General features: G+C 41.7%; 4 protein-coding genes across 4 annotated transcripts; 1 reads left to right on the top strand and 3 right to left on the bottom strand.

Moving 5' to 3' along the window:
* The first annotated feature begins 12,197 nt into the window (after positions 1-12,197).
* LOC141591630 (ubiquitin-conjugating enzyme E2 variant 1D-like) lies at positions 12,198-17,302 on the top strand. The gene is made up of 4 exons (XM_074412024.1): positions 12,198-12,571; positions 14,478-14,617; positions 15,190-15,315; positions 16,924-17,302. Exons 1-4 carry the CDS (start codon positions 12,538-12,540, stop codon positions 17,062-17,064), a joined length of 441 nt encoding a protein of 146 aa, XP_074268125.1. The 5' UTR covers positions 12,198-12,537; the 3' UTR covers positions 17,065-17,302.
* Positions 17,303-20,205: 2,903 nt separating this feature from the next.
* LOC141591627 (borneol dehydrogenase, mitochondrial-like) lies at positions 20,206-23,231 on the bottom strand. Its single transcript, XM_074412020.1, has 3 exons — positions 23,024-23,231; positions 21,545-21,860; positions 20,206-20,791 (listed from the first exon to the last, which is right to left on the bottom strand). Exons 1-3 carry the CDS (start codon positions 23,056-23,058, stop codon positions 20,333-20,335), a joined length of 810 nt encoding a protein of 269 aa, XP_074268121.1. The 5' UTR covers positions 23,059-23,231; the 3' UTR covers positions 20,206-20,332.
* A 2,275-nt stretch (positions 23,232-25,506) lies between these two features.
* LOC141591626 (borneol dehydrogenase, mitochondrial-like) lies at positions 25,507-28,176 on the bottom strand. The gene is made up of 3 exons (XM_074412019.1): positions 28,094-28,176; positions 26,926-27,241; positions 25,507-26,050 (listed from the first exon to the last, which is right to left on the bottom strand). The coding sequence occupies exons 1-3, from the start codon at positions 28,126-28,128 to the stop codon at positions 25,592-25,594; spliced, it is 810 nt and encodes a 269-aa protein (XP_074268120.1). The 5' UTR covers positions 28,129-28,176; the 3' UTR covers positions 25,507-25,591.
* A 4,518-nt stretch (positions 28,177-32,694) lies between these two features.
* LOC141591625 (borneol dehydrogenase, mitochondrial-like) lies at positions 32,695-34,131 on the bottom strand. The gene is made up of 2 exons (XM_074412018.1): positions 33,734-34,131; positions 32,695-33,184 (listed from the first exon to the last, which is right to left on the bottom strand). The coding sequence occupies exons 1-2, from the start codon at positions 34,055-34,057 to the stop codon at positions 32,726-32,728; spliced, it is 783 nt and encodes a 260-aa protein (XP_074268119.1). The 5' UTR covers positions 34,058-34,131; the 3' UTR covers positions 32,695-32,725.
* Positions 34,132-71,652: the final 37,521 nt, after the last annotated feature.

Below are 71,652 nucleotides of genomic sequence, written 5' to 3'. Positions count from 1 at the left end.
GTTGCATTTCATTGGGTTGAGCTTCATCTTGTATTTCCTTAGTGAACAAAATGTCTCGTGTAAATCGGCCAGATGCTCGCTTTCGGACTTGCTTTTTACAATAGCATCGTCGACGTAAGCCTCAATGTTTCGTCCTTTTTGGTTTTGGAACACTTTGTCCACCAGCCTTGTGTACGTTGCTCCGGCGTTCTTCAAACCAAACGGCATCATTTTGTACATGTATGTGCCGTTGGCAGTGATAAATGCGCATTTAGGCATGTCTTCCTCGGCCATAAATACTTGGTGATACCCCGAGAAGGCGTCCAGCAGGCTCAGCATGGTGTAGCCTGCCGTGGCGTCAATTAAGCTATCTATTCGAGGCAGGGGATAACAATCTTTGGGGCATGCTTTATTAAGGTTGGTGAAGTCTACACACATCCTCCATGCCCCCGATGACTTCTTCACCATTACAACATTGGCTAACCACTCAGGATAAGTACAAGGCATGATGAAACCCGCCGCTAGTAATTTATCTACTTCGGCTTTGATGGCTTCATCCTTCTCGGCCGAGGAGTTCCTTATTCCGCTTGATGGGGCGAGCGGTGGAGAGTACGTTCGGCTTGTGAACAATCACCTCCCGACTCACGCCGGCATCTCGGCCGCCGAGTATGCGAAAACATCTTTATTCTTCCTCGGCAGTCCAGGAGGTCGGCTCGAATTTTGGTTCCAGGTTGACACCGACGGTTACGGTGCGGCCCGGATCAATCTCTACCTCCTCGGTCTCTGCTCCTTCGACCATGCCGATGGTCCGGTCGTTTCCGGATCTGGGGGTGTACTGTATCTGGAAGGATTTGAGTTCCGAAGCGCCATCTCTCACCCTCTCTAGATACTTTATCGTCCCGTAGTCCTGGGCTTCGTACTCTCCTCTGATCTGGTTGGTCACTAAGAGTGAATCTGTCTTCACCATAATACGCTCTGCCCCGGCGGTTTTAGCTAGCTCAACTCCGGTTATCACCGCCTCGTACCTGGATTCATTGTTTGAGGCCACTGAGGTAAGCTTCAAGGCGTGCTCAAACACGTCCCCGTTTGGGCTGATAATAACGATGTCGGCCTTCGAGCTATTCGTCGTGGTGAGGCCGTTAGCGTAAACCTCCCATAAACCGGGATCCTCCTCGTTCTTCGAGACGAGCTTATGCGCCTCCCCCCGGTCCGAGACATACACTAATGTTAGGGCCCGGATGGACATCACAGCGTCGGCCTCGCTCAAAGTGACCCGGCCTATAAGGGCGTTGTGGGCAGACGAGCCGTCAATAACCACGAACTCGGACATAACATTCCTGGCCGCACTTCCCTCGCCGAACATTGCTGGCAGCTTGATTGATCCCAGGGGTACCAGGCCGGCCCCAGAAAAACTGTACAACGGTTTGTAGGGGCTCAAGTCTTCAACCTTCAGACCGAGGTCGAGGAAACATTCTCTGTACATAATGTTCGTGTAGGCGCCCGTGTCAATCAGGCATCTCTTCACCAAGTGGTTGGCTATGTCTAGGTGGACCACAAGTGGGTCACTGTGAGGGGCGATGACTCCCTCGTAGTCTTTCTTCCCAATGGTCATGTCGGGGATGTTGGAAGCGGGGGTTGCTGTGTTGGGCACAAAGTTGATGGCCTGATATGGTTCATTCAGGTGCCGTTTGTGCCCATGAGCGGACCCACCGTTCTCGTTGTCCCTGATGACGACATTGACTACTCCTACTCGCTCAGAAACGGATTTCTTATTTGTCCTGTCGGTATCTGTTTTTCGGCCCCCGGCTACGTATTTGCCGAGACTTCCCGTTCGGATTTGATCTTCAATGGCGTTTTTTAAATGCCGGCAGTCGTTTGTTAAGTGGCTGGTGTGGCCGTGGTACTCACAGTACTGGCTCGTGTCACCGTCACTTCTCGCCCTAGGGGGCCTTTCCCATTTCTGACCTTCGTTTTTGCTCAGGGTGAAGACCTCGGCGGCAGATACGACCAGAGGGGTGTGATTATTGAACTGTTTCCGGTAGTACGGTGCCGAACTCCCCCCGGCGCCCGCCGAGTCCTGTTTCCTGGCAAACTGGCCAGACCGTGACCTATTATTGTCACGGCGCTCTTCATTCGGGTTGTTCTCCCGGTGGCTCTTCTTCTCTGAGTGGTCGGCCCCGCTGGGGCCTACCCAGATTTTGTGGTAGTCCTCCACTTTAATGGCTTGATCAGCCAATCTTCTGGCGGCGTCAAAGGTCAGGCCGCCGCGTTTGATGAGCTCGTCTTTTAGGGCTCCTCTTGGGAGGCCTTTCATTAGCGCGAAGGCTGCCAATTCGCTGTTCAGCTCACGAATTTGCTGAACCTTGGCGTCGAACCTCTTTATGTAATTCCGGAGAGACTCGCCTCCCTCTTGTCTGATAGTCAGGAGGTCCGATGTCTCCACGGCCCTCCTCTTGTTGCAGGAATACTGGGCTAGGAATGCGTCCTTTAGGTCGGCGTAACAGTATACCGACCCGTCGGGCAGCCCCTTGTACCAGTCCGTGCCATCCCATGCAGTGTCGTTGGGAAGATTCGGCACCAAACCTCATCAGGTTGCTCCCATACTGACATGTGAGACTCGTAAGCCTCGACGTGGTCAGTCGGGTCACCTTCCCCTTTGTATGCTATAGGTGGTAGCTTCAGCTTAGTCGGCACCGGAGTATCAAGGACGTTGGCGCTGAGGGGTTGCCTGACCACATGTCGGACGACACGCGGCGATCGGCTTCTCGCATTCCTAGTCCGGCTCCTCTCCTCATAGCGAGAAGGACTTCTCCTCCGACTCTGGCGAGTCGGGCTTCTTCTCCAACTCTGACGAGTTGGGCTTCTCTCGCTCCTCCGGGGGGTGCCTCGTTCGTGCTGCAGCGACGCAGTCTTCTCACGAGTGCGAGAAGGACTTAGGTTCACCACGACCACTTTGGGCTCCCCCGGTGTCTTGACAGGGTCAGCTTCTCCCAATGCTCCGTTCAAGTTTCTTGGGGTCACATTTTGGGCCCTGGTCTCTTGGACGGTTTCCGCCGCTCTTGTCGGCGTGACAGTGTGAGCCGGCGTACTCCCAATTAGGTCCAGGAGCATCTTCAGTTTTGCTACGTCAACCACATGTCCCATGATGGTGACCTGGTCGGCAGGCAGCGGAGTGTCTGGTATTATTGGCATCCCGTACTCCGGTTGAATCACTTGACCGGCGGAGGGTTGCACAACTCCAGATTTGTGGACGGTATCATCTTGGTAGAATTCGGTTTCGTCGGTCACGAATGCCTCTTGTTCTTTCGACATCTTCTTGGCTTTTGGGGTGTGTTTTTGTGTGTATTTTGTTTGGGAATGAATGTGACTAGCTTCTAGTGTCTTTCCCCACAGACGGCGCCAATTGTTCCGGGTGTAATTCCAGAGCAAGTATTGTTACCACCCGCGGCTTGTAGAATGATGTCTCGAGTTGGATTCCTCACGTCTCTATCGTTCCTCTCGGCCTCACCTGCAACAATGAACGAACTGAGGGCTTGGCTTTGTGCCAAGCGTACTCACTCCGACGCTCAAGTCAGTGAACTTAGTGGGATAAGTTGTTATTACTCGGCTAAGGATGTATTGTAGAGAGATAAGGAAGATATTACCAGATGAATAGTGATTCTTAGGTTAATTTATGGATCCTTTCCTCAATGAGGGTTGAGGAGTATTTATAGACTTTCACCTTTTGTCACGTAGTGGCCAAGTGGCCAAGTGGCTAGCAGGTGGAAAGACCGTTCATCCCTCAGCCGCTGGACCCATGGCAAGCCGGCCGAGGGTCTTGGATATGAGTACGCGGATATGTGTCCCGGCTGATCAGTTGCAGCCGAGACCCAGTGTGACGAGCCGATGGGTCGCATCGGCTAAGTTTATCGAGTCGTTGACTTCTTTGTGGATATCCTTGACCTTGCTCAATATGTTGACTTGGTCAGCGGTGCAGAATATGCTCCATCATTTATATATGTTAGTTTTTATCATAAAATGTCGGGCTGTTAAAATATAAGTAAAATATAAACTGTAATTTAAATATGTTAATTTAAGTGAGCTTATATTTATTATTTTCTAGTTATATAGTAATTTTTTAAACTTAATATTTAAGTAAATTAGCTCAAAAGCTTTACATTAAAACTCCAGTAAGTGGATTATTATAAACAACAATAAAAAAACTTTAATATAAAGTTTATAAACAACTGTATTATACTATAGTACTCTGTATCTATCAAGTGGTGTTACAATTTTGGTCAATTCACAATTCTAAAAGTTCAACAAATTTACCTATAATCATGCTAGAATTTAAAGGTGAATGAATGAGTGCTAGATTGTACATTTGTCCTACCTATTGAAGATCACAAATTCTTGTTTGTGACGACACATATCCGTCACTTTTAAGTGATGGATACCATTTTACCTCACAAAGTACCCACTTTTTCTCTCTCTGCAACATTATTTATGTGGTCTCCTTTCTCCACTAACCCATTTTGTTACCATTTTCTCTCACAAAATATCCGCCACAAATGATAACCCGTCACAAGGAAGACCAATTGATTGAACATATATTCGTATTCAACCATATGAATTAGACAAGAAACTTCATTGTAAATAACTTCACATGTACCCCCTTTTTTTCCCAAGATGATCATGGATCCATTATTTCATAATAGTCCTAATGTTATAATGTTTTCCATATAAAAATGTAAAAAACTAATGGAGTCAACTTTTTTTTTAATATTGAACTATTGTTATCAATTTAATCTCCTAAAAATCAAAATTCCAAAATCTTGGCTAGGGCCTCGCAATCTCGCATGCAACAAAATTAAGAGCATCCTGAGTGGTTAAGTTAGTTTTCTTTCGAGGTGAAAAGAAGCGGAATTAACCCTAGATAAAAGAGAACCTAAACTAAAATGCATAAAATGGACAATCCGTGGCCAAGATGAGCTATTGACATCCTGTTGTACACGATGTAACAAGTGATCGTCCAGGAGCATCCATTTTCTCAAAAACAACCATATGATCAGACCGAATCACCCCTAGATTTGTCAACCAGTTCGCCCACGCATTTGTCTAATCTGTAAATATGTTGTAACTTGTAATTCAACTTTCCACGGTAAATCTGTTAGGAAACATTGGCAAATCTTTTTCATACGAGAGTGATTTGTACCAAATGAGAATGACTCGTAAGATGGGTCCTCTCATTTCTCATAAGAGTTATGACTACTTGAAAATCCGTTTGGATGATGAGATGATGACACCGATGATCTTTAGCCACCAATAACCTCCGTCTTAACGCCACGAGTACGCCACGAGTCACTATAGTCAGCCCCAATTTCTCTGTGAGAGCCCCAAGCATGCAACCAATTGAACCACGGAAGACAAATCACATCTCTAACTAGACCGGTTCCACATATCATATATATTCCCCTATTTATTTATTTAACATATAAAGAGACAACTATATACCATTGGCTATTTTTTTCTCTTCTTGTGTGTCTATTTGAGCAAAAGCAATTTACACGGACCTTATATTATTTCTTTATCAAATAATGGAAAAATAAAAAGTGAAACAACTCATTTTTCTAGGGTTTCGTCTCCTAGGATTTCGGTCTAGGGTGGGTCTTAGGTTTTCCTCCATTTTTTAGAGGCTTTCTCCTGTATTCTCACGGGAGATTGGCTTCGGTTTGCTTTCGTTTTTGCTTTTGTTGTTTGCTTTTCTTTGTGCAGGGTCAGAGACAGTTTGATTTCATGGCTTCGACGTCGAGTAAGGGCAAGGGGATAATGATTGAGGATGCAAGGGAGAACACGAATGCAGTTATGTGGGATGAGGCTACAGACGAGGAGGCCGAGAAAGGGAGACTGATGTTAGTAGGGCGTATTTGGGCACAAAAATCCATCAATGTTAAGGCAGCGATTGAAACTATGACTAAGTTGTGGAATCCAATAAAACCGATCATAGGCAATGTTGTGGACGCAAAGGACAAAACTTTCGTGTTTCGATTTGGGACTTTACGTGATAAGGAGAAGGTGCTCGATAATCAACCGTGGCATTTTGACAAATTTGTATGGTGCTTCAATGAACCAAATACGACGGGTAAGATCACTGATATCCCTCTTCATCACATTCCTTTGTGGGCGAGAGTCTATGATTTGCCCATATCGGGTCGATCTAACGAGTCGAATGCTAAGAAAATTGGGGCGGCTCTTGGGACATATATTGGGATGGAATTGGGACCTAATCCGGAGATGGATAGAGCGATAAGAATTCGTATATTGCATGATGTCATGCACTCGTTGAAAGCCACTATCCCGATTGCTATGTCAAAGGGCAGGGTTGTTTCGTTTGATGTCAAGTATGAGCGGTTACCAACCTTTTGTTACGGCTGTGGGCAATTAGGGCACGGGGAAAAAGATTGTGAGTACGGACCGTATGAGGAGGAAGAGCTTCAATTCGGTGAGTGGCTCCGTGCATCACCATGGAAAATCATAAAAACTGTTAAAGAAGGTGTGGGAAAGGCTGCAAAATCGCTTCAATCGGATTTTGACAAACAGGCAATGCGGGATGAGGAAGATGTTGTGACTAGTATTATTGCAAAGCTCCAGAATATTGCGGTTGGTTTGCGGATGAAAAAGTGTGCTGAACATGTTAAGGGAGCAGGGGGACTGGAGCGGGATATGGAGACTCGTGGTGGAGAGGTGAATTGTAATAAGCAGGGAGAGATGGTGGTGGTTAGAGAGAATGATGTGGTTACTAATGAAGGGAGAGTCGAAGGAGTGTGGGAGGAGACAGTAGGGGAGGAGGGTAGGGCAGGGGCAGGAGGAAAGGAGAAGGGCGGGGATGATGCTTTGTGGGGGGAAAGAGAGATTGTCATGGAGGTAGAGGAAGGGATATTGGGGGATGCGGAGAAGGGGGAGAAGGGTGGGAGAGACAAACAGGACGGAAAGAGCAGGAAGTGGGTGCGGGTTCCAAGGGAGAAGAGTGGAGGGGAGCAAAGAGAGCCGATGGGGGAGCTGATTGGCAAAAGAGGGAGGGATGAGATAGGGGTTGCGGTGAAGGGGGGGGAAAGAAGATTAAGGCTACAATAGACGGGGGCGTCATTATACCTGAGGCGGAGGTTGAGGGATCTCAACCCCGCCGGGCCCAATGAATATCTTGAGCTTTAACTGCCGGGGTTTGGGCCACCCCGATGCAGTTGGTGGCCTTCGTCACCTAATACGAAGGGAGGCACCGGCCATGGTGTTTCTTAGCGAGACGAAACTAAGTGGTCGTGAATTACGTTCCGTCCGTGCTAAGTTCGAAGGTTTTGAGGGTTTGGAGGTTGATAGTGTGGGGCGGTCTGGAGGTCTTGCTTTTTGGTGGAAGAAAGGGGTTAATTGTGAGTTTGTGTCGGCTTCAGTTCACCATATGGATTTTATTATCCATGAGGAAACTGGAGATTGGAGAGTGACGGGTTTTACTACCTGGCATTTGTGGCGGATAGACATTTATCTTGGAAGCTTTTGCGAATTCTTGGCAGCCAATCCTCTTTGCCATGGATTTGCATTGGAGATTACAATGAGATTCTCTTTGCGGATGAGATGAAGGGCGGGCAGAGGGCGCAGTGGCAGATGAATAACTTCCGCGAAGCTGTTGATGATTGTTGCTTGGCTGATATTCCGTTTGAAGGGTATAAATTTACATGGGATAATGGGCAGGCCGGGGAGGATAATAGGCAAAGCAGAATTGATCGAGCTATGGGTACCGTGGAGTGGCGAGAAAGGTTTCCTTATGCGAGGTTGATACATTTGGGTCGGGAGTGGTCCGATCATTCCCCTCTCAAGCTCGTGTTGGATAGGAGAGATCTTACGGGTGGGGGTAAGAGGCGGTTCCGCTTTGAACAGGTGTGGGTTGGGGAGGATGGGAGTGAGGATGCGGTGAGAAGGGGATTCGAACGGGGAGGGTGTGACATTGTTACAGCTTTAGAGGAGAGTGCATCACAGCTTCAGGCGTGGAAAAGAGTGAATATTGGGAAAATTGTCAAAGTTATTGCTACAAAGAGGCGACAGATTGAGCGGTTAAACGAAGGGGACCGGACTGTTGAGGAGGTTATGAGGAGGAGGAAACTGGTGAGGGAGGTAGCTGATCTTAGTCGACAAGAGGAACAGTTTTGGCGGCAACGCTCGAGGGCCTTGTGGCTCAAAGAAGGGGATCGGAACACGAGCTATTTTCATAGACAAGCTGGGCAAAGGAGGGCAAAAAACTATAATAGCAAGCTTGTGGACGATGAGGGTATAACTCGGACTGGAAACGAGGCAGTTTCGCGGGTAGCTACGTCTTACTTCATGGAGCTGTTTCGAGCTACACCTGAGAGAGATTTTGGTGATGTTTTTCATGGGTTGGAAGGGCGTGTGAGTGACAGCATGAATGAGGTGATTCGGCAGGAATATAGGGAGGAGGAGGTGGTGGAAGTTTTGAACCAAATGCACCCGCTTAAGGCACCTGGTCCAGATGGTATGAATGGGTTATTCTTTCAGACTTATTGGCATATTGTTGGACCACTTGTGTTGAGTACTGTCCTGGGAATATTGAATGGCGCTCCTATGCCGAGTGAGATCAATCATACCCATATCGTTCTAATTCCGAAGAAGAAAGCACCAGACAAAATTAGAGATTTTCGGCCTATTAGTTTGTGCAATGTCGTGTATAAACTGGTATCAAAAGTGCTAGCAAATCGCCTCAAGCAATTTTTATCGGAGATTGTTTCGGTCAATCAGAGTGCATTCACACCGGGAAGACTGATCATGGATAATGTTCTTATAGCCTTTGAATTGTTTCACTATATGAAGAACTCGAGGTATGGGGATGGGCATATGGCACTTAAACTTGATATGGCAAAGGCATATGACCGGGTTGAATGGGACTTTCTTGAGGGTGTGCTTCGAATTATGGGCTTTGAGGAGCGATGGGTCAACAGAGTTATGACATGCGTCTCCACTGTGTCCTCGGCAGTCCTTATTAATGGCGATGTGCAGGAGGTTTTTAGGCCGGAGCGAGGTTTACGACAAAGCGACCCGTTGTCTCCATACTTATTCATCCTTTGTGCGGAGGTGTTGTCTAATCTGTTGAGAAGAGCAGTCGAGCATAATTCGCTTCTTGGGTTGAGGATTGCGAGTCAGGCGCCGTCTATTTCTCACTTACTGTTTGCAGACGATAGCATATTTTTCTTGAAATCAAGTGAAGAGGAGGCGGATATGGTGAGCTCTATACTCCGGAAATATGAACATTCTTCGGGACAGTTAGTTAATCTGGAGAAGACTACGGTTTCATTTAGCCGTGGGGTTCCTCGGGCTCGAAGGGAAGCGGTTGCAGAACGGTTGGGTGTGAGTATTGTGGAGGAACAGGAGAGGTATTTAGGGCTACCTACGGTGGTGGGGCGTTCGAAGAAGCCGATAACTGACATTGTGCGAAAGAAGCTCAGTAATAGACTACAAGGGTGGCGTGGGAAAATATTGTCGAGGGCTGGTAGGGAGGTTCTTATAAAGGCCGTGGCCAACTCACTCCCTACCTATGTGATGAGTGTTTTCAAACTTCCCGCAAATTTTTGTGATGAGCTGAGGTCGATGGTGTCTCGGTTTTGGTGGGCAAATGATGGGGATAAGAGAAAGATTTCGTGGGTTTCGTGGAAGCGTATGTGTCGGCCTAAGAGTATGGGGGGGATGGGGTTTCGGGATTTTACGTGTTCCAACCAAGCTCTTCTTGGGAAGCAGGCATGGCGGCTTCTTACTATGCCGGAGTGTCTTTGGGCTCAACTTATGCGAGCTAAATACTATAATGGCATGTCGTTTCTTGATGCGGAGTTGGGCAATAACCCAAGTTATGCTTGGCGGGGCATTGTGGGAGCCCGTGAGGTGGTAGTGCAAGGGCTCAGAAGGCACATAGGTGACGGTATGGACACATACATTTGGCGAGACGCATGGATACCTAAGACCCATATAGAGAGGGTAGTATCGCCGTGCTTTGGGGATGGGACGGTGGAGAAGGTGTCGGACTTGATGACAGCGGATGGAAGCGAGTGGGATGAGCAGAAATTGGACGTTTACTTGCTGCCTTTCGAGAGGGATAGAGTGCGCAATATTAGGCTTAGTAGGGAGAGGAGAGGGGATTCGTGGTATTGGAATTGGGAAAGGGATGAGGAGTACACTGTTAAATCGGCCTATCGCCTTATCACGGGAAATGAACAGCTTGAGTCCGAGCCATCGAGTTGGGAACGGGATAAGTGGCAATGGAACAATTTGTGGAAGGTGGACGTGTGGCCTCGAATCAAACTGTTTTTCTGGCAGCTGTGCAACGAGGCGCTCGCAACAAAGGTAAATTTATCTCACCGTATTAATAGTGTCGATGTGTTGTGTCCTTTGTGTCAGAGTCAGGTCGAGTCAAGTGTCCATTTGTTTCGAGATTGCTGGGTTTCTTTGGGGCTGTGGGAGGAGCTGAGTTTAGTGAAGGAGGAGTTGAACAACATTATGGGAATTAGGGAATGGGTTGAGGGTTGCTGGAGAGTGATGGATAAGAGGGAATATGGGTTGATGATGATAGCTTGCGGGGCGATCTGGGAGGCACGAAATAAGGTGGTGTTTGAGCGGGAGAGGGTGGAGGTTGGTGATATTTTGCGTCGGGTTTGGAGAGTTATGGAGGAGGTGGAAGGAGTAAATGTGGGGCGTGATACTGATGGCGGTGGAAGGAGTGCGAAGGGGAGTGGAGCAGCTAGAGATGACGCTGGGAGAAGGGACTGGCAAGCACCGGAAGAGGGATGGGTCAAAGTAAACGTCGATGCCGGAGTTAAGGAAGGGGTCGGGGTTGGGGTTGGTGCGGTGTGTAGGGATGATACGGGAAAGGTGTTGTGGAGTTTGGCGAATAGTAGGAGTGAAGTGTGGGATCCTCATGTGGCGGAAGCTGTGGCGATTCTCGACGGTCTTGAAGAGGCGGCTAAAGCACGTCACACGTCGGTAGTGGTGGAAAGTGATTGCTCGCAGGTTATAGAAGCCCTTAAAAAGAAGAAGACGGGAAGAGGCATCTTTTCTTTTGTTTTAGTCGATATTTTAAACATTTGTAATTCTTTTAGTTCTGTTTTGTGGTCGTTTACAAGTAGGGCTAACAATGCAATAGCTCATGAGTTGGCACATGTGCTACCGGCTGGGACGGGTAAAATAGTTTGGTACGAGAAGTTACCCGCGTCTGTCGAACGTTTTCTTGCTTTGAATCAATGATAATATATACCCAGTTGGGTTTCAAAAAAAAATAAAAAATAATGGAAAAATAAAATAATATGATTATCAAATATAGATTATAATTTGACACAGAGTAACTTGTATTATTATGATACGATTTGCATTTTTCTCATCATTCTTATTTTAAGACTTGTTATTACTTATTAGATTAAGGCCATGTTTGGTAAACAACGGAATAATATTAGCAGAAGCAGGTTTATAAAGCAGATGTGACTAGCATAATGATTTAGCGGGTTTGACTAACAGATTTATTTAGCAGAATTGTTTTAGAGGTGTTTGGTAATTGACAGTTTTAGATTAGCAGATTGTTTAGATTCTTTGTAAAATGACAAATAAGGATATAATTCAATTATTTATTAAATATATAAAAGGAAGGTTAGTATTTTTTAAGGGGGTAAATAAGACACTATTTTTTCTTTCTAATCCGCTAACCTAATATGCTAGTAGGAGCAGCATATTGCAAAATACTCCCTCCATTCAACTCCACTTTACAAGTTTCTCTTTTGCGCACTATTTACAAGCGGACATTCAACTTCAATTTTCTCTCGATACATAAGTGAAAATATATTAATGTGGGATCTTATTTGATTCGTCTTCAAGAATACATTAAAAATATCTAACTTTTATAATTTTTGCAAACACGCAGCTAACGATATTTATCGTCTAAAAACTGCGTTGGCAAACGTGATAAATGAAAGTTGTAAAGTGGAATTGAATGGAGGGAGTAGCATATTAGACCCCAATATGCTATTTCAATATTTCATTAACCAAACACTCTAAATAGCATATTCGTGAGTCAAACATGCTAAACCTCTTCAATATGCTGAAATTTGGCCAATATGCCATTTACCAAACAGAGCCTAAGAGATGACAAGTATCAATCTTCTAGACAATATATATTTCTCTTATTTGATGTCACTTAAGATGTCACAAATTCGAAGATTATTTAGCAAATTTTTTGCAATACTTTGTAGCAAAAACTATATAATATTTTTTTTTAAAAGATAAGTTAAACTAAAAAATATTTTAAAAATAAGTGAAACTTGTTTTTATTAATATCAAAAAAAGAAATATTTAAAAAGATAAGTAATTATTCTAAAATTATCAAGAAGAATAATTCCTTTTTTAAATCATATAGTGGACCAAAAAAATGTATAGAAAGTACACAACTTATCATCTTGCTATTTGCTAACCTCACTTTGTGTTAAGGCCAAAATATCTCTATTCTTTAACTGGGAATAACTCTTTGATTTTTGCTCTCAAAATATGACCATGGGTTCTGCAGGATCCAGTGTTGTTGGTATGAATTTATACTTAATTATCTATTAATTAATTTCTTTCTTTTTGTTTGTTTAATTTATTTCATAAATTGTTATAGTTTTTATGCATTTAATTGTTTCTGTTGATTACTTTTCTGGGTTTTATCAAGAATTGTTCTTTATCTAATTGATTGTAAGATGTTGTGTAATTTGTGTAGATATGATGTGGGTTTTAGTTAATTATACGAGTTGTTGATTGTGGATTGAGATATGTTGATTTAGTTCAGAGTTTAGGGTTTCTAATTAGCATTTGGGGGAAATTTAGATTTGTATTGTTCATCATAGTTTAGTTATTTGGGTGACAGACTTAGTAAGTTAATATTAATGCTGATATTGGATTGTTTGAAAAGTTCGAGTAGTACTCGCTCCGTCCCAGTCAATTGTTCACCTTTTTAATTCGTTGTGAATTGTGAGGGTTATTTTAATCCAAGTTAAAAATATGATTGAGACGGAGGGTGTATCAAAGAGTAAAGAGCAGATGTTCATAAGTTTCTGTTAAGTCTGCCTTCACTGCATTTTTAGCATAAAAATGAATCTGAAAGCTCAATGGAGGTTCTATAAAGTAGTTTAATTGTCTCAGGCATACGAGTATATCTTTGGGAGAACAATTCGTTGAAGGAACCTATGAGGGGTGTTACGTAAGCATACGGATATAGTAACTTAGTAAGAGATCAGGATGGATAATTTGTGCTGCAATGACATTGTTCATAGCAATTACTATTCATATGTAATTTGATATTCAGCGAATGACCTGAAACTGGGAGTGTTTACCACCTATCAGTTTCGCAACACTAGGAGCTCGTTGCATTACCTCCTACTATCTTACCGAAGTTCATGTTTCGTATAATAGATGTGTCTAACCCTACTTGTTGAGTGAGTGGGGGTGTAGCTAGAATCGAAATTTTGGGGTAGCAAAATTTCTTCATGTAGATTAGTATCTTTGCTAAGACCGTATTTTTAAAGATTTTCGGGTAGCGGAAATCGATAATTTTAACTATTATTTCTGGGATTTGGGGTAACGAATGCTACCCCTTGCTTCTATGTAGCTCCCCCTGGCTTGTTGTATGTAGACACTTATGAGTTCTGACCAATGTCAGACCATGAAAATTTGTTTCCGGTGTCCCCATAAATATTTTAAAGATGTAGTTATATGCAGAAATTTATATGGGGAAGATTTTCAACTTTTTAACTCAATAATTGGGTAAATGCACATTTTTTTCCTTGCAGTGTCTAGGGACCACTGGTATTAAAGGGTAGATCCACCAGTGGTTATGATGGTTAAAACATCATTCCCTATCATTAGCTTAACCAGGGTTTATGGCTTAATGTTTCCTAGACACCCTCACCACATCATTAATATGCTCCGTGTCAATGATGGGATTCACTATTCACTCCATTATTGCCCTTATAATCTCCGAAGTACAAATGCTTGACCTCAATGAGCTAAACATCTATATCTCTAAGTTGCTTAGTCTTTTTGAAACACATTATGTCAGTCTTCCTCCTTGTAACCTCTACTGCTTTCATTGATCTTCCCATTTATGCACCATGCTCCAACTTACCATTCCACTAACGTTGAACTAGCTTCTTTTCTGGTACATGTTGGGCGTTGGCAGTGTGGTAACCCTTGCATACTTAACACAATTCAAAGGCTCTCACTGCTTTTGGTCAATGACTTAACAACCGTGCATATTCTCCATTACACCTCTAAGGCTGAATTTGATTTTATTTGTTTACTAATCTTTATGTTACGACTTACGATTGGCGTATTCTTTCTGAATTTGATAGTCTGAAAGGTGGTGATTATAACCTTATATTAGTCCCAGCCTCCCAGTATATCTTAATTGTGTGATTGATCATGCTTGTAATTTACATTATTCCATATAGTTCCCAGGAACTTCAGGTTGCTAGAGGAACTTGAACGTGGTGAGAAAGGAATTGGAGATGGCAGTGTCAGCTATGGAATGGATGACAGTGACGATATTTACATGCGTTCTTGGACAGGGACAATAATTGGTCCACACAATGTGAGCAACTCTGTCAGACATCTCAGCGTAGCTTTTGCTGAAGATGCTTTTTGTTGGTAGCGTAATTTTAGTAGTATCTATTTTAAGGACCATGGACCTCTTATAATAAATGGTACGGAGTACTAATATAGATATATACTTAATTGGGGTTATGCACATAAATAGAAAATGTGACGCTGCCCTGGAGGCCTGGACCTCGTGTTGGGTGCATACAATCTGATAATGAAGAGTAGTTGTTTTCATGATATTCTCTAGAGACTGCTATTTACTGTCAAAGGGCCGAGTGGCCGACTAAGATGTATGTTTTGCGCTGATGTAAATTCCCTCTCCCCCTGGCCAAAGTGCTTGCAAATGTTTTCCCTTTTGACATTCTTATGCTCCAATTTGCATCCTTGCTAGCCCACTTGCTTCTCTTTCCCTTTTCTCCTTAACTACCTGCACAGTCCTTCTTGATTGAGAAGCCATGTGGTCCGTTACTTTCTTGTTTTTCACGGAATGTTAATATATTTACCTCTTTTTTTTTTCGATTCGTGTTGTATCTCTACTAAATATTTCAAATGTTTCTATTTCAGTCAGTTCATGAAGGCCGCATTTACCAGTTGAAGCTCTTCTGTGATAAAGATTATCCAGAGAAACCGCCCAGTGTTCGCTTTCATACACGTGTCAACATGACTTGTGTAAATCATGAGACTGGAGCGGTAATTTTCATGCATTTCTGCCAGTTATTCTGGAAATAAGTTGTGTTGTTCTGCTTGAGGAAAATATTGTGTGGTTTGATAAAATGTTTTCTCCTCCTAATTCATTCCCCATCTCTGTTGAGGTGTCGGATGGAACAGATACGCCTTCAGTGATCTGACTGCATCGTATTGACCTAATATGTATTCTAAGATTTTGGAATGTGACTGGTGGAGCATATAGGTTTTGGTTTGATACCTGGTTTGAAGGAAAAATTTTAAAGTGGGAAAAAAGAGTTCCTCATTTAGATAACTACGAGGGACTGGGACTCTCGAAGGGAATGAGAGGATATATAATTTATGATGATGCGGGACTTGGAAAGAGGTAAAAAGGTTTTCCTTCAAATATCTTGAACTTTGGGGAGGATTATGCTTATGAAGTTACGAAAGAAAAAATAGTTCCCCCCCCCCGTATCCCCTCCCTTCCTTCCTGTACCTTCACCCATTTACTCCGTTGGATTGGGTACTTTATGTATTCAGTTTGTATCCACCATTCCTTTCCGGTTAAGTTTTAAAGAGAACACGTTTCCACTCTTAGTATTAACCCTTCCCCTCTCTTCTTCTACCAGCCAACAATTCCTAGACTATCCGAGCCTAGCTCCAAAGGGCAAATACCCTCACTCTCACCTCTAAAACCCTCCTCTCGGCCAAAAAGTATTGACCCACGCCCCTCGTTATGCCCTTCCCACCCCTCGAAAACCAGCCCACACCCCCTCTAAAGTCAAAACCTACTTCCCCACCATCTAAATCCCCACTCAAACCCTCAAAATTCCTAGGTTTGGACTTTGGAGATTTTTTTTTTTTTTTTTTTTCCTTTGGGGAGGGGGGAGGATATCATGTGCGAGGGAGGGCGTTTCAAGGGGCGGTTGAGAGATGTGGTTTTTGGTGGCTTGGGATGGGGTGGGTTTCTGATGACGCACGCTCGGGTTGTGATGGAGATTGGTTGAGTTGGAGATTGGATAGGTGGGTGATGAGTTGATGACTGATGCGGGTAGTTGAGGGAGGGGTATATTCGAAATAACCAACTCAAACCCTACTTGTATTTGCGCTCCTAAATACCAATCTGAAAGTAAACGTAAAGATTAAAGAACATGTTTTTGGAGTATTGTTTGATCACCAAATAAGATATTGTTGGTTCCCTCTCTCTCGAATCTCTTTCTCACAGTCACACTTCGTTATGCCGTTGATGAAATATTGCTCATCTTGTTTAGCTTAATGGTCGTCAGATTTTACAATGATCTTATTGTCTCCCAGTGAACTTTAAAATTAACCTGGAAAATTTCAGAGCCGCAGTTCTCTGTCTACGTACGTAATGGTTTTACTTGATTATCTCGAGTATTGGCTAAAAAGCGTATGAACTTTACGCACTTAGTAATCCACCAGAATGATTACTTGAGATGTCGTACTCTTATTTGAATTCGTAAGTTCGAAAAGGTTTTGCTGTGGATTAGTTATTATTTACGAGTATTATATTTAACGACTTACTAGATTTCACTGTATATCTTGTATGCATCTTTCCTCTTTAGAAGGTTTTTGAAATCCTTTGTGAATAACAATACGGTGTGTTGTCAGGTTGAACCAAAGAAGTTCGGAATGCTAGCAAACTGGCAGAGGGACTTCACCATGGAAGACATTTTGACCCACCTCAGGAAAGAAATGGCGTCTTCCCACAACCGAAAACTGGTGCAACCTCCAGAAGGAACCTATTACTAGTCGGCTTCATTTTGTCGATTCAGACTTATCTTTCTATGTCAAAATGCTTAAACATTGAGCAGGTTGATGATTTCGTACATACTTAACCATTCTCCAGTTTTAATGGAAGCACAGGAAAGTGAAAAACTGAAACCGGCTTCTATTGACCCTGTAGAATGGAGTTAATTCGCGTGTTTGCTTGTAAGACCGACTTGCCTTGAATTTATGAACACACATAGACTTGCCATTTTTCTCTGCATATCTGTTGAGACGTTCAATTTGATGATCAAAATCGCATGCTTGTCGTGATTTAAATTTGCACGAGTGGATGATAATAGGAACATTCGGTGTCTAGATAGTATGTACCAGTATTTTTTTTGAGTATTTCACGGGAATTGGCAAAACTTGTCTAATTAATCATAGAAATCCATAGTAATTTATTTTTTTATTTTTTTATTTTTTTTTGGTCTCACGGAGCGCGCACAGGCACATAGTCACATTACAATAAAGGGGAGGGGGGATTCGAACCTGGATTGTCCGCAATAACTCCGTCTTAGCCACTAGACTAAGAAATCTTCGGTAGAAATCCATAGTAATTAGCGTAGCAAATTCGTCCATTTCGAAGATATCTTGTAAACTATGGGTACTTGACTCAGAGCAAAGTTAGTTGAACTAACCAATTTATGTTGGCGGATTGGAACAGGAGTCGGCCATGGGCTTGACAAGAACGGTTCAAAAAGCGGCAAATGGGAGGCACGGGCCTTGGCGACAGCGACACGATATGTATAACCATGTTGCAGGGATGCATTTTCCACATCAAAGAGCACTACAGTCGAAGAATTCTTTAGCATGTAAATCTTGTCGCCAACAACAACGCCGCTGATCAGACTTCTGTGATCATTGTTGGCCCTAAAATCAACATCGAATTTTTTAACCCACGACTTATTAGCATAATCCACAAGTTCCCAAACCAAAAATCTTCGAGATTGATCCGAAATCACAAATCTGAGGTGGCCTTGGTAAGCTTGTCCAATTCCATTTGGTCCAATTTGGTAATAGGGATACTCAATTTTGAAGAATAGCATGTTGTTGTTAGTAGTAGTTATTTCACTCGAAAGATGATGAAAAAAAGAGGTCGGAAAACAAGGAGACGAAATAAGAGAATGCCAACGCTTGGAGACGGACTTGCTAGAATGAAGAAACTTAACAGGAAACCGTACGAGGATGTGAGTCAATAGATCATCAATTAGATTACTAATATAATCATTGCTTGTACATAGGGATGTCAATGGGGCGGGGTGGGTGCGGAGGAGGGGTAACCCGCACCCGCATCCGCGAAATATAATGCGTACTCACACCCGACCCGCGACCCGCAGCGGGTTAAACTTTTCAAACCCGTCCCCGCCCTGCGGGACCCGTTGACCCGCCAATTTACCTATCTTCTTACAAAACAATTTTTAAAAATATAAATCTTGAATCTAAAACATACTAGTCTCGTACTCTTGTAGTCTTGTACATCTTATACAAATAAATTTCCGCAAAATGGTCTAACATTTAATTAATTAGTACACAAGTTTTTTTAAACCACGAAATAGTTTGAGGATTAACGTTTCTTTTTTTTTGGGGGTTTAGGTTTGTTGGGTATTTGGGTGGGTAAGAACTAAGAAGTAGATTGAATTTGTCTAGGTTTATGAAAAAAATGGTTTAAACTTTTTATCTAAGTTATAAATTTTATTTTTATATAGTATAAATTTGTCTAGGTTTATGAGTAATGCGGGTATAAGCGGAGCGGGGACATGCGAAGCGGGGCGGGGTGGGTATGGGGCGGGTCTCACGTGATACCCACACCCGCCCCACGACCCGTGACGAATGACACTTTTAAAATCCATCCCCGCCCCACGACCCATCAAATCATTACCCGCACCCACCCCAAGTGGGGTGGGTGTGGGGCAAGACCCGCCAAAACCCGCCCCAGTGACATCCTTACTTGTACATAATCGACTCCCATCAGCGAGCGTACCCATTGTTCTAGGAAAGTATGGTAAATCTCCTCCGAGCTAGCGAACGGAACAAGGTTATATATATACAGAGTATATATTAACACAAATTACTTTCTGTTACGACTTACGAATTAGAATTAGGAAATTATTATTTACGTTAAGTAATAATATTGGGAATTAGGAAACACAAAAACTTCAATAGCGTGATTGAGAGACCTCTCACATGATAGGGTGAGGAAGCCACTGAAATTTTCTTTTTTCTTAATATGTTTATTAGTGGGAGACGGTATCTTATGAGATCTATGGGGAAGGAAATTATATGTCGGTGATAATGGTCTTGGTCTGTGAGCATAGCTGCATAGTGCGTGTTTAAACCTGGATAGTGGGCCGGGTTGGTGAATGGTGTGGCCCGAGCCCACGCAACGGGCTATTGTGTATTTGCGTGTTGGGCCAAACTTGGAGAGTTGGAGGTAGGTTAAACTGGTACAGACCGATTGTGGGCCATGCGGGCCGGGATGGCCAGGCTAGATGCCATTTGGTCACCTCTAAGTAGACCCGACAAAACTGATCGACTCTGAGAGTGTCACTAGCCGTCATCTTTAAGTAGACTTGGCAAAACTGACCGAGCCGAATAACCTAACCCGAACTCGACCCGCACACGAATTGAAGACCTGAATCTAACTCGAAACCCGAATTGACCGGACCTGAATGTTTATCAGCGCATTTTGACAGTTTTCCTTAAATAACTTGATAATAACTTATCCAAAAATAAACAAATCCGAAAACAACCCGAATCCGAATTTTTTTAGACACAACTGACCCGTTTGTGAGGTATACCTCTAACTCTCTAAGGCTCCAAGTAATGAAAACATACTCTGATTCTTTTCTTTTTAAAAAAAAATTTTTGCAACGAAAATCTGTCGCAGGGTTCTTGATATGTGATCAAAATTTGCTGAGGGAGCGGGTTTGAGACAGAATTGTCAGAAAATCATTTGAAGACGGATAATGTACTACCCTTTCCGTCTCGTTTATTTGTTTACCTTTGGTTTTAAGTTTTAACACAAAGATAATGGAAAGAGGAGGGGGTCGATCATTAGATGACAAGTGGATTAAATTGCTTATTAAAAGCATTTCCGAAATAGAATAGTAAACAATTGACTGAGCCAACTGAAAATAAAATAGATAAACAAACGACCGAGATAGAGGTAGTATGTGTGAGATGGAGTTTGCCGTCCCAAAACAGAGTATAACAATAGTAATAATACTATAAAAAAAATAATGATGATTAATTACTTGGTATAATCATAAATGCAAAATCCAGGATTCATGATAGTAAATCCACCATCAACAACAAGATTATGACCACTAATAAACTTTGAATCATCACTTGCAAGAAACAAAGCAGTTTGTGCTACATCCTCAACTTTGCATCTTTCACCTTTCATGTTAGAATAAAACTGGGAAAAATCTTCATCTTTCATATTAAGAAATGACCTTGTCATCGGAGTTGAAATCAAATGTGGTGCAATACAATTAACCCGAATACCGTAATTTCCAAGTTCTACCGCTGCATTTTTCATTAACCCTACTACTCCATGCTTTGAGACAGTATACGCATATGTAGCTCCACCTCCTATGATTGAGCATGTACTTGATGTTGTTATTATGCTTCCTTGTTTGGCTGGGATCATGACTCGGGCCGCGTGTTTCGTGCCCAAGAATGACCCGATAAGGTTCACCTTCATCACCTGCTCGATTAAACTTGTCATATGGAAGCGTACCAACAATTTTATATAGAGGATTGTTTTACTATAAGACGAGTTTAATACAAGTTAGCTCAGTATATGATAATATACTTATATAGTTTTATTTATCAATCCTTTGACAATTTGATACTTTATAAGTAGTAGCGTAATCAGGATTTAAGTTACGGGAAAAAACTGTGTAAAGGCGAACTAGAGTTATCATAAGGGACTGAAACCAACGAGGCGGCGGGTTAGGCCGTTCCGAGCTAGGCTCACTCAAATGCGGGCCGAGCTCGGTCCATAATTACAAATATAGTTTTTTTGTTTCTTTACAGTCCAGTCAAGCTGGCTGGGCTTGAGGAGCTTGGCCCAGTTCCGACCCAACTGTATATGCGAGTTGGGCTGAACTGGACTGGACATGTGGGCTATCAATGGATTTTATTACAGCCCACTCAAATGGGTTGGGATGTGCCTAGTCGTGCTAGCCCGCACTCGCGTCCATCTATACCACCGGGGGTGGCCCTTGCTAGCCATTCGTAGATCCAGTTAAATTTCTGAATTTTTTTCGAATGTACGTTATGAAATTAGTCGATCGCCCCTCCTAAAATTTTTCGCCCCCCTAAATTCAAATCCTGGCCCCGCCACTGAATAACGATCGACCTTTCTACATATATCGGTTCCAATTATAGAATACGAGTCATCAAATCAAAATAAGAAACTAAATAATTACTAGTTTTGTTGTGTAAATATAATTACCTCCTCGAACCCAGACAGAGTAGTTTCGATTATGTTGGGTGTGGGAGGACCCCCTATGCCAGCATTATTATGCATAATGTCCAACTTTCCATATTGAGACATTGTGTAGTCCACAACATTTTTAACATCTTCTTCCTTTGTAACATCACATTGGATGAAGGTGGCTGAAGGACCAAGTTCTTTACAAATTGATTGACCCAAATCATGTTGGATATCCGCAATCACAACTTTAGCTCCATGTTGTGTGAACAGTTTGGCGGTGCTTTCACCAATTCCGCTTGCACCTCCGGTTATTATCGCCACTTTACCCGCCAATCTGAACATTCGAAGGTTATTAATAACGGTCTTTTTAAGGGTCGTTTGATTGCATATAGAAGATAGTTCACAGCAGGGGCGATTCCAGGATTTGATCACAGGGGGTGCAAGTTTAACAATGATTTCGGTGACGGTAAGTCGGAAACTAAAATTTAAACACAAAAAATTGCGAGGATAAAGTAAAACACTAAATTAAAATAAAAGACTAAAACTAAAATGACTAAATTAAGGATCGAACTCAAGACCATCGGATTGGAAATTAAGTATCCAACCACTAAACATTTGATGTTCCTTATTAAAACAAACTTCTACATATTTCTGAACAAAGCCCTTGCACCCCATCAAAACCGCCACTGGTTCACAGTCCGTCCGTCTTGTTTCAGACCGCCTTATTTCAGACCGTAATAAGACCTCTCACAAGTGAGAAGCACATGGGTGGTGGGACACCCCCATGTGCTTTCCCACTCACACCCTAAATGAGTTTTTGTGAGAGGAAATGGTATCCGTCTGACAATTTCAGACGTTCTTTTCTTTTCTTTGATGACATATTAAAATATTCTTTATTTATAAGTTAATATTATGACGGTCTGAAATAAGAATTTGTGGTTCACAATTTATGTGAATTGTGTCAATCAAACAACCTACCACTTTTACAGTTTACGAGTATTTGAATTACTGTGTTTTTTAGAAGGCTACCAAACAGTTTCTAATTAGTTTTTAAAGAGCATTAGCAATGGTAGAACTAGAAACGAGTTCTTGCAAATGTAACTAAACTTCTGAAAGATTTATGTATTTTCTTGCAAATATTAGGATAAGCTATTTAATCAAATAAGTTAATTATAATATGCCGTCAAATAAATTATCTATCCACCATCGCATATTCTGCACAAAGTCTCATTTATGACGGGAATTTTATTTATTATATCCAATCAAGTAAGGATTTGCAACAATATATCGTGAGAAATCGAAATATGAACTCATGATTATCATACTAGAATGAATTGAGTTGCAAATCTTTTCTTAGTTAGCATCCTAACATATACCAATCGGATAAATGTTAGAAAAACCCTGAATAAATAATATTCACGATCTAAAATAATTTGCTAAAGTTTCTAGAACGAAAGGAGAATAATACGAATTAAAAAGTCAAAAATGTACTCGTACCTTTTTGCGGCAGCTGAAAGTACTGGAAAAACCATTTTGTTAAGCTCTCAAAGGTGAAGGTAAACAAGTTACGTAGTTTCCTTCTTATCGTTAGTTCGTTACTATACTCAAGTATTAATGTAGTGGTACGAATAGATTATCGTATGAAATGACAATACAGCTTATATATATAGTTGATGAAATATGGAGAAATGTCGTAAAATACGGCGACGAGGACGCATCTGGTCAATCAATATATACACATGACACCACATGATTGATTATTTTTTTTCGTGTTGACCAGGAGTATCCCCTACCGACAGCTGGGGCAATCTCCTTCGGGATACTGAAGGCAATTTAATGGGTTGATCCCTCCCAAGTTTGACTTTTTTCATTCACAAGAGTCAGTAATCGAATCCTGACCACTTGTTTAAGAGATGAGAGCCCTTACCACTCACACCAGCCAACTTTGCTACCACATGATTGATTATACAGCTATACTTTTGTAGTTTTGTTGACTAATAGGCTGTTCGATTTGATCTTTGTTGCCTCATTTTGTTGTTTTCTTCTTGTCTAGTCACAAATTTTTATTTCAGACTATCATATCCGTCTGAAATGATTAGACGGATACCATTTTCTCTCACAAAAAACCTATTTAGGGTGTGAGTGGGAAAACACATGGGGGTTTCTCACCACCCATGTGCTTCTCACTTGTGAGATATCTTATTGCGGTCTGAAATAAGGCGGTTTGAAGCAAGACGGACTGTTGTCTAATAGTGAGTACAATGTAAGAGGAGTTTGGGATTGGGAAGTCAGAATAAAAAGATATAAGATCTAATAATTTATGATTTTCATGATTTACTCGATTATGTATAAAAAAATTTAATTACTTGTAATTACTTGTAATTTATGATTTTTCCCTTTACGAAATAAAGAAAGTGTAAACATATCACTGGAACAAAGGGAGTATGATTTATAGATAAGTGTATGATTTTGGTGTATAGTACTCTAAGAACGGAAGGCATGCAGTAACAATAGCTCATAAATCGAAAACTTATCGAAACCAGAAAATCGCGTCGTGGTAGTCCGCTGCCTTGAAAGCTATTACGACTCGATTGCAGACAGGGACGGAACCAGAGGTCCGCTACTTGGGCTATAGCCCGAGTGTTTTTATCAAATACTTCCTCCATTCAACTCCACTCTACCACTTTCTTTTTTCACGTTTGCCAATGCGTGTTTTAAGCGCTAAATATCATTAGCTACGTATTTGCAAAAATTATGAAAGTTATATATTTTTAATATACTCGTAAAGACGAATTAAACAACATCCCACATGAATATATTTCCACTTACATGTCGAGAGAAAATCGAAATTGAATACACAATTGTGAATAGTGTACAAAAATGAAATAGGTAGAGTGGAATTGAATGGAGGAAGTACAAATTACTACAACTAAAATGCATTGATGCAGATATAGTCCAGCGGTTAAATTGTTGGCTTTTGAATGAGAGATTATGGGTTCAAATTCTCGTGGTAGCTTTTTTCCACTTTTTATTTTGGGCATCTTTGCTTTGTTACTCTTATTACTAAAGATTTTGTGGGCCCATTGAATTTAAATATAATTCTCCTACTACCCAACTCATTTGGATTTTGTACTAATTGACTTCATTATGCTGAAAATTTGTTAAATTTGTTAGAAGTTACTACGTATTTTGACTCATCTAATAGAGATAAGAGAGTATATAGATTTTTTGAAAGATTCAATAATTTTGCAATTTTTTTACAAATAAAAGAGTCAAATTATATTTAATTAAATAACTGTAATGGGTAATCAAATATAATTGAGTTATTGATGATATTCTTGCTTTATGTAATGAGTTTCAGTGTGTTATTTGTCATACTAGGCGACTAAATAATTGTGTGGCACATTCTTTAACTCATATTACGCCTAGAGTTGTTGGTAGTGGTTAGATGTTTTAGTGCCGATTGTTAACAATGTTGTACTGTTTGACATTTCGTTATTAATACTATAATAATACTCTTTTGGGTATTTTCCTCAAAAAAAAAAATATAATTGAATTCGGCTTTTCGCGAAGTATATATATATATGTACATTTTAACCGGACTTATAAGTGCGGCCACTCGAATTATCTATAAAATCGTCTTTATATTTATTAGCCCAAGGTACGTTTGATTCCTAGTTCCGCCCCTGATTGCAGAGGTAATTGAGTAACATTGATTGCTCCCCAAAGTTCGTCAACACGTGCGCTCGTGGTGGTGAATGGCTCGGAAGTTGCACAATGATACTACCCAAAACAGGATTTTTGAGAGACTCGCACCGCAGGAGTTATTCAACCCAAACCACGGCCTAAGTCATGCAACCACCGATTAATATGATAACTTGGGAGAGTTTAGAACATTTTTGTCTAGGAATTTGTGTCCTGAAAATGATCCTATCAAAAGTTAGCTTAAAGACACTTCTAAGCTATCACAATTGGTGCAGTTTTAAAAAACAAGTACAATGTAGCTTTCAACCTTATTTTTTTTGATCAAGCAAGCTCTATGATCTTTAGATCCGACAATAATAGTTACTTGGTATATTCATACATACAAAATCCAGGATTCATGATGGTAAATCCACCATCAACAACAAGATTATGTCCACTAACATACTTTGAATCATCACTTGCAAGAAACAAAGCAACATTTGCAATATCTTCAACTTTGCATCTTTCACCTTTTATGTTCGAATAAAACTGGGAAAATTCTTCATCTTTCATATTAAGAAATGATCTAGCCAAAGGAGTTGAAGTCAAATATGGTGCAACACAATTAACCCGAATACCGTAATTTCCAAGTTCTACTGCTGCATTTTTCATTAACCCTACTACTCCATGTTTTGAGCTAGTATAAGCATATGGAGCTCCACCTCCTATAATTGAGGATGTACTAGATGTTGTTATTATGCTCCCTTGTCGGGCCGGGATCATGACCCGGGCCGCATGTTTTGTACCTAAGAACGGTCCGATAAGGTTCACCTTGATGATCTGCTTAATACGGAGTACAAATTAATTTATAGGACGATTATATCATCAAATTTGATACTCCCTCCTATTCATTTTAACCTTCCCCTTTCAAAATGGCACGCAAATTAAGGGTATGATTATTTTATTGTAAAGTATTGTGGTGGTGTAAGGTAATTGGAGAGAGGGAAGGTATTATTGTGGGGTAAGATGATTAAAATAAGTATTGTTGTGGGGTAAGGTGATTAAAATAAGATAAAGTATGAGTATTGTGGGGTATTGTTGTGGGGTAAGGTGATTAAAATAAGTATAAAACTTTACTAAATAAGGAAAGGGGGAGAGTTATATGAATAGATGAAAAAGGAAAGGGGGAAGGTTAAAATGAATAGGAGGGAGTATATTACTGGTGAAATGAAACCGAGTTATATTATCAAACTAAGGGTTCGGGTTGTGCTGGGTTACCGACGACATCTGGTCGGTTACAGTTCATTAAGGTCATTTTCGGGTCGGGTCATTAGCGCGTGGCAAGTCGGTTTGGTTCATTAATCAACATATATTTTATTTTTATGAATTTAGTTTTTGATGGGATAATTTTATGTTTAAACAATGTGTAGGCATATTAATCCTAGTTTTAAGTGAAAATAATTAAGAAGAATGTCAAATTGATGTTATTTACATCATTATTAAGATAATTCATTAACGGGTCATATATCAGGTTGAGTGACTTGAGTCAACATCTGGTCACGGATTGGGTTGGAAAAAACAATGCTTCTATAGAGTAACGGTTCAGTTTGGGTCGGGTTGGTTTCAGTTCACCTTATTTTTGAGTTCTATCGAGTTTGATTTCTCGAGTCGGATCAGCCTTTACAAACTTTAGTAGAAGAGTCATTAGTCATTACCTTCTCAAAATCAGGCAACGTGGTGTCGGTGATATTGGGGATGGGAGAACCCGCTACGCCAGCATTATTATGCATGATGTCCAACTTTCCATATTGGGCCATTGTGTAGTCCACAACATCTTTAACATGGGCTTCATTTGATACATCACAATGGACGAAGGTGGCTGAAGGCCCAAGTTCTTTACAAATAGTTTGGCCCAAATCATCTTGGATATCCGCAATCACAACTTTAGCTCCATGTTTGCTGAAAAGCTTGGCTGTGTATTCACCAATTCCACTTGCCCCTCCTGTTATTATTGCCACTTTACCTTCTAATCTAAGCATGTTTCGACCGTAAGAATCGTAAGAGTATAAGAAATTATTAGATTGTGTATGAATATAAAAATAGGAGGGAAATAGAGGAAAATTAGAAAGCGGAATACAAAGGGGCGAATGGATTTTGTCCATTGCAAATGAGAATTTGTGATTGTCGAATTACACGACTATTATAAGGTAGGAGTACTATTTTAAGAATCAAAGAACTATCTCCAAACTTACAAAACCAAATCTACCTAACGGATTGCTAATAACTAGATTCACGCACGTGTGCTTTTTTCTTCAAATAAGGCACAAAGTCAGTACAATATATATGAGAAAAAATAAATTCAAAAACCGTAATCTATTGTCATGATACCTTAATCTTAACTACTAATTAAGCTAAGACATGTGTAGTTCACGCTCCTACACTAATAAGGTGTGTAATTGTGTTGGAAAAAAAAATTCAAAAACCGTAATCTATTGTCATGATACCTTAGTCTTAACTACTAATTAAGTTATGATATTTTTAGTTCACGCTCCCACACTGATAAGGTGCATAGTTGTGTTGTAGTGCACTAAAAATATTAGAAGATTAATAAAGCACACTACGTACATCAATCATTGTTAGAACACATTTAAATTCTACACGTTTTAGTTGATAAATTATTAATCTTTGCTCAAAATAATTTGATCAATAAAAAAGTACACAAAAAGAGTTGAATGTGAAAAAGTGGGATCGGATATACAGAATACTATTTCTCTCCCACATTATTTTCCATTACTTTTATTTGTGATTAAATCTTTTTAGGAATAATCTAAGTCGTTGAAAAAAAATGGAGAACGGAGATAATGAAAAGGATCGATGCATTACCTTCTTGCAGCAGCTGAAAGAAGTGGAAAAGCCATTTTATTATTGTTTAATGTTATAGATAACCTTATAAGTTGACAACTAAGTAAAACACACGTCTATATATAATGTGGGAAAAAAACATTGCATTATTAGTTTGTGTACTAGTGTACTCTAGTATTTATTATCACCACATGACTACATTACCTTTTCTTGTCAATAATTTGATCAATATTGTGAGAATTTATGCACTTAAAAAACATGGCACTAATCTTTTTTGACTACTAGGTTAATTGGACCTAAGGTAAATGAAGAGTTAAGAACGATTAACACTTAAGAGGGGGAGGGGGTGAATTAGGTGTACCTTTTAAAAATTTTATCCTTAACTTGGTTAATTAATTAACTTAAGTAAAGAATATTGAAGTACAAGACTTGAGAGACTTAATTGAATGTAAGTTCACAAGAAGGTACAGCAGTTCTATGTCACGATATAGGTAGGTGACCGTGACGTAACTTGATTAGGTACATGCGAGAAATAGCAAAGTGGAAGAACGTAAAAGTAAACGAACAAACAAACGACATTTTAAAAATTGGTTTAGCCTCTACTCCGAGGCCTACGTACAACCGTTATTTTATTGCTTGTTTAGAAATTTACTCAAACTTACTAAACCTCTTACAATGAAAATAACTCGCCAACCTACTCCGGTTGCACTCAAACTTAAAGCTACTCCGCTTCAAGAGTTTATGGGTTCTATCTCAAGGTGTTACAGAATTTTGAATCTCAAGAGTTCACTAAATGAACATGGAGATCACAATTAAGATCTAACACGAGAATCATGGAACAAACTCGTTATGTCACAGTCCAGCGAACTGATACTTGGAGGTTTTACAGCTTTTTTCGAAAACAATTTGAAGACTTAAAATTAGAGCTGACAAGTCTGACCCGACCCGAGTGACCCGACCCGAACCCGAGCAAACCCAACCCGAGAATATTGCAACCCGAAACCGAAACCGACCCGACCCGATGATGACCCGTAATCCGACATGACCCGATGACCAGTGACCCGAAACCGACCCGAGCCAACCCGATGATGACCCGTAACCCGACTTGACCCGATGACCAGTGACCCGAACCCGACCCAGATCCGACCCGATATTGACCAGACCCGATACTAACCCGATTAAATTGATGAATCGACAATTATTAAGCTTAATATTGATCAAAATGAAAGTGATTTTGTAATTAGATTGCTATGTTTGACTTAATAATGAAGTAATTAAACCAAATAATCATAAAAACTAAATTTAATGGTAAAAAATTGAAGTAATGTGATAAAGTAACCGGACCTGATAACGACCTGACCCAAACTCGACCCGACCCGACACATCATTTGACCCAAAATGACCCGACCCGATAATGACCCGACCCAAACACGAGCCGACCCGATACATCATTTGACCCGAAATGACCCGACATGATAATGACCCGAACCCGACCCGATCCGACCCGAAAGGGGTGGCTGACCCGATATGACCCGAACCCGATATGACCCGACCCGACTTGACCCGACCCAAACCCGACCCGACTGACCCGATTGCCACCTCTACTTAAAATCAGAAAAACGTTTTGCAAACACTTGAAGAACAAAGCTTTAAATGCACAAATGATTTGCAGGGTTTTTACAATAAATGCTTTGGAAGTTTTGAGAAATAAATGTGACTAAGACACTCTATTTATAGTGGATTTAGTCTTAGGTAAATACAACCTAGAAAAATTAAATCCAATATTAAAATGGTAGCCTTGAGTGATGGTAAGTGTTAGACTATAGGCTTGGGGCTTAAGAAATCAGAAAACTTAAGCTACTACACTCAACATGTGACCTTTAACCAAAATGGCAAAAAACTTTTCTTACTTTAGAAGTTTGACAAGTCTTCTTTGCCATTTTAGTAAAAGTTGTTTGCACAAAACTAGAGGCTTAGTCAAGTGGGTTTGTGACTCCAAAATTTCAGATTATTTTCAAGCTTTTGAAAATTCAAATGTTTAAGGTTTGAAATTTGCAAAGTTTTAACACTTAAAACATTTTGGTCAAAAATCTTCCTCCGTACGGTAGTACCAGAAACCACAGTACAACGTACTTTTGCATGGTTTTGCCATTACTTGACTTAAATGAGAATGTTGCACTTACTCTTACATTTTTCGACTAAGGCTTCGAAAATATCATGTCGTGACTTTCTTGATTATCTTGATCATCTTGAATCATTGTTGAAAGTCCATTTGTTTGCTTCAATCACTAATCATTGCAACTAAGAGCAAACAATCAAATAACAAAGGGACTTGACATCATCAACACAATGTGTTCTAACAGTAAATAAATGAATCTTATGATAATTCTCTCTATTCAGTTACCTTTATTTTTGACAGAAAAACAAAGGAAAAAAAGAATTTATAGGTAAATAAATTATCAGGAGGAAGGAGTAATTTAATTGAGCAATCATAGTGAAAAATCATAATAATTTATATAAGTTACATCTGTAAGGATTTGTAAGGATTCTATATTGAAGAATTAGAGAAGAGTGGGAGAGGGTTGTGAGAGGTTACAAGCTTTTGAACGTTACAAATAAAACGGATTAGTGACCGAACCAGTTTTTAAAAACCTCGTTTGTCGTGTCTATTTCGTTTTATTTCCGCTGCACACTCTACTCACGTTTTAATCTACAGAATCAACTGTTGAGTATACTGTAACTTCTGCTTGCTGAATCGTTGTTGAATACTTCTAACTCTCTAGTTCTAAGTATCGACTTCTTCTTTTATCTAAGCATTGTTTAAAGTGTTTAAGAGTTTTAAAAGAAGATTTCATTAAGCTTAAATTTTAAATAGACACCTAATTCACCCCCTCCCCCTCTTAGGTGCTCTCGCCCGTGACTCTTCAGTTTACCTTTGGTTTTAAGTTTTAACACAAAGACAATGGAAAGAGGAGAGGGTCAATCATTAGATGACAAGTGGATCAAATTGTTCATTAAAAGCATTCCCGGAATAGAATGATAAACAATTGACTGAGACAACTGAAAATAGAATAAGTAACAAATGATCGAGACGGAGGTAGTATGTGTGAGATGGAGTTTGCCGTCCCAAACAGAGTATAACAATAGTAATAATAATAATAATAATTAGGGTTATTTAATGGTAATACTCCAAACTATTGAGGTGCTTCTCAAAATACTCCAAACTATAATTTAACTACCAATATAACCAACTATTACACTCATTTACTTTTAATAAAATTGGGCCTTTATTAACCTATAATAATAGGTAAAAAAGTCACAACTTTCTCTTTGTATATGATCTTCATCTCCTTCCTCTACCCTATACCAAAAAATCCAGAAAACCCAGAAACCCCACTCCATATTACCAAAAAAAATCAACCAAAATCACACAAAAACTCTAATTAACCCAATTAAATCAATGATAGTACAAAATCAGAACACCAAATATGAACAATTACCTTAAAAACAAATTACAAAGAGCCCTATAATATAATCACGCTTATCATGTTTAATCTCTCTGCAAACATCACCCGCATCAATCGGCAAATCACGCTCATTCTCACTAGCACTAACCCTAAATTCCTCGATTGCGGCCGCCTTCTTCTCTCCCTATCATCATCATCAACAACAACAATCCTAGCAAGAACATCTTCAACAACACTAACACTCGCCAACTTAAAAAAGCGGCTGACAAAACCTCTCTATTTGTCTTGGTTTTAAGGTTAATTTGTTACGACTTTTGTTTTTAATGAGAGTTAGACTTTTTAAAACTAGCAAACCCAGAAATTAATCAATTGAAACGGGGTCATATATTAATGAATTAGATATATTAAGAGTAATTGAAAGGAAATAACATCATGGGTTTAATTTTGCAATGGAATTGAAGAAAGAAACTAAGAAAGTGAAGGTTTAATTTATGTTGAGGAATTATATAAGAGAAACAAAAGGGGGTAAAAAAGGGGAAGATTGAAGAAGAAGGTGAAGAATTCACCTGAAGATGAGATTAGGAGAACATCAATGGGGCCGGGCGTGTTGACAAGAATCAGCAATGGTAGAAAAAAAGAGGGGTTAAAACATTTTAACCGGCTTAGCAGGTAGCCGATCTATCTATTCTAATACCAGGGAAAGAGTGTTAAAGTTGGGTATATTGGTAGTTAAAATAAAGTATGAAGTATTTTAAGAAGTACCACAATAGTTTGGAGTATTGACATTAAATAACCCTAATAATTAATACTCCTCCTATCCACCCTTTTTTTCCCTTTTGAAGTGGGCACGGAGATTAAGGGTGGAGAGTATAATATTGGTAAAAATATGAGTGTGGTTTGGTAATTGGAGAGAGGTATGAATAATTATGATTAAATATTAATAAAGGAGATGAGTGGGGTTTGGTTATTGGAGAGAGGTAGAGATAATTAGAATTAAATATTAATAAAGTATATAGTGGGGTTTGATGAGTGGAAAGAGATAAGAGTATAATATTAATAAAAACTTTCTCAAAAAGGAAAGGGGAAGAAAACCTGAATAATCCGTTTTAGAAAATAGGGAAGAAAAGAGTGGATAGGAGGGAGTAATAATAATAATGAATCGAAGACGACGACAATAATAATTACTTTACTTGGTATATTCATACATACAAAATCCAGGATTCATGATGGTAAATCCACCATCAACAACAAGATTATGTCCACTAACATACTTTGAATCATCACTTGCAAGAAATAAAGCAGTTTGTGCTATATCCTCAACTTTACATCTTTCACCTTTTATGTTAGAATAAAAGTTTGAAAAATCTTCATCTTTCATATTAAGAAATGACCTAGTCATAGGAGTTGATATCAAATGCGGTGCAACACAATTAACCCGAATACCGTAATTTCCAAGTTCTACTGCTGCATTTTTCATTAACCCTACTACTCCATGTTTTGAGCTAGAATAAGCATATGGAGCTCCACCTCCTATAATTGAGCATATGCTTGATGTTGTTATTATGCTCCCTTGTCGGGCCGGGATCATGACCCGGGCCGCATGTTTTGTACCCAAGAACGGTCCGATAAGGTTCACCTTGATGATCTGCTTAATACGGAGTAATAATTAATTTAAAGGACGATTATATCATCAAATTTGATATATTACTGGTGAAATGAAACCGAGTTATATCATCAAACTAAGGGTTCGGGTTGTACTGGGTTAGTGACGAGTTCAGGTCGGTTACAGTTTATTAAGGCCATTTTCGGGTCGGGTTATCAGGGCGTGGCTAGTTGGTTTGGGTCATTAATCAGCATATATTTTATCTTTATGCATTTACTTTTTGATGGGGCAATTTTATATTTAAACAATGTGTAGGCGTATTAATTCTAGTTTTAAGTGAAAACAATTAAGTTGATGAATGTCAATTTGATGTTATTTACATCATTTTTAAGATAGTTCATTATCGGGTTGAGTGACTTGAGTCAACACCGGGTAACGGATCGGGTTGGAAAAAACAATGCTGCTATAGATTATCGATTCAGTTTGGATCGGGTTGGTTTCAGTTCACCTTATTTTTGGGTTCTATCGAGTTTGGTTTCTCAAGTCGGATCAGCTTTTACAAACTTTAGTACAAGAGTCATTAGTCATTACCTTCTCAAAATCAGGCAATGTGGTGTCGGTGATATTGGGGATGAGAGAACCCACTAAGCCAGCATTATTATGCATGATGTCCAACTTTCCATATTGGGCCATTGTGTAGTCCACAACATCTTTAACATGGGCTTCGTTTGATACATCACAATGGACGAAGGTGGCTGAAGGCCCAAGTTCTTTACAAATAGTTTGGCCCAAATCATCTTGGATATCCGCAATCACAACTTTAGCTCCATGTTTGCTGAAAAGCTTGGCTGTGTATTCACCAATTCCACTTGCCCCTCCTGTTATTATTGCCACTTTACCTTCTAATCTAAGCATGTTTCGACCGTAAGAATCGTAAGAGTATAAGAAATTATTAGATTGTGTATGAATATAAAAATAGGAGGGAAATAGAGGAAAATTAGAAAGCGGAATACAAAGGGGGGAGCGACTTAAGAGCAATAGCAGTAGAAGAACTTTACATAAAGTTTTTCATGGCATGTCATATTACCTCAATTTCAATACTTAAGGACTTTTGTTTACAATGTAGGAACTTAATATAAAAGTTCTTAAATGAAATATACTTAAAAATGGACAATGTTATAGTGTTTTTCACATTTTACAAAGCTAATTTATTGGTTATACACATTCCCATATTTAAAAACTTGGTTTTTATTTTAGAACTTAATTCTTAAAAATAAGAACCAACTTTTCAATACAATAGAAGAACTTTAAAAACAAGGTTCTTAGTGATAACCCCAATATTAAGAACTACTATTGCTATTGCTCTAACAATGGATTTTGTCCATTGCAAATGAGAATTTGTAATTGTCGAATTACACGACTATTATAAGGTAGGAGTACTATTTTAAGAATCAAAGAACTATCTCCAAACTTACAAAACCAAATCTACCTAACGGATTTCTAATAAATAGATTCACGCTCGTGTGCTTTTTTCTTCAAATAAGGCACAAAGTCAGTATAATATATAGGAGAAAAAATAAATTCAAAAACCGTAATCTATTGTCATGATACCTTAGTCTTAACTACTAATTAAGCTAAGACATGTGTAGTTCACGCTCCTACACTAATAAGGTGTGTAATTGTGTTGGAAAAAAAATATTCAAAAACCGTAATCAATTGTCATAATACCTTAGTCTTAACTACTAATTAAGCTAAGATATTTTTAGTTCACATCTCCCACACTGATAAGGTGCATAGTTGTGTTGTAGTGCACTAAAAATATTAGAAGATTAATAAAGCACACTACGTACATCAATCATTGTTAGAACACATTTAAATTCTACACGTTTTAGTTGATAAATTATTAATCTTTGCTCAAAATAATTTGATCAATAAAAAAGTACACAAAAAGAGTTGAATGTGAAAAAGTGGGATCGGATATATACAGAATACTATTTCTCTCCCACATTATTATCCATTACTTTTATTTGTGATTAAATCGTTTCAGGAATAATCTAAGTCGTCGAAAAAAAATGGAGAACGGAGATAATGGAAAGGATCGATGCATTACCTTCTTGCGGAAATTTGAAAAGAAGTGGAAAAGCCATTTTATTATTGTTTTATGTTATAGATAACCTTATAAGTTGACAACTAAGTAAAACACACACGTCTATATATAATGTGGGAAAAAAAACATTGCATTATTAGTTTGTGTACTAGTGTACTCTAGTATTTATTATCACCACATGACTACATTACCTTTTCTTGTCAATAATTTGATCAATATTGTGAGAATTTATGCACTTAAAAAACATGGCACTAATCTTTTTTGACTACTAGGTTAATTGGACCTAAGGTAAATAAACGAATCTTGTGATAATTCTCTCTATTCACTTACCTTTATTTTTGACGGAAAAGCAAAGGAAAAAAAAATATAGGTAAATAAATTATCGGGAGGAAGGAGTAATTTAAATGAGCAATCATAGTGAAAAATCAAAATAATTTACATAAGTTACATCTGTAAGGATTTGTAAGGATTTTATATTGAAGAATTAGAGAAGAGTGGGAGATGGTTGTGAGAGGTTACAAGCTTTTGACCGTTACAAATAAAACGGATTGATACCGTAATCTCCTAACACCACCCATGGTAATTTCTTGGGGTTTGCCAAAATATATGCACATGGACTAGTAGGATGGATCAGTCTAGGTAGAACCCAAACTTTTAACTCCAACACCATTCCCCACCCCCCTCAAAAAACCCTCACACCCCGCCCCTCCCCACCCCTCCTCTTGATTAAGGTTAGACCTACCCTTCTTGATAATGATGAGATTATCGAACAAGTTCGTGTTTTACCTAGACTAGTCCATGTGCATCAGAACAACTCCTAGGAATGTAACATTGATTAATTCTGATCTTAGGAATGTAAGTAACATTAATAATAGTATCAGAATCAATCAATGTTACATTCCTAATAGCTCTTCTGATGCGCTATATTATTATTGTTACATTCCTAAGAGCTCTACCGAGTGCTTTACTAAATATTGATGTTGATGTCCCGCTGAAATTTAGAGGAGAAGCTAATATCACCTGAATTTAAAAAAAGGTGCACATTTGAATATTATCAGAAGGAGAGTTAGTTATATTTCTTCCGCTGATGTACTAATATACACGGTTTTTCAGGATTCCAAGGTCCCGGAACAAAATTCTCCGGAAATCACATAAAAAGTTCCTCGGGTCAGATAAAGCGGCCACGCAAAATTTGAGTAGCAACGGAAGACATTTGGGGGTGCCGGTATGCCATAAACCAGCATTCGTCGAACCTCGGATAATCGTGAAAAATGGATTAATGCTCGTTTAATGCTCGTTATTAGAGGCTGAATCGAATAGGTTAACTCCTGAAATGACCTCGAACGCGTAATAGAAAAACCGGGAGAAAAAGAAACTGGGTCCGGTACGACCTCCCGAACGGCTCAAATTGAAAGTATAATACACGGTTTTTCGGGATTCCAGGGTCCCGGAACAAAATTCTCCGGAAATCACATAGAACGTTCCTCGGGTCAGATAAAGCGGCCACGCAAAATTTGAGTAGCAACGGAAGACATTTGGGGGTGCCGGAATGCCATAAACCAGCATTCATCGAACCTCGGATAATCGTGAAAAATGGATTAATGCTCGTTATTAGAGGCTGAATCGAATAGGTTACCTTCTGAAATGACCTCGGACGCGTGATAGAAAAACCGGGAGAAAAAGCGGGTGCAGTACGACCTCCCGAATGGCTCAAATTGAAGTGTAATACACGGATTTTCGGGATTCGGGGTCCAGAACTAAATTCTCCGGAAATCACATAGCAAGTTCTTGGTCGATAAAGCGGCCACGCAAAATTTGAGTAGCAACGGAAGACATTTGGGGGTGCCGGTATGCCATAAACCAGCATTCGTCGAACCTCGGATAATCGTGAAAAATGGATTAATGCTCATTATTAGAGGTTGAATCGAATAGGTTAACTCCTGAAATGACCTCGGACGCGTGATAGAAAAACCGAGAGAAAAAGAAACTAGGTCCGACCTCCCGAACGGCTCAAATTGAAGAGTATAATACACGGTTTTTCGGGATTCCAAGGTCCCGGAACAAAATTCACCGGAAATGACATAGAAAGTTACTCGGGTCAGATAAAGCAGCCACACAAAATTTGAGTAGCAACGAAAGACATTTGGGGGTGCCGGTATGCCATAAACCAGCATTCGTCGAACCTCGGATAATCATGAAAAGCAGTTAATGCTCGTTTAATGCTCGTTATTAGAGGTGAATCGAATAGGTTAACTCCTCAAATGACCTCGGATGCGTGATAGAAAAACCGGGAGAAAAAGAAACCGGGTCCGGTACCTCCCGAACGGCTCAAATAAAAGTGTATAATACACGGTTTTCGGGATTCAGTGCCGAACAAAATGCTCGAAAATCACAAAGAAAGTTCCTCGGGTCAGATAAAGCGGCCACGGAAAATTTGAGTAGCAACAGAAGACATTTGGGGGTGCCGGAATGCCATAAACCAGCATTCATCGAACCTCGGATAATCGAGAAAAATGGATTAATGCTCGTTATTAGAGGCTGAATCGAATAGGTTACCTCCTGAAATGACCTCGGACGCGTGATAGAAAAACCGGGAGAAAAAGAAACGGGTCCGCACGACCTCCGAACGGCTCAAATTGAAGTGGATAATACACGGTTTTCGGGATTCAGGGTCCCGGAACAAAATTTTCCTGAAATTACATAGAAACTTCCTCAGGTCCGGTAAAGCGGCCACCCAAAATTTGAGTAACAACGGAAGACATTTGCGGGTGCCGGTATGTCATAAACCAGCATTCGTCGAACCTCGGATAATCGTGAAAAATGGATTAATGCTCGTTTAATGCTCGTTATTAGAGGTTAAATCAAATAGGTTAATTTCTAAAATGACCTTGGACGCGTGATAGAAAACCGGGAGAAAAATAAACTGGGTCCGGTACGACCTCCCGAAAGGCTCAAATTAACGTGTATAATACACGGTTTTTAGGGATTCGGGGTCCGGAACAAAATTCTCGGAACTCACATAAAAAGTTTCTCGGGTCAGATAAATCGGCCACGCAAAATTTGAGTAGCAACGGAAGACATTTGGGGGTGTCGGTATGCCATAAACCAGCATTCGTCGAACCTTGGATAATCGTGAAAAATGGATTAGTGCTCGTTTAATGCTCGTTATTAGAGGCTGAATCGAATAGGTTAACTCCTGAAATGACCTCGGACGCGTGATAGAAAAACCGGGAGAAAAAGAAAGCGGGTCCGCACGACCTCCCGAACGGCTCAAATTGAAGTTGATAATAAACGGTTTTCGGGATTCGGGGTCCGGAACAAAATTCTCCGGAAATCACATAGAAAGTTTCTCAGGTCAGATAAAGCGGCCACGCAAAATTTGAGTAACAACGGAAGACATTTGGGGGTGCCGGTATGACATAGACCATCATTCGTCGAACCTCGGATAATCGAGAAAAATGGATTAATGCTCGTTATTAGAGGCTGAATTGAATAGGTTAACTCCTGAAATGACCTCGGACGCGTGATAGAAAAACCGGGAGAAAAAGAAACTGGGTCCGGTACGACCTCCCGAACGGCTCAAATGGAAGAGTATAATACACGGTTTTTCGGGATTCCAAGGTCCCGGAACTAAATTCTCCGGAAATCACATAAAAGTTACTCGGGTCAGATAAAGAGGCCACGCAAAATTTGAGTAGCAACGGAAGACATTTGGGGGTGTCGGTATGCCATAAACCAGCATTCGTCGAATCTCGGATAATCCTGAAAAACGGATTAATGCTCGTTTAATGCTCTTTTAATGCTCGTTATTAGTGGCTGAATCGAATAGGTTAACTCCTGAAATGACCTCGGACGCGTGATAGAAAAACCGGGAGAAAAAGAAACTGCGTCGGGTACGACCTCCGAACGGCTCAAATTGAAGTGTATATATAATACACGGTTTTTCGGGATTCCAGGGTCCTGGAACAAAATACTCTGGAAATCACATAGAAAGTTTCTCGGGTCAGATAAAGCGGCCATGCAAAATTTGAGTAGCAACGGAAGACATTTGGAGGTGTCGGTATGCCATAAACCAGCATTCGTCGAACCTCGGATAATCGTGAAAAATGGATTAATGCTCGTTATTAGAGGCCGAATCGGATAGGTTAACTCCTGAAATGACCTCAGACACGTGATAGAAAACCGGGAGAAAAAGAAACTGGGTCCGGTACGATCTCCCGAACGGCTCACATTGAAGTGGATAATACACGGTTTTTTGGGATTCCAGAGTCTCGGAACAAAATTCTCCGGAAATCACATATAAAGTTCCCCGGGTCAGATAAAGCGGCCATGCAAAATTTGAGTAGCAACGGAAGACATTTGGGGGTGCCGGTATGCCATAAACCAGCATTCGTCGAATCTCGGATAATCGTGAAAAATGGATTAATGCTCGTTTAATGCTCGTTATTCAAGGCTGAATCGAATTGGTTAACTCCTGAAATGACCTCGGACGCGTGATAGAAAAACCGGGAGAAAAAGAAACTGGGTCCGGTACGGCCTCCCGAACGGCTCAAATTGAAGTGTATAATACACGGTTTTTCGGAATTCCAGGGCCCCGGAACAAAATTCTCCGGAAATTACATAGAAAGTTCCTCGGGTCAGATAAAGTGGCCACGTAAAATTTGAGTAGCAACGGAAGACATTTGGGGGTGCCGGTATGCCATAAACTAGGATTCACCGAACCTCGGATAATAGTTAAAAATGGATTAATGCTCCTTTAATGCTCGTTATAAGAGGCTGAATTGAATAGGTTAACTCCTTAAATGACCTCGGATGCGTGATAGAAAAACCGGGAGAAAAATAAACTGGGTCCGGTACGACCTCCCGAACGGCTCAAATTGAAGTGTATAATACACGGTTTTTCGGGATTCCAGGATCCCGGAACAAAATTCTCCGGAAATCACATAAAAAGTTCCTTGGGTCAGATATAGTGGCCACGCAAAATTTGAGTAGCAACGGAAGACATTTGTGGGAGCCGGTATGCCATAAACCAACATTCGTCGAACCTCGGATAATCGTGAAAAATGGATTAATGCTCGTTTAATGCTCGTTATTAGAGGCTGAATCAAATAGGTTAACTCCTGAAATGTCTTCGGACGTGTGATAGAAAAACCGGGAGAAAAAGAAACTGGGTCCGGTACGACCTCCCGAACGGCTCAAATTGAAGTGTATAATACACGGTTTTTCGGGATTCCAGGATCCCGAAACAAAATTCTCCGGAAATCACATAAAAAGTTCCTTGGGTCAGATATAGTTGCCACGCAAAATTTGAGTAGCAACGGAAGACATTTGTGGGTGCCGGTATGCCATAAACCAACATTCGTCGAACCTCGGATAATCGTGAATAATGGATTAATGCTCCTTTAATGCTCGTTATAAGAGGCTTAATCGAATAGGTTAACTCCTGAAATGACCTCGGACGCGTGACAGAAAAACCGGAAAAAAAAAAGAAACTGGGTCCGGTACGACCTCCCGAACGGCTCAAATTGAAGTGTATATATAATACACGGTTTTTCGGGATTCCAGGGTCCTGGAACAAAATACTCCGGAAATCACATAGAAAGTTTCTCAGGTCAGATAAAGCGGCCATGCAAAATTTGAGTAGCAACGGAAGACATTTGGAGGTGTCGGTATGCCATAAACCAGCATTCGTTGAACCTCGGATAATCGTGAAAAATGGATTAATACTCGTTTAATGCTCGTTATTAGAGGCTGAATCGAATAGGTTAACTCCTGAAATGACCTCAGACACGTGATAGAAAACCGGGAGAAAAAGAAACTGGGTCCGGTACGATCTCCCGAACGGCTCACATTGAAGTGGATAATACACGGTTTTTTGGGATTCCAGAGTCTCGGAACAAAATTCTCCGGAAATCACATATAAAGTTCCCCGGGTCAGATAAAGCGGCCATGCAAAATTTGAGTAGCAACGGAAGACATTTGGGGGTGCTGGTATGCCATAAACCAGCATTCGTGGAACCTCGGATAATCGTGAAAAATGGATTAATGCTCGTTTAATGCTCGTTATTCAAGGCTGAATCGAATTGGTTAACTCCTGAAATGACCTCGGACGCGTGATAGAAAAACCGGGAGAAAAAGAAACTGGGTCCGGTACGGCCTCCCGAACGGCTCAAATTGAAGTGTATAATACACGGTTTTTCGGAATTCCAGGGTCCCGGAACAAAATTCTCCAGAAATTACATAGAAAGTTCCTCGGGTTAGATAAAGTGCCACGTAAAATTTGAGTAGCAACGGAAGACATTTGGGGGTGCAGGTATGCCATAAACTAGGATTCACCGAACCTCGGATAATAGTTAAAAATGGATTAATGCTCCTTTAATGCTCGTTATAAGAGGCTGAATTGAATAGGTTAACTTCTGAAATGACCTCGGACGCGTGATAGAAAAACCGGGAGAAAAAGAAACTGGGTCCGGTACGACCTCCCGAACGGCTCAAATTGAAGTGTATAATACACGGTTTTTCGGGATTCCAGGATCCCGGAACAAAATTCTCCGAAAATCACATAAAAAGTTCCTTGGGTCAGATATAGTGGCCACGCAAAATTTGAGTAGCAACGGAAGACATTTGTGGGTGCCGGTATGCCATAAACCAACATTCGTCGAACCTCGGATAATCGTGAAAAATGGATTAATGCTCGTTTAATGCTCGTTATTAGAGGCTGAATTGAATAGGTTAACTCCTGAAATGACCTCGGACACATGATGGAAAAACAGGGTGAAAAAGAAACTGGGTCCGGTACGACCTCCCGAAAGGCTCAAATTGAAGTGTATAATACACGGTTTTTCGGGATTCCAGTATACCGGAACAAAATTCTCCGAAAATCACATAAAAAGTTCCTTGGGTCAGATATAGTTGCCACGCAAAATTTGAGTAGCAACGGACGACATTTGGGGGTGCCGGTATGCCATAAACCAGCATTCGTCGAACCTCGGATAATCGTGAATAATGGATTAATGCTCCTTTAATGCTCGTTATAAGAGGCTTAATCGAATAGGTTAACTCCTGAAATGACCTCGGACGCGTGATAGAAAAACCGGGAAAAAAAGAAACTGGGTCCGGTACGACCTCCTGAACGTCTCAAATTGAAGTGTATAATACACGGTATTTCGGGATTCCAGGTTCCCGGAACAAAATTCTCCGGAAATCACATAGAAAGTTCCTCGGGTCAGATAAAGCGGCCACGCAAATTTTGAGTAGCAACGAAAGACATTTGGGGGTGCCGGTATGCCATAAACCAACATTCGTCGAACCTCGGATAATCGTGAAAAATGGATTAATGCTCGTTTAATGCTCGTTATTAGAGGCTGAATTGAATAGGTTAACTCCTGAAATGACCTCGGACACGTGATAGAAAAACAGGGAGAAAAAGAAACTGGGTCCGGTACGACCTACCGAACGGCTCAAATTGAAGTGTATAATACACGGTTTTTTAGGATTCGAGGGTCCCGGAACAAAATTCTCCGGAAAGCACATAGAAAATTCCACGGGTCAGATAAAGCGGCCACGCTAAATTTGAGTAGCAACGGAATACATTTTGGGGTGCCGGTATGCCATAAACCACCATTCGTCAAACCTCGGATAATCGTGAAAAATGGATTAATGCACGTTTAATGCTCCTTATTAGAGGCTGAATCAAATAGGTTAACTCCTGAAATGTCTTCGGACGTGTGGTAGAAAAACCGGGAGAAAAAGAAACTGGGTCCGGTATGACCTCCTGAACGGCTCAAATTGAAGTGGATAATACACGATTTTTCGGGATTCCGTGGTCCGGAACAAAATTCGAGGAAGTCACATAGAAAGTTCTTGGTCGAGATAAAGCGGTCACGAAAAATTTGAGTAGGACCGGATGACATTTGGGGGTGGCGGTATCAGAAACCAAACATTCGTCGAACCTCGGATAATTGTGAAAAATGGATTAATGCTCGTTATTAGAGGCTGAATTGAATAGGTTAACTCCTGAAATGAACTCGGATGCGTGATAGAAAAACCGGGAGAAAAATAAACAGGTCCGATCGACCTCCCGAACGGCTCAAATTGAAGTGTATAATACACGGTTTTTCGGGATTCCGGGGTCCCGGAACAAAATTCTCCGGAAATCACATAGAAAGTTCCTCGGGTCAGATAAAGTGGCCACGTAAAATTTAAGTGGCAACGGAAGACATTAGGGTGCGGTATGCCATAAACCAAAGCATTCGTCGAACCTCGGATAATCGTGAAAAATGAATTGATGCTCGTTTAATGCTCGTTATTAGAGGCCAAATTGAATAGGTTAACTCCTGAAATGACCTCGGACATGTGATAGAAAAACCGGGTGAAAAAGAAACTGGGTCCAGTACGACCTCCCGAACGGCTCAAATTGAAGTGTATAATACACGGTTTTTCGGGATTCCAGGGTCCCGGAACAAAATTCTCCGGAAATCACATAGAAAGTTCCTCGGGTCAGATAAAGTGGCCACGTAAAATTTAAGTGGCAACGGAAGACATTAGGGGGTGCCGGTATGCCATAAACCAGCATTCGTCGAACCTCGGATAATCGTGAAAAATGAATTGATGCTCGTTTAATTCTCGTTATTAGAGGCTAAATCGAATAGGTTAACTCCTGAAATGACCTCGGACGCGTGATAGAAAAACCGGGAGAAAAAGAAATTGGGTCCGGTACGACCTCCCGAACGGCTCAAATTGAAGTGGATAATACACGGTTTTTTGGGATTCCAGGGTTCAGGAACAAAATTCTCCGGAAATCACATAGAAAGCTCCTCTGGTCAGATAAAGAGGCCACGCAAAATTTGAGTAGCAACGGAAGACATTTGGGGGTGCCGGTATGCCATAAACAAGCATTCTTCGAACCTCTGATAATCGTGAAAATGGATTAATGCTCGTTTAATGCTCTTTATTAGAGGCTGAATCGAATAGGTTAACTCCTGAAATGACCTCGGACACGTGATAGAAAAACAGGGAGAAAAAGAAACTAGGTCTGGTACGACCTCCCGAACGGCTCAAAGTGAAGTGGATAATACACCGTTTTTTGGGATTCCAGGGTCCCGGAACAAAATTCTCAGGAAATCAAATAGAAAGTTCCTCGGGTCAGATAAAGCGGCCACGCAAAATTTGATTAGCAACGAATGACATTTGGGGGTGCCGGTATGCCATAAACCAGCATTCGTCGAACCTCGGATAATTGTGAAAAATGTATGAATGCTATTAGAGGCTGAATCGAATAGGTTAACTCTTGAAATTACCTCGGACGCGTGATAGAAAAACCGGGAGAAAAAGAAACTGGGTTCGGTACGACCTCCCGAACGGCTCAAATTGAAGTGTATAATACACGGTTTTTCGGGATTACAGGGTCCCAGAACAAAATTCTTCGAAAATCACATAGAAAGTTCGTCGGGTCAGATAAAGCGGCCACGCAAAATTTGAGTAGCAACGGAAGACATTTGGGGGGTGCCGGTATGCAAAACCCAAAGATTCGTCGAACCTGGGATAATCGTGAAAAATGAATTAATGCTCCTTTAATGCTCGTTATTAGAGGCTGAATCGAATACGTTAACTCCTGAAATGACCTCGGACGCGTGTTAGAAAAACCAGGAGAAAAAGAAACTGGGTCCGGTACGACTTCCCGAACGGCTCAAATTGAAGTGTATAATACACGGTTTTTCGGGATTCCAGGGTCCGAACTAAATTCTCACGGAAATCACGTAGAAAGTTCCTCGGGTCGATAAAGCGGCCACGCAAAATTTGAGTAGCAACGGAAGACATTTAAGGGTGCCGGTATGCCATAAACCAAAGATTCGTCAAAAGTCGGATAATCGTGAAAATGGATTAATGCTCGTTTAATGCTCATTATTAGAGGCTGAATCGAATAGGTTAACTCCTCAAATGACCTCGGACGCGTGATAGAAAAACTGGCGAAAAAAAAAAAAGCTGGGTCCAGATTACGACCTCCCGAACGGCTCAAATTGAAATGTATAATACACGGTTTTTCGGGATTCCAGGATCCCGGAACAAAATTCTCCGGAAATCCCATAGAAAGTTCCTCGGGTCAGATAAAGCGGCCATGCTAAATTTGATTAGCAACGGATGACATTTGGGGGTGCCGGTATGCCATAAACCAGCATTCGTCGAACCTCGGATAATCGTGAAAAATGACTTAATGCTCGTTATTAGAGGCTGAATCGAATAGGCTAACTCCTGAAATTAAATGACCTCGGACGCGTGATAGAAAAACCGCGAGAAAAAGAAAGCGGGTCAGCATTTACGACCTCGAACGGCTGAAATTGAAGTGTATAATACACGGTTTTTCGGGATTCCAGGGTCCCGGAACAAAATTCTCCGGAAATCACATAGAAAGTTCCTCGGGTCAGATAAAGTGGCCACGTAAAATTTGAGTGGCAACGGAAGACATTTGGGGGTGCCGGTATGCCATAAACCAGCATTCGTCGAACCTCGGATAATCGTGAAAAATGAATTGATGCTCGTTTAATGCTCGTTATTAGAGGCCGAATTGAATAGGTTAACTCCTGAAATGACCTCGGACATGTGATAGAAAAACCGGGTGAAAAAGAAACGGGTCCGACGACCTCCGAAGCTCAAATTGAAGTGTATAATACACGGTTTTCGGGATTCAAGGGTCCCGAAAAAAATTCTCCGGAAATAACATAGAAATTTCCTCGGGTAAGATAAAGTGGCCACTTGAAATTTGAGTAGCAACGGAAGACATTTGGGGGTTGCCGGTATGCCATAAACCAGCATTCGTCGAACCTCAGATAATCGTGAAAATGGATTAATGCTCGTTTAATGCTCGTTATTAGAGGCTGAATCGAATAGGTTAACTCCTCAAATGACCTCAGACGCGTGATAGAAAAACCGGGAGAAAAAGAAACTGGGTCCGGTACGACCTCCCGAACGGCTCAAATTGAAGTGTATAATACACGGTTTTTCCGGATTCCAAGGTCCCGGAACAAAATTCTTCGGAAATCACATAGAAAATTCCTCGGGTCAGATAAAGCGGCCTCGCAAAATTTTAGTAGCAACAGAAGAATTTTGGTGGTGCCGGTATGCCATAAACCAGCATTCGTCGAACGTCGGATAATCGTGAAAAATGGATTAATGCTCGTTTAATGCTCGTTATTAGAGGCTGAATCGAATAGGTTAACTCCTGAAATGACCTCGGACGCGTGATAGAAAAACAGGAGAAAAAGAAAGCGGGTCAGACGACTTCCCGAACGGCTCAAATTGAAGTGTATAATACACGGTTTTTCGGGATTCCAGGGTCCCAGAACTAAATTCTCTGGAAATCACGTAGAAAGTTCCTCGGGTCAGATAAAGCGGCCACGCAAAATTTGAGTAGCAACGGAAGACATTTGAGGGTGCCGGTATGCCATAAACCAGCATTCGTCAAAAGTCGGATAATCGTGAAAATGGATTAATGCTCGTTTAATGCTCGTTATTAGAGGCTGAATCGAATAGGTTAACTCCTCAAATGACCTCGGACGCGTGATAGAAAAACTGGGCGAAAAAAAAAACTGGGTCCGGTACGACCTCCCGAACGGCTCAAATTGAAATGTATAATACACGGTTTTTCGGGATTCCAGGATCCCGGAACAAAATTCTCCGGAAATCCCATAGAAAGTTCCTCGGGTCAGATAAAGCGGCCATGCTAAATTTGATTAGCAACGGATGACATTTGGGGGTGCCGGTATGCCATAAACCAGCATTCGTCGAACCTCGGATAATCGTGAAAAATGACTTAATGCTCGTTATTAGAGGCTGAATCGAATAGGCTAACTCCTGAAATTAAATGACCTCGGACGCGTGATAGAAAAACCGCGAGAAAAAGAAACTGGGTCCGGTACGACCTCCCGAACGGCTCAAATTGAAGTGTATAATACACGGTTTTTCGGGATTCCAGGGTCCCGGAACTAAATTCTCCGGAAATCACATAGAAAGTTCCTCGGGTCAGATAAAGTGGCCACGTAAAATTTTAGTGGCAACGGAAGACATTTGGGGGTGCCGGTATGCCATAAACCAGCATTCGTCGAACCTCGGATAATCGTGAAAAATGAATTGATGCTCGTTTAATGCTCGTTATTAGAGGCCGAATTGAATAGGTTAACTCCTGAAATGACCTCGGACATGTGATAGAAAAACCGTGTGAAAAAGAAACTGGGTCCGGTACGACCTCCCGAACGGCTCAAATTGAAGTGTATAATACACGGTTTTTCGGGATTCAAGGGTCCCGAAAAAAATTCTCCGGAAATAACATAGAAATTTCCTCGGGTAAGATAAAGTGGCCACTTGAAATTTGAGTAGCAACGGAAGACATTTGGGGGTTGCCGGTATGCCATAAACCAGCATTCGTCGAACCTCAGATAATCGTGAAAATGGATTAATGCTCGTTTAATGCTCGTTATTAGAGGCTGAATCGAATAGGTTAACTCCTCAAATGACCTCAGACGCGTGATAGAAAAACCGGGAGAAAAAAAAGCGGGTCCTCACGACCTCCCGAACGGCTCAAATTGAAGTGTATAATACACGGTTTTTCCGGATTCCAAGGTCCCGGAACAAAATTCTTCGGAAATCACATAGAAAATTCCTCGGGTCAGATAAAGCGGCCTCGCAAAATTTTAGTAGCAACAGAAGAATTTTGGTGGTGCCGGTATGCCATAAACCAGCATTCGTCGAACGTCGGATAATCGTGAAAAATGGATTAATGCTCGTTTAATGCTCGTTATTAGAGGCTGAATCGAATAGGTTAACTCCTGAAATGACCTCGGACGCGTGATAGAAAAACCGGGAGAAAAAGAAATTGGGTCGCATTACGACCTCCCGAACAGCTCAAATTGAAGTGGATAATACACGGTTTTTGGGATTCCGGGGTTCGGGAACAAAATTCTCCGGAAATCACATAGAAAGCTCCTCCGAGTCGGATAAAGAGGCCACGCAAAATTTGAGTAGCAATGGAAGATATTTGGGGGTGCCGGTATGCCATAAACAAGCATTCTTCGAACCTCTGATAATCGTGAAAATGGATTAATGCTCGTTTAATGCTCTTTATTAGAGGCTGAATCGAATAGGTTAACTCCTGAAATGACCTCGGACACGTGATAGAAAAACAGGGAGAAAAAGAAACTAGGTCAGGTACGACCTCCCGAACGGCTCAAAGTGAAGTGGATAATACACCGTTTTTTGGGATTCCAGGGTCCCGGAACAAAATTCTCAGGAAATCAAATAGAAAGTTCTCGGGTCGGATAAAGCGGCCACGCAAAATTTGATTAGCAACGAAAGACATTTGGGGGTGCCGGTATGCCATAAACCAAAGATTCGTCGAACCTCGGATAATTGTGAAAAATGTATGAATGCTATTAGAGGCTGAATCGAATAGGTTAACTCTTGAAATGACCTCGGACGCGTGATAGAAAAACCGGGAGAAAAAGAAACTGGGTTCGGTACGACCTCCCGAACGGCTCAAATTGAAGTGTATAATACACGGTTTTCGGGATTACAGGTCCCGAGAACAAAATTCTTCGAAAATCACATAGAAAGTTCGTCGGGTCAGATAAAGCGGCCACGCAAAAATTGAGTAGCAACGGAAGACATTTGGGGTGCCGGTATGCCAAAACCCAAGATTCGTCGAACCAGGATAATCGTGAAAAATGAATTAATGCTCCTTTAATGCTCGTTATTAGAGGCTGAATCGAATACGTTAACTCCTGAAATGACCTCGGACGCGTGATAGAAAAACCGGGAGAAAAAGAAACTGGGTCCGGTACGACTTCCCGAACGGCTCAAATTGAAGTGTATAATACACGGTTTTTCGGGATTCCAGGGTCCCAGAACTAAATTCTCTGGAAATCACGTAGAAAGTTCCTCGGGTCAGATAAAGCGGCCACGCAAAATTTGAGTAGCAACGGAAGACATTTGGGGGTGCGGTATGCCATAAACCAAAGATTCGTCAAAAGTCGGATAATCGTGAAAATGGATTAATGCTCGTTTAATGATCGTTATTAGAGGCTGAATCGAATAGGTTAACTCCTCAAATGACCTCGGACGCGTGATAGAAAAACCGGGCGAAAAAAAAAACTGGGTCCGGTACGACCTCCCGAACGGCTCAAATTGAAATGTATAATACACGGTTTTTCGGGATTCCAGGATCCCGGAACAAAATTCTCCGGAAATCCCATAGAAAGTTCCTCGGGTCAGATAAAGCGGCCATGCTAAATTTGATTAGCAACGGATGACATTTGGGGGTGCCGGTATGCCATAAACCAGCATTCGTCGAACCTCGGATAATCGTGAAAAATGACTTAATGCTCGTTATTAGAGGCTGAATCGAATAGGCTAACTCCTGAAATTAAATGACCTCGGACGCGTGATAGAAAAACCGCGAGAAAAAGAAACTGGGTCCGGTACGACCTCCCGAACGGCTCAAATTGAAGTGTATAATACACGGTTTTTCGGGATTCCAAGGTCCCGGAACAAAATTCTCCGGAAATCACATAGAACGTTCCTCGGGTAAGATAAAGCGGCCACGCAAAATTTGATTAGCAACGGTAGACATTTGGGGGTGCCGGTATGCCATAAACTAGCATTCATCGAACCTCGGATAATCGTGAAAAATGGATTAATGCTCGTTATTAGAGGTTGAATCGAATAGGTTACCTCCTGAAATGACCTCGGACGCGTGATAGAAAAACCGGGAGAAAAAAAAACTGGGTCTGGTACGACCTCCCGAATGGCTCAAATTGAAGTGTATAATACACGGATTTTCGGGATTCCTGGGTCCAGGAACTAAATTCTCCGGAAATCACATAGCATGTTCTTCGGGTCAGATAAAGCGGCCACGCAAAATTTGAGTAGCAACGGAAGACATTTGGGGGTGCCGGTATGCCATAAAACAGCATTCGTCGAACCTCGGATAATCGTGAAAAATGGATTAATGCTCATTATTAGAGGTTGAATCGAATAGGTTAACACCTGAAATGACCTCGGACGCGTGATAGAAAAACCGAGAGAAAAAGAAACTAGGTCCGACCTCCCGAACGGCTCAAATTGAAGTGTATAATACACGGTTTTTCGGGATTCCAGGATCCCGGAACAAAATTCTCCGGAAATCACATAAAAAGTTCCTTGGGTCAGATATAGTTGCCACGCAAAATTTGAGTAGCAACGGAAGACATTTGTGGGTGCCGGTATGCCATAAACCAACATTCGTCGAACCTCGGATAATCGTGAAAAATGGATTAATGCTCGTTTAATGCTCGTTATTAGAGGCTGAATTGAATAGGTTAACTCCTGAAATGACCTCGGACACGTGATGGAAAAACAGGGTGAAAAAGAAACTGGGTCCGTGCGACCTCCCCGAACGGCTCAAATTGAAGTGTATAATACACGGTTTTCGGGATTCAGGATCCCGGAACAAAATTCTCCGAAAATCACATAAAAAGTTCCTTGGGTCAGATATAGTTGCCACGCAAAATTTGAGTAGCAACGGACGACATTTGGGGGTGCCGGTATGCCATAAACCAGCATTCGTCGAACCTCGGATAATCGTGAATAATGGATTAATGCTCCTTTAATGCTCGTTATAAGAGGCTTAATCGAATAGGTTAACTCCTGAAATGACCTCGGACGCGTGATAGAAAAACCGGGAAAAAAAGAAACTGGGTCCGGTACGACCTCCCGAACGGCTCAAATTGAAGTGTATAATACACGGTATTTCGGGATTCCAGGATCCCGGAACAAAATTCTCCGGAAATCACATAGAAAGTTCCTCGGGTCAGATAAAGCGGTCACGCAAAATTTGAGTAGCAACGAAAGACATTTGGGGGTGCCGGTATGCCATAAACCAACATTCATCGAACCTCGGATAATCGTGAAAAATGGATTAATGCTCGTTTAATGCTCGTTATTAGAGGCTGAATTGAATAGGTTAACTCCTGAAATGACCTCGGACGCGTGATAGAAAAACAGGGAGAAAAAGAAACTGGGTCCGGTACGACCTACCGAACGGTGCCGGTATGCCATAAACCAACATTCGTCGAACCTCGGATAATCGTGAAAAATGTATTAATGCACGTTTAATGCTCCTTATTAGAGGCTGAATCAAATAGGTTAACTCCTGAAATGTCTTCGGACGTGTGGTAGAAAAACCGGGAGAAAAAGAAACTGGGTCCGGTATGACCTCCTGAACGGCTCAAATTGAAGTGGATAATACACGATTTTTCGGGATTCCAGGGTCCCGGAATAAAATTCTCAGGAAGTCACATAGAAAGTTCTTCGGGTCAGATAAAGCGGTCACGCAAAATTTGAGTAGGACCGGATGACATTTGGGGGTGGCGGTATGCCGTAGACCAGCATTCGTCGAACCTCGGATAATTGTGAAAAATGGATTAATGCTCGTTATTAGAGGCTGAATTTAATAGGTTAACTCCTGAAATGAACTCGGATGCGTGATAGAAAAACCGGGAGAAAAATAAACAGGGTCCGGTACGACCTCCCGAACGGCTCAAATTGAAGTGTATAATACACGGTTTTTCGGGATTCCAGGGTCCCGGAACAAAATTCTCCGGAAATCACATAGAAAGTTCCTCGGGTCAGATAAAGTGGCCACGTAAAATTTGAGTGGCAACGGAAGACATTTGGGGGTGCCGGTATGCCATAAACCAGCATTCGTCGAACCTCGGATAATCGTGAAAAATGAATTGATGCTCGTTTAATGCTCGTTATTAGAGGCCGAATTGAATAGGTTAACTCCTGAAATGACCTCGGACATGTGATAGAAAAACAGGGTGAAAAAGAAACTGGGTCCAGTACGACCTCCCGAACGGCTCAAATTGAAGTGTATAATACACGGTTTTTCGGGATTCAAGGGTCCCGAAAAAAATTCTCCGGAAATAACATAGAAATTTCCTCGGGTAAGATAAAGTGGACACTTAAAATTTGAGTAGCAACGGAAGACATTTGGGGGTTGCCGGTATGCCATAAACCAGCATTCGTCGAACCTCAGATAATCGTGAAAATGGATTAATGCTCGTTTAATGCTCGTTATTAGAGGCTGAATCGAATAGGTTAACTCCTCAAATGACCTCAGACGCGTGATAGAAAACCGGGAGAAAAAGAAACTGGGTCCGGTACGACCTCCCGAACGGCTCAAATTGAAGTGTATAATACACGGTTTTCGGGATTCAAGGGATCCGGAACAAAATTATTCGGAAATCACATAGAAAGTTCCTCGGGTCAGATAAAGCGGCCACGCAAAATTTTAGTAGCAAGAAGAATTTTGGTGGTGCCGGTATGCCATAAACCAGCATTCGTCGAACGTCGGATAATCGTGAAAAATGGATTAATGCTCGTTTAATGCTCGTTATTAGAGGCTGAATCGAATAGGTTAACTCCTGAAATGACCTCGGACGCGTGATAGAAAAACCGGGAGAAAAAGAAATTGGGTCCGGTACGACCTCCCGAACGGCTCAAATTGAAGTGGATAATACACGGTTTTTTGGGATTCCAAGGTTCAGGAACAAAATTCTCCGGAAATCACATATAAAGCTCCTCTGGTCAGATAAAGAGGCCACGCAAAATTTGAGTAGCAACGGAAGATATTTGGGGGTGCCGGTATGCCATAAACAAGCATTCTTCGAACCTCTGATAATCGTGAAAATGGATTAATGCTCGTTTAATGCTCTTTATTAGAGGCTGAATCGAATAGGTTAACTCCTGAAATGACCTCGGACACGTGATAGAAAAACAGGGAGAAAAAGAAACTAGGTCTGGTACGACCTCCCGAACGGCTCAAAGTGAAGTGGATAATACACCGTTTTTTGGAATTCTAGGGTCCCGGAACAAAATTCTCAGGAAATCAAATAGAAAGTTCCTCGGGTCAGATAAAGCGGCCACGCAAAATTTGATTAGCAACGAATGACATTTGGGGGTGCCGGTATGCGATAAACTAGCATTCATCGAACCTCGGATAATCGTGAAAAATGGATTAATGCTCGTTATTAGAGGCTGAATCGAATAGGTTACCTCCTGAAATGACCTCGGACGCGTGATAGAAAAACCGGGAGAAAAAGAAACTGGGTCTGGTACGACCTTCCGAATGGCTCAAATTGAAGTGTATAATACACGGATTTTCGGGATTCCAGGGTCCAGGAACTAAATTCTCCGGAAATCACATAGCATGTTCTTCGGGTCAGATAAAGCGGCCACGCAAAATTTGAGTAGCAACGGAAGACATTTGGGGGTGCCGGTATGCCATAAACCAGCATTCGTCGAACCTCGGATAATCGTGAAAAATGACTTAATGCTCGTTATTAGAGGCTGAATCGAATAGGCTAACTCCTGAAATGACCTCGGACGCGTGATAGAAAAACCGCGAGAAAAAGAAACTGGGTCCGGTACGACCTCCCGAACGGCTCAAATTGAAGTGTATAATACACGGTTTTTCGGGATTCCAAGGTCCCGGAACAAAATTCTCCGGAAATCACATAGAACGTTCCTCGGGTCAGATAAAGCGGCCACGCAAAATTTGATTAGCAACGGAAGACATTTGGGGGTGCCGGTATGCCATAAACTAGCATTCATCGAACCTCGGATAATCGTGATAAATGGATTAATGCTCGTTATTAGAGGCTGAATCGAATAGGTTACCTCCTGAAATGACCTCGGACGCATGATAGAAAAACCGGGAGAAAAAGAAACTGGGTCTGGTACGACCTCCCGAATGGCTCAAATTGAAGTGTATAATACACGGATTTTCGGGATTCCAGGGTCCAGGAACTAAATTCTTCGGAAATCACATAGCATGTTCTTCGGGTCAGATAAAGCGGCCACGCAAAATTTGAGTAGCAACCGAAGACATTTGGGGGTGCCAGTATGCAATAAACCAAAGCATTCGTCGAACCTCGGATAATCGTGAAAAATGGATCAATGCTCGTTATTAGAGGTTGAATCGAATAGGTTAACTCCTGAAATGACCTCGGACGCGTGATAGAAAAACCGAGAGAAAAAGAAACTAGGTCCGACCTCCCGAACGGCTCAAATTGAAGAGTATAATACACGGTTTTTCGGGATTCCAAGGTCCCGGAACAAAATTCACCGGAAATCACATAGAAAGTTACTCGGATCAGATAAAGCGGCCACACAAAATTTGAGTAGCAACGAAAGACATTTGGGGGTGCCGGTATGCCATAAACCAGCATTCGTCGAACCTCGGATAATCATGAAAAACAGATTAATGCTCGTTTAATGCTCGTTATTAGAGGCTGAATCGAATAGGTTAACTCCTCAAATGACCTCGGATGCGTGATAGAAAAACCGGGAGAAAAAGAAACTGGGTCCGATACCACCTCCCGAACGGCTCAAATTGAAGTGGATAATACACGGTTTTTCGGGATTCCAGGGTCCCGGAACAAAATTTTCCGGAAATTACATAGAAACTTCCTCAGGTCCGATAAAGCAGCCACCCAAAATTTGAGTAACAACGGAAGACATTTGCGGGTGCCGGTATGTCATAAACCAGCATTCGTCGAACCTCGGATAATCGAGAAAAATGGATTAATGCTCGTTATTAGAGGCTGAATTGAATAGGTTAACTCCTGAAATGACCTCGGACGCGTGATAGAAAAACCAGGAGAAAAAGAAACTGGGTGCGGTACGACCTCCGGAAAGACTATAATACACGGTTTTTAGGGATTCCAGGGTCCCGGAACAAAATTCTCCGGAACTCACATAAAAAGTTTCTCGGGTCAGATAAATCGGCCACGCAAAATTTGAGTAGCAATGGAAGACATTTAGGGGTGTCGGTATGCCATAAACCAGCATTCGTCGAACCTCGGATAATCGTGAAAAATGGATTAATGCTCGTTTAATGCTCGTTATTAGAGGCTGAATCGAATAGGTTAACTCCTGAAATGACCTCGGACGCGTGATAGAAAAACAAGGAGAAAAAGAAAGCGGGTCGATACGACCTCCGAACGGCTCAAATTGAAGTTGATAATAAACGGTTTTCGGGATTCAAGGTCCCGGAACTAAATTCTCGGAAATCACATAGAAAGTTACTCGGGTCGAGATAAAGAGGCCACGCAAAATTTGAGTAGCAACGGAAGACATTTGGGTGTGCCGGTATGCCATAAACCAGCATTCGTCGAACCTCGGATAATCCTGAAAAACGGATTAATGCTCGTTTAATGCTCTTTTAATGCTCGTTACTAGTGGCTGAATCGAATAGGTTAACTCCTGAAATGACCTCGGACGCGTGACAGAAAAACCGGGAGAAAAAGAAACTGGGTCCGGTACGACCTCCCGAACGGCTCAAATTGAAGTGTATAATACACGGTTTTTCGGGATTCCAGGATCCCGGAACAAAATTCTCCGAAAATTACATAAAAAGTTCCTTGGGTCAGATATAGTGGCCACGCAAAATTTGAGTAGCAACGGAAGACATTTGTGGGTGCCGGTATGCCATAAACCAACATTCGTCGAACCTCGGATAATCGTGAAAAATGGATTAATGCTCGTTTAATGCTCGTTATTAGAGGCTGAATCGAATAGGTTACCTCCTGAAATGACCTCGGACGCATGATAGAAAAACCGGGAGAAAAAGAAACTGGGTCTGGTACGACCTCCCGAATGGCTCAAATTGAAGTGTATAATACACGGATTTTCGGGATTCCAGGGTCCAGGAACTAAATTCTCCGGAAATCACATAGCATGTTCTTCGGGTCAGATAAAGCGGCCACGCAAAATTTGAGTAGCAACCGAAGACATTTGGGGGTGCCAGTATGCAATAAACCAGCATTCGTCGAACCTCGGATAATCGTGAAAAATGGATCAATGCTCGTTATTAGAGGTTGAATCGAATAGGTTAACTCCTGAAATGACCTCGGACGCGTGATAGAAAAACCGAGAGAAAAAGAAACTAGGTCCGACCTCCCGAACGGCTCAAATTGAAGAGTATAATACACGGTTTTTCGGGATTCCAAGGTCCCGGAACAAAATTCACCGGAAATCACATAGAAAGTTACTCGGATCAGATAAAGCGGCCACACAAAATTTGAGTAGCAACGAAAGACATTTGGGGGTGCCGGTATGCCATAAACCAGCATTCGTCGAACCTCGGATAATCATGAAAAACAGATTAATGCTCGTTTAATGCTCGTTATTAGAGGCTGAATCGAATAGGTTAACTCCTCAAATGACCTCGGATGCGTGATAGAAAAACCGGGAGAAAAAGAAACTGGGTCCGATACCACCTCCCGAACGGCTCAAATTGAAGTGGATAATACACGGTTTCGGGATTCGGGGTCCGGAACAAAATTTTCCGGAAATTACATAGAAACTTCCTCAGGTCCGATAAAGCGGCCACCCAAAATTTGAGTAACAACGGAAGACATTTGCGGGTGCCGGTATGTCATAAACCAGCATTCGTCGAACCTCGGATAATCGTGAAAAATGGATTAATGCTCGTTTAATGCTCATTATTAGAGGTTAAATCAAATAGGTTAACTTCTAAAATGACCTTGGACGTGTGATAGAAAAACCGGGAGAAAAAGAAACTGGGTCCGGTACGACCTCCCGAAAGGCTCAAATTAACGTGTATAATACACGGTTTTTAGGGATTCCAGGGTCCCGAAACAAAATTCTCCGGAACTCACATAAAAAGTTTCTCGGGTCAGATAAATCGGCCACACAAAATTTGAGTAGCAACGAAAGACATTTGGGGGTGTCGGTATGCCATAAACCAGTATTCGTCGAACCTCGGGTAATCGGGAAAAATGGATTAATGCTCGTTTAATGCTCGTTATTAGAGGCTGAATCGAATAGGTTAACTCCTGAAATGACCTCAAACGCGTGATAGAAAAACCGGAGAAAAAGAAACGGGTCCAGACGACCTCCCGAACAGCTCAAATTGAAGTTGATAATAAACGGTTTTTCGGGATTCCAGGGTCCCAGAACAAAATTCTCCGGAAATCATATAGAAAGTTTCTCAGGTCAGATAATGCGGCCACGCAAAATTTGAGTAACAACGGAAGACATTTGGGGGTGCCGGTATGACATAGACCATCATTCGTCGAACCTCGGATAATCGAGAAAAATGGATTAATGCTCGTTATTAGAGGCTGAATTGAATAGGTTAACTCCTGAAATGACCTCGGACGCGTGATAGAAAAACCGGGAGAAAAAGAAACTGGGTGCGGTACGACCTCCCGAAAGGCTCAAATTAACGTGTATAATACACGGTTTTTAGGGATTCCAGGGTCCCGGAACAAAATTCTCCGGAACTCACATAAAAAGTTTCTCGGGTCAGATAAATCGGCCACGCAAAATTTGAGTAGCAATGGAAGACATTTAGGGGTGTCGGTATGCCATAAACCAGCATTCGTCGAACCTCGGATAATCGTGAAAAATGGATTAATGCTCGTTTAATGCTCGTTATTAGAGGCTGAATCGAATAGGTTAACTCCTGAAATGACCTCGGACGCGTGATAGAAAAACAAGGAGAAAAAGAAACTGGGTCCGGTACGACCTCCCGAACGGCTCAAATTGAAGTTGATAATAAACGGTTTTTCGGGATTCCAAGGTCCCGGAACTAAATTCTCCGGAAATCACATAGAAAGTTACTCGGGTCAGATAAAGAGGCCACGCAAAATTTGAGTAGCAACGGAAGACATTTGGGTGTGCCGGTATGCCATAAACCAGCATTCGTCGAACCTCGGATAATCCTGAAAAACGGATTAATGCTCGTTTAATGCTCTTTTAATGCTCGTTACTAGTGGCTGAATCGAATAGGTTAACTCCTGAAATGACCTCGGACGCGTGACAGAAAAACCGGGAGAAAAGAAACTGGGTCCGGTACGACCTCCCGAACGGCTCAAATTGAAGTGTATAATACACGGTTTTTCGGGATTCCAGGATCCCGGAACAAAATTCTCCGAAAATTACATAAAAAGTTCCTTGGGTCAGATATAGTGGCCACGCAAAATTTGAGTAGCAACGGAAGACATTTGTGGGTGCCGGTATGCCATAAACCAACATTCGTCGAACCTCGGATAATCGTGAAAAATGGATTAATGCTCGTTTAATGCTCGTTATTAGAGGCTGAATTGAATAGGTTAACTCCTGAAATGACCTCGGACACGTGATAGAAAAACAGGGTGAAAAAGAAAGCGGGTCGATACGACCTCCCGAACGGCTCAAATTGAAGTGTATAATACACGGATTTTCGGGATTCGGGGTCCGGGAACTAAATTCTCCGGAAATCACATAGCATGTTCTTGGGTCGAGATAAAGCGGCCACGCAAAATTTGAGTAGCAACCGAAGACATTTGGGGGTGCCAGTATGCAATAAACCAGCATTCGTCGAACCTCGGATAATCGTGAAAAATGGATCAATGCTCGTTATTAGAGGTTGAATCGAATAGGTTAACTCCTGAAATGACCTCGGACGCGTGATAGAAAAACCGAGAGAAAAAGAAACTAGGTCCGACCTCCCGAACGGCTCAAATTGAAGAGTATAATACACGGTTTTTCGGGATTCCAAGGTCCCGGAACAAAATTCACCGGAAATCACATAGAAAGTTACTCGGATCAGATAAAGCGGCCACACAAAATTTGAGTAGCAACGAAAGACATTTGGGGGTGCCGGTATGCCATAAACCAGTATTCGTCGAACCTCGGATAATCGTGAAAAATGGATTAATGCTCGTTTAATGCTCGTTATTAGAGGTTAAATCAAATAGGTTAACTTCTAAAATGACCTTGGACGTGTGATAGAAAAACCGGGAGAAAAAGAAACTGGGTCCGGTACGACCTCCCGAAAGGCTCAAATTAACGTGTATAATACACGGTTTTTAGGGATTCGGGGTCCGGAACAAAATTCTCGGAACTCATAAAAAGTTTCTCGGGTCGGATAAATCGGCCACACAAAATTTGAGTAGCAACGAAAGACATTTGGGGGTGTCGGTATGCCATAAACCAGTATTCGTCGAACCTCGGGTAATCGGGAAAAATGGATTAATGCTCGTTTAATGCTCGTTATTAGAGGCTGAATCGAATAGGTTAACTCCTGAAATGACCTCGAACGCGTGATAGAAAAACCGGGAGAAAAAGAAACTGGGTCCGGTACGACCTCCCGAACGGCTCAAATTGAAGTTGATAATAAACGGTTTTTCGGGATTCCAGGGTCCCAGAACAAAATTCTCCGGAAATCATATAGAAAGTTTCTCAGGTCAGATAATGCGGCCACGCAAAATTTGAGTAACAACGGAAGACATTTGGGGGTGCCGGTATGACATAGACCATCATTCGTCGAACCTCGGATAATCGAGAAAAATGGATTAATGCTCGTTATTAGAGGCTGAATTGAATAGGTTAACTCCTGAAATGACCTCGGACGCGTGATAGAAAAACCAGGAGAAAAAGAAACTGGGTGCGGTACGACCTCCCGAAAGGCTCAAATTAACGTGTATAATACACGGTTTTTAGGGATTCCAGGGTCCCGGAACAAAATTCTCCGGAACTCACATAAAAAGTTTCTCGGGTCAGATAAATCGGCCACGCAAAATTTGAGTAGCAATGGAAGACATTTAGGGGTGTCGGTATGCCATAAACCAGCATTCGTCGAACCTCGGATAATCGTGAAAAATGGATTAATGCTCGTTTAATGCTCGTTATTAGAGGCTGAATCGAATAGGTTAACTCCTGAAATGACCTCGGACGCGTGATAGAAAAACAAGGAGAAAAAGAAACTGGGTCCGGTACGACCTCCCGAACGGCTCAAATTGAAGTTGATAATAAACGGTTTTTCGGGATTCCAAGGTCCCGGAACTAAATTCTCCGGAAATCACATAGAAAGTTACTCGGGTCAGATAAAGAGGCCACGCAAAATTTGAGTAGCAACGGAAGACATTTGGGTGTGCCGGTATGCCATAAACCAGCATTCGTCGAACCTCGGATAATCCTGAAAAACGGATTAATGCTCGTTTAATGCTCTTTTAATGCTCGTTACTAGTGGCTGAATCGAATAGGTTAACTCCTGAAATGACCTCGGACGCGTGACAGAAAAACCGGGAGAAAAAGAAACTGGGTCCGGTACGACCTCCCGAACGGCTCAAATTGAAGTGTATAATACACGGTTTTTCGGGATTCCAGGATCCCGGAACAAAATTCTCCGAAAATTACATAAAAAGTTCCTTGGGTCAGATATAGTGGCCACGCAAAATTTGAGTAGCAACGGAAGACATTTGTGGGTGCCGGTATGCCATAAACCAACATTCGTCGAACCTCGGATAATCGTGAAAAATGGATTAATGCTCGTTTAATGCTCGTTATTAGAGGCTGAATTGAATAGGTTAACTCCTGAAATGACCTCGGACACGTGATAGAAAAACAGGGTGAAAAAGAAACTGGGTCCGGTACGACCTCCCGAACGGTTCAAATTGAAGTGTATAATACACGGATTTTCGGGATTCCAGGGTCCAGGAACTAAATTCTCCGGAAATCACATAGCATGTTCTTCGGGTCAGATAAAGCGGCCACGCAAAATTTGAGTAGCAACCGAAGACATTTGGGGGTGCCAGTATGCAATAAACCAGCATTCGTCGAACCTCGGATAATCGTGAAAAATGGATCAATGCTCGTTATTAGAGGTTGAATCGAATAGGTTAACTCCTGAAATGACCTCGGACGCGTGATAGAAAAACCGAGAGAAAAAGAAACTAGGTCCGACCTCCCGAACGGCTCAAATTGAAGAGTATAATACACGGTTTTTCGGGATTCCAAGGTCCCGGAACAAAATTCACCGAAAATCACATAGAAAGTTACTCGGATCAGATAAAGCGGCCACACAAAATTTGAGTAGCAACGAAAGACATTTGGGGGTGACGGTATGCCATAAACCAGCATTCGTCGAACCTCGGATAATCATGAAAAACAGATTAATGCTCGTTTAATGCTCGTTATTAGAGGCTGAATCGAATAGGTTAACTCCTCAAATGACCTCGGATGCGTGATAGAAAAACCGGGAGAAAAAGAAACTGGGTCCGGTACCACCTCCCGAACGGCTTAAATTGAAGTGGATAATACACGGTTTTTCGGGATTCCAGGGTCCCGGAACAAAATTTTCCGGAAATTACATAGAAACTTCCTCAGGTCCGATAAAGCGGCCACCCAAAATTTGAGTAACAACGGAAGACATTTGCGGGTGCCGGTATGTCATAAACCAGCATTCGTCGAACCTCGGATAATCGTGAAAAATGGATTAATGCTCGTTTAATGCTCGTTATTAGAGGTTAAATCAAATAGGTTAACTTCTAAAATGACCTTGGACGTGTGATAGAAAAACCGGGAGAAAAAGAAACTGGGTCCGGTACGACCTCCCGAAAGGCTCAAATTAACGTGTATAATACACGGTTTTTAGGGATTCGAGGGCCCCGGAACAAAATTCTCCAAAAAGCACATAGAAAATTCCACGGGTCAGATAAAGCGGCCACGCTAAATTTGAGTAGCAACGGAATACATTTTGGGGTGCCGGTATGCCATAAACCACCATTCGTCAAACCTCGGATAATCGTGAAAAATAGATTAATGCACGTTTAATGCTCCTTATTAGAGGCTGAATCAAATAGGTTAACTCCTGAAATGTCTTCGAACGTGTGGTAGAAAAACCGGGAGAAAAAGAAACTGGGTCCGGTATGACCTCCTGAACGACTCAAATTGAAGTGGATAATACACGATTTTTCGGGATTCCAGGGTCCCGGAACAAAATTCTCAGGAAGTCACATAGAAAGTTCTTCGGGTCAGATAAAGCGGTCACGCAAAATTTGAGTAGGACCGGATGACATTTGGGGGTGGCGGTATGCCGTAAACCAGCATTCGTCGAACCTCGGAGAATTGTGAAAAATGGATTAATGCTCGTTATTAGAGGCTGAATCGAATAGGTTAACTCCTGAAATGACCTCGGACGCGTGATAGAAAAACCGGGAGAAAAAGAAACTGGGTCCGGTACGACCTCCCGAACGGCTCAAATTGAAGTTGATAATAAACGGTTTCGGGATTCAAGGTCCCGGAACTAAATTCTCCGGAAATCACATAGAAAGTTACTCGGGTCAGATAAAGAGGCCACGCAAAATTTGAGTAGCAACGGAAGACATTTGGGGGTGCCAAGTATGCCTAAAACCGAAGATTCGTCGAACCTCGGATAATCTGAAAAATGGATTAATGCTCGTTTAATGCTCTTTTAATGCTCGTTACTAGTGGTTGAATCGAATAGGTTAACTCCTGAAATGACCTCGGACGCGTGACAGAAAAACCGGGAGAAAAAGAAACTGGGTCCGGTACGACCTCCCGAACGGCTCAAATTGAAGTGTATAATACACGGTTTTAGGGATTCGGGGTCCGGAACAAAATTCTCCGGAACTCACATAAAAAGTTTCTCGGGTCAGATAAATCGGCCACACAAAATTTGAGTAGCAACGAAAGACATTTGGGGGTGTCGGTATGCCATAAACCAGTATTCGTCGAACCTCGGGTAATCGGGAAAAATGGATTAATGCTCGTTTAATGCTCGTTATTAGAGGCTGAATCGAATAGGTTAACTCCTGAAATGACCTCGAACGCGTGATAGAAAAACCGGGAGAAAAAAAAGCGGGTCCGGCACGACCTCCGAACGGCTCAAATTGAAGTTGATAATAAACGGTTTTTCGGGATTCCAGGGTCCCAGAACAAAATTCTCCGGAAATCATATAGAAAGTTTCTCAGGTCAGATAATGCGGCCACGCAAAATTTGAGTAACAACGGAAGACATTTGGGGGTGCCGGTATGACATAGACCATCATTCGTCGAACCTCGGATAATCGAGAAAAATGGATTAATGCTCGTTATTAGAGGCTGAATTGAATAGGTTAACTCCTGAAATGACCTTGGACGCGTGATAGAAAAACCAGGAGAAAAAGAAACTGGGTGCGGTACGACCTCCCGAAAGGCTCAAATTAAGGTGTATAATACACGGTTTTTAGGGATTCCGGGGTCCCGGAACAAAATTCTCCGGAACTCACATAAAAAGTTTCTCGGGTCAGATAAATCGGCCACGCAAAATTTGAGTAGCAATGGAAGACATTTAGGGGTGTCGGTATGCCATAAACCAGCATTCGTCGAACCTCGGATAATCGTGAAAAATGGATTAATGCTCGTTTAATGCTCGTTATTAGAGGCTGAATCGAATAGGTTAACTCCTGAAATGACCTCGGACGCGTGAAAGAAAAACAAGGAGAAAAAGAAACGGGTCCGAGCGACCTCCCGAACAGCTCAAGGTGAAGTTGATAATAAACGGTTTTTCGGGATTCCAAGGTCCCGGAACTAAATTCTCCGGAAATCACATAGAAAGTTACTCGGGTCAGATAAAGAGGCCACGCAAAATTTGAGTAGCAACGGAAGACATTTGGGTGTGCGGTATGCATAAATAAACAAGCATTCGTCGAACCTCGGATAATCTGAAAAACGGATTAATGCTCGTTTAATGCTCTTTTAATGCTCGTTACTAGTGGCTGAATCGAATAGGTTAACTCCTGAAATGACCTCGGACGCGTGACAGAAAAACCGGGAGAAAAAGAAACTGGGTCCGGTACGACCTCCCGAACGGCTCAAATTGAAGTGTATAATACACGGTTTATCGGGATTCCAGGATCCCGGAACAAAATTCTCCGAAAATTACATAAAAAGTTCCTTGGGTCAGATATAGTGGCCACGCAAAATTTGAGTAGCAACGGAAGACATTTGTGGGTGCCGGTATGCCATAAACCAACATTCGTCGAACCTCGGATAATCGTGAAAAATGGATTAATGCTCGTTTAATGCTCGTTATTAGAGGCTGAATTGAATAGGTTAACTCCTGAAATGACCTCGGACACGTGATAGAAAAACAGGGTGAAAAAGAAACTGGGTCCGGTACGACCTCCCGAACGGCTCAAATTGAAGTGTATAATACACGGTTTTTCGGGATTCCAGGATACCGGAACAAAATTTTCCGAAAATCACATAAAAAGTTCCTTGGGTCAGATATAGTTGCCACGCAAAATTTGAGTAGCAACGGACGACATTTGGGGGTGCCGGTATGCCATAAACCAGCATTCGTCGAACCTCGGATAATCGTGAATAATTGATTAATGCTCCTTTAATGCTCGTTATAAGAGGCTTAATCGAATAGGTTAACTCCTGAAATGACCTCGGACGCGTGATAGAAAAACCGGGAAAAAAAGAAACTGGGTCCGGTACGACCTCCTGAACGGCTCAAATTGAAGTGTATAATACACGGTATTTCGGGATTCCAGGATCCCGGAACAAAATTCTCCGGAAATCACATAGAAAGTTCCTCGGGTCAGATAAAGCGGCCACGCAAAATTTGAGTAGCAACGAAAGACATTTGGGGGTGCCGGTATGCCATAAACCAACATTCGTCGAACCTCGGATAATCGTGAAAAATGGATTAATGATCGTTTAATGCTCGTTATTAGAGGCTGAATTGAATAGGTTAACTCCTGAAATGACCTCGGACACGTGATAGAAAAACAGGGAGAAAAAGAAACTGGGTCCGGTACGACCTACCGAACGGCTCAAATTGAAGTTTATAATACACGGTTTTTTAGGATTCGAGGGCCCCGGAACAAAATTCTCCAAAAAGCACATAGAAAATTCCACGGGTCAGATAAAGCGGCCACGCTAAATTTGAGTAGCAACGGAATACATTTTGGGGTGCCGGTATGCCATAAACCACCATTCGTCAAACCTCGGATAATCGTGAAAAATAGATTAATGCACGTTTAATGCTCCTTATTAGAGGCTGAATCAAATAGGTTAACTCCTGAAATGTCTTCGGACGTGTGGTAGAAAAACCGGGAGAAAAAGAAACTGGGTCCGGTATGACCTCCTGAACGGCTCAAATTTAAGTGGATAATACACGATTTTTCGGGATTCCAGGGTCCCGGAACAAAATTCTCAGGAAGTCATATAGAAAGTTCTTCGGGTCAGATAAAGCGGTCACGCAAAATTTGAGTAGGACCGGATGACATTTGGGGGTGGCGGTATGCCGTAAACCAGCATTCGTCGAACCTCGGAGAATTGTGAAAAATGGATTAATGCTCGTTATTAGAGGCTGAATCGAATAGGTTAACCCCTGAAATGACCTCGGACGCATGATAGAAAAACCGGGAGAAAAAGAAACTGGGTCCGGTACGACCTCCCGAACGGCTCAAATTGAAGTTGATAATAAACGGTTTTTCGGGATTCCAAGGTCCCGGAACTAAATTCTCCGGAAATCACATAGAAAGTTACTCGGGTCAGATAAAGAGGCCACGCAAAATTTGAGTAGCAACGGAAGACATTTGGGGGTGCCAGTATGCCTAAAACCAGCATTCGTCGAACCTCGGATAATCCTGAAAAATGGATTAATGCTCGTTTAATGCTCTTTTAATGCTCGTTACTAGTGGTTGAATCGAATAGGTTAACTCCTGAAATGACCTCGGACGCGTGACAGAAAAACCGGGAGAAAAAGAAACTGGGTCCGGTACGACCTCCCGAACGGCTCAAATTGAAGTGTATAATACACGGTTTTTAGGGATTCCAGGGTCCCGGAACAAAATTCTCCGGAACTCACATAAAAAGTTTCTCGGGTCAGATAAATCGGCCACACAAAATTTGAGTAGCAACGAAAGACATTTGGGGGTGTCGGTATGCCATAAACCAGTATTCGTCGAACCTCGGGTAATCGGGAAAAATGGATTAATGCTCGTTTAATGCTCGTTATTAGAGGCTGAATCGAATAGGTTAACTTCTGAAATGACCTCGAACGCGTGATAGAAAAACCGGGAGAAAAAGAAACTGGGTCCGGTACGACCTCCCGAACGGCTCAAATTGAAGTTGATAATAAACGGTTTTTCGGGATTCCAGGGTCCCAGAACAAAATTCTCCGGAAATCATATAGAAAGTTTCTCAGGTCAGATAAAGCGGCCACGCAAAATTTGAGTAACAACGGAAGACATTTGGGGGTGCCGGTATGACATAGACCATCATTCGTCGAACCTCGGATAATCGAGAAAAATGGATTAATGCTCGTTATTAGAGGCTGAATTGAATAGGTTAACTCCTGAAATGACCTCGGACGCGTGATAGAAAAACCAGGAGAAAAAGAAACTGGGTGCGGTACGACCTCCCGAAAGGCTCAAATTAACGTGTATAATACACGGTTTTTAGGGATTCCGGGGTCCCGGAACAAAATTCTCCGGAACTCACATAAAAAGTTTCTCGGTCGATAAATCGGCCACGCAAAATTTGAGTAGCAATGGAAGACATTTAGGGGTGTCGGTATGCCATAAACCAACATTCGTCGAACCTCGGATAATCGTGAAAAATGGATTAATGCTCGTTTAATGCTCGTTATTAGAAGTTGAATCGAATAGGTTAACTCCTGAAATGACCTCGGACACGTGATAGAAAAACAAGGAGAAAAAGAAAGCGGGTCCGTACGACCTCCCGAACGGCTCAAATTGAAGTTGATAATAAACGGTTTTTCGGGATTCCAAGGTCCCGGAACTAAATTCTCCGGAAATCACATAGAAAGTTACTCGGGTCAGATAAAGAGGCCACGCAAAATTTGAGTAGCAACGGAAGACATTTGGGGGTGCCGGTATGCCATAAACCAGCATTCGTCGAACCTCGGATAATCCTGAAAAACGGATTAATGCTCGTTTAATGCTCTTTTAATGCTCGTTACTAGTGGCTGAATCGAATAGGTTAACTCCTGAAATGACCTCGGACGCGTGACAGAAAAACCGGGAGAAAAAGAAACTGGGTCCGGTACGACCTCCCGAACGGCTCAAATTGAAGTGTATAATACACGGTTTTTCGGGATTCCAAGGTCCCGGAACAAAATTCTTCGGAAATCACATAGAAAGTTCCTCGGGTCAGATAAAGCGGCCACGCAAAATTTTAGTAGCAACAGAAGAATTGTGGTGGTGCCGGTATGCCATAAACCAGCATTCGTCGAACGTCGGATAATCGTGAAAAATGGATTAATGCTCGTTTAATGCTTGTTATTAGAAGCTGAATCGAATAGGTTAACTCCTGAAATGACCTCGGACGCGTGATAGAAAAACCGGGAGAAAAAGAAATTGGGTCCGGTACGACCTCCCGAACGGCTCAAATTGAAGTGGATAATACACGGTTTTTTGGGATTCCAGGATTCAGGAACAAAATTCTCCGGAAATCACATAGAAAGCTCCTCTGGTCAGATAAAGAGGCCACGCTAAATTTGAGTAGCAACGGAAGACATTTGGGGGTGCCGGTATGCCATAAACAAGCATTCTTCGAACCTCTGATAATTGTGAAAAATGTATGAATGCTATTAGAGGCTGAATCGAATAGGTTAACTCTTGAAATGACCTCGGACGCGTGATAGAAAAACCGGGAGAAAAAGAAACTGGGTTCGGTACGACCTCCCGAACGGCTCAAATTGAAGTGTATAATACACGGTTTTTCGGGATTACAGGGTTCCAGAACAAAATTCTTCGAAAATCACATAGAAAGTTCGTCGGGTCAGATAAAGCGGCCACGCAAAATTTGAGTAGCAACGGAAGACATTTGGGGGTGCCGGTATGCCAAAACCCAGCATTCGTCGAACCTGGGATAATAATGAAAAATGAATTAATGCTCCTTTAATGCTCGTTATTAGAGGCTGAATCGAATACGTTAACTCCTGAAATGACCTCGGACGCGTGATAGAAAAACCGGGAGAAAAAGAAACTGGGTCCGGTACGACTTCCCGAACGGCTCAAATTGAAGTGTATAATACACGGTTTTTCGGGATTCCAGGGTCCCAGAACTAAATTCTCTGGAAATCACGTAGAAAGTTCCTCGGGTCAAATAAAGCGGCTACGCAAAATTTGAGTAGCAACGGAAGACATTTGAGGGTGCCGGTATGCCATAAACCAGCATTCGTCAAAAGTCGGATAATCGTGAAAATGGATTAATGCTCGTTTAATGCTCGTTATTAGAGGCTGAATCGAATAGGTTAACTCCTCAAATGACCTCGGACGCGTGATAGAAAAACCGGGCGAAAACAAAAACTGGGTCCGGTACGACCTCCCGAACGGCTCAAATTTAAAAGTATAATACACGGTTTTTCGGGATTCCAGGGTCCCGGAACAAAATTCTCCGGAAATCCCATAGAAAGTTTCTCGGGTCAGATAAAGCGGCCATGCTAAATTTGATTAGCAACGGATGACATTTGGGGGTGCCGGTATGCCATAAACCAGCATTCGTCGAACCTCGGATAATCGTGAAAAATGACTTAATGCTCGTTATTAGAGGCTGAATCGAATAGGCTAACTCCTGAAATGACCTCGGACGCGTGATAGAAAAACCGCGAGAAAAAGAAACTGGGTCCGGTACGACCTCCCGAACGGCTTAAATTGAAGTGTATAATACACGGTTTTTCGGGATTCCAGGGTCCCGTAACAAAATTCTCCGGAAATCACATAGAAAGTTCCTCGGGTCAGATAAAACGGCCATGCAAAATTTGATTAGCAACGGAAGACATTTGGGGGTGCCGGTATGCCATAAACTAGCATTCGTCGAACCTCGGATAATCGTGAAAAATCGATAAATTCTCGTTTAATGCTCGTTATTAGAGGCTGAATCGAATAGGTTAACTCCTGAAATGACCTCGGACGCGTGATAGAAAAACCGGGAGAAAAAGAAACTAGGTCCGGTACGACCTCCCGAACGGCTCAAATTGAAGTGTATATAGTACACGGTTTTTCGGGATTCAAGGGTACAGGAACAAAATTCTTCAGAAATCACATAGAAAGCTCCTCGGGTCAGATAAAGCGGCCACATAAAATTTGAGTAGAAACGGAAGACATTTGGGGGTCCCGGTATGCCATAAACAAGCATTCTTCGAACCTCTGATAATCGTGAAAATGGATTAATGCTCATTTAATGCTCGTTATTAGAGGATGAATCGAATAGGTTAACTCCTCAAATGACTTCGGACGCGTGATAGTAAAACCGGGAGAAAAAGAAAACTGGGTCCGGTACGACCTCCTGAACGGCTCAAATTGAAGTGTATAATACACGGTTTTTCGGGATTCCAGGGTCCCGGAACAAAAGTCTTCGGAAATCACATAGAAAGTTCCTCGGGTCAGATAAAGCGGACTCCCAAAATTTTAGTAGAAACAGAAGAATTTTGGGGGTGCCGGTATGCCGTAAACCAGCATTCATCGAACCTCGGATAATCGTGAAAAATGGCTTAATGCTCGTTGTTAGAGGCTGAATCGAATAGGTTAACTCGTGAAATGACCTCGTACGCGTGATAGAAAAACCGGGAGAAAAAGAAACTGGGTCCGGTACGACCTCCCGAACGGCTCAAATTGAAGTGTATAATACACGGTTTTTCGGGATTCCAGGATCCCGGAACAAAATTCTCCGGAAATCACATAAAAAGTTCCTTGGGTCAGATATAGTGGCCATGCAAAATTTGAGTAGCAACGGAAGACATTTGTGGGTGCCGGTATCCCATAAACCAACATTCGTCGAACCTCGGATAATCGTGAAAAATGGATTAATGCTCGTTATTAGCGGCTGAATCGAATAGGTTAACTCCTCAAATGACCTCAGACGCGTGATAGAAAAACCGGGAGAAAAAGAAACTGGGTCCGGTACGACCTCCCGAACGGCTCAAATTGAAGTGTATAATACACGGTTTTTCGGGATTCCAAGGTCCCGGAACAAAATTCTTCGGAAATCACATAGAAAGTTCCTCGGGTCAGATAAAGCGGCCTCGCAAAATTTTAGTAGCAACAGAAGAATTGTGGTGGTGCCGGTATGCCATAAACCAGCATTCGTCGAACGTCGGATAATCGTGAAAAATGGATTAATGCTCGTTTAATGCTCGTTATTAGAGGCTGAATCGAATAGGTTAACTCCTGAAATGACCTCGGACGCGTGATAGAAAAACCGGGAGAAAAAGAAATTGGGTCCGGTACGACCTCCCGAACGGCTCAAATTGAAGTGGATAATACACGGTTTTTTGGGATTCCAGGGTTCAGGAACAAAATTCTCCGGAAATCACATAGAAAGCTCCTCTGGTCAGATAAAGAGGCCACGCAAAATTTGAGTAGAAATGGAAGACATTTGGGGGTGCCGGTATGCCATAAACAAGCATTCTTCGAAAGTCTGATAATCGTGAAAATGGATTAATGCTCGTTTAATGCTCTTTATTAGAGGCTGAATCGAATAGGTTAACTCCTGAAATGACCTCGGACACGTGATAGAAAAAACAGGAGAAAAAGAAACTAGGTCTGGTACGACCTCCCGAACGGCTCAAAGTGAAGTGGATAATACACCGTTTTTTGGGATTCCAGGGTCCCGGAACAAAATTCTCAGGAAATCAAATAGAAAGTTCCTCGGGTCAGATAAAGCGGCCACGCAAAATTTGATTAGCAACGAATGACATTTGGGGGTGCCGGTATGCCATAAACCAGCATTCGTCGAACCTCGGATAATTGTGAAAAATGTATGAATGCTATTAGAGGCTGAATCGAATAGGTTAACTCTTGAAATGACCTCAGACGCGTGATAGAAAAACCGGGAGAAAAAGAAACTGGGTTCGGTACGACCTCCCGAACGGCTCAAATTGAAGTGTATAATACACGGTTTTTCGGGATTACAGGGTCCCAGAACAAAATTCTTCGAAAATCACATAGAAAGTTCGTCGGGTCAGATAAAGCGGCCACGCAAAATTTGAGTAGCAACGGAAGACATTTGGGGGTGCCGGTATGCCAAAACCCAGCATTCGTCGAACCTGGGATAATCGTGAAAAATGAATTAATGCTCCTTTAATGCTCGTTATTAGAGGCTGAATCAAATACGTTAACTCCTGAAATGACCTCGGATGCGTGATAGAAAAACCGGGAGAAAAAGAAACAGGGTCCGGTACGACTTCTCGAACGGCTCAAATTGAAGTGTATAATACACGGTTTTTCGGGATTCCAGGGTCCCAGAACTAAATTCTCTTGAAATCACGTAGAAAGTTCCTCGGGTCAAATAAAGCGGCCACGCAAAATTTGAGTAGCAACGGAAGACATTTGAGGGTGCCGGTATGCCATAAACCAGCATTCGTCAAAAGTCGGATAATCGTGAAAATGGATTAATGCTCGTTTAATGCTCGTTATTAGAGGCTGAATCGAATAGGTTAACTCCTCAAATGACCTCGGACGCGTGATAGAACAACCGGGCAAAAAAAAAACTGGGTCCGGTACGACCTCCCGAACGGCTCAAATTGAAATGTATA

Source organism: Silene latifolia, chromosome 7 (assembly GCF_048544455.1).
Source record: "Silene latifolia isolate original U9 population chromosome 7, ASM4854445v1, whole genome shotgun sequence".
NCBI classification, from domain to species: Eukaryota; Viridiplantae; Streptophyta; class Magnoliopsida; order Caryophyllales; family Caryophyllaceae; genus Silene; species Silene latifolia.
This window is presented reverse-complemented; position numbering and strand designations above follow the sequence as displayed.

Excerpts from the sequence above, each read along its gene's own strand:
- LOC141591626 (XM_074412019.1), bottom strand. The coding sequence starts at position 28,128 with ATGGCTTTTCCACTTCTTTCAGCTGCTGCAAGAAG. Across the intron at positions 27,242-28,093 it reads CTTTCAGCTGCTGCAAGAAG|ATTAGAAGGTAAAGTGGCAA; the intron begins GTAATGCATCGA and ends AAACATGCTTAG. Across the intron at positions 26,051-26,925 it reads CGTTGCCTGATTTTGAGAAG|ATCATCAAGGTGAACCTTAT; the intron begins GTAATGACTAAT and ends CGTATTAAGCAG.
- LOC141591630 (XM_074412024.1), top strand. The coding sequence starts at position 12,538 with ATGACCATGGGTTCTGCAGGATCCAGTGTTGTTG. Across the intron at positions 12,572-14,477 it reads TGCAGGATCCAGTGTTGTTG|TTCCCAGGAACTTCAGGTTG; the intron begins GTATGAATTTAT and ends TATTCCATATAG. Across the intron at positions 14,618-15,189 it reads CAATAATTGGTCCACACAAT|TCAGTTCATGAAGGCCGCAT; the intron begins GTGAGCAACTCT and ends TTTCTATTTCAG.
- LOC141591627 (XM_074412020.1), bottom strand. The coding sequence starts at position 23,058 with ATGGTTTTTCCAGTACTTTCAGCTGCCGCAAAAAG. Across the intron at positions 21,861-23,023 it reads CTTTCAGCTGCCGCAAAAAG|ATTGGCGGGTAAAGTGGCGA; the intron begins GTACGAGTACAT and ends TCGAATGTTCAG. Across the intron at positions 20,792-21,544 it reads CTCTGTCTGGGTTCGAGGAG|GTGATGAAGGTGAACCTTAT; the intron begins GTAATTATATTT and ends TTAATCGAGCAG.
- LOC141591625 (XM_074412018.1), bottom strand. The coding sequence starts at position 34,057 with ATGCTTAGATTAGAAGGTAAAGTGGCAATAATAACAGGAGGGGCAAGT. Across the intron at positions 33,185-33,733 it reads CATTGCCTGATTTTGAGAAG|ATCATCAAGGTGAACCTTAT; the intron begins GTAATGACTAAT and ends CGTATTAAGCAG.